The sequence below is a fragment of the Engystomops pustulosus genome, chromosome 9 (genome assembly GCF_040894005.1).
Source record: "Engystomops pustulosus chromosome 9, aEngPut4.maternal, whole genome shotgun sequence".
Classification (NCBI taxonomy): domain Eukaryota; kingdom Metazoa; phylum Chordata; class Amphibia; order Anura; family Leptodactylidae; genus Engystomops; species Engystomops pustulosus.
Window position 1 is genome coordinate 24,700,038 of NC_092419.1, and position 72,089 is coordinate 24,772,126.

Consider the following 72,089-nt stretch of genomic DNA (forward strand, 5'->3'; position numbering starts at 1 on the left):
ATGATGTACTCATATATTGTGAGGTCCAGCTACTGATGTGGACGCTCCGACCCTCTCTGCTACAAAAACAAGTGTATGTGTAATATGTGTAATGCTATACTTGGCCTGTAAGGGGCACAAGCCAAGAGATTCACTATAAATACAGCAATCTGAACGACAAGAGATGTGGGCTTTTTGTGTGTAATCCCAGCCGGTCACTCTCCCCGTTGTCCCCTTCAAAGGAGAATATAACTTTAATTTGTTGCCCACATACAATATCAAAATAATTGCAGTAACTGGGCTGATTTGGGGACTTTGTCTGCCTCCACAGGAGACGGATCATCACAGGAAGTCCTGAAAGTCACATGACTCAGAACGGCAGGACTTGAAACAGAACATAACAAGAAGCCCCAAAATCGGAAGGCAACATGACTCTCTTTGAACGTGGCTAACCCCTTTAAGACTTATGGGCTACCTGCACATATTGCAAAGTACATGCAGATTTTCCACACTGGATCCAAATCCCATTCACTATGATATAGTAGAGTACATCTGTCATGTAGACAACAGGACTGAGGAGTCGTAAGCCCAAAGTCCGACCCACGAGCCTGGTAGACGATGCTCCTCTTTTCTGGGGGTGCAAATCTGCAAGGCAATCCATGTGTGCAAATGGCCTTATAAAAGAAAAGGGGCGTGTCTTCACTCCAAGTGGGTGTGGTTTAAGTGGCTACAAAATTTATCTAGTGTAAACAAAGCAAATATATATAGAAAATGAATATATAATATATGTATATAAATAAATACATTATGCCAGGGGAGCAGCATTCACACCCGGGTCATTCCACACAGTTGTAGACGGCCCCTCTAAGGCGCTGTACACAACAGGTGGTCTGCTTGGGGCCCGTGAGAAGAAGGAATAGGACCTCCTCTAATCATCACAGGGAGGTGTTCTAGCTACGGACACATTTTGCAGCTCGACTTACTCAGAATCAGACATTTCCAAACCGTGTGAGGAACAGATTGTCCAAACCTTCAAATCAATATTTTTTAGTTGTATTTTTTGTGTTTTTTAGCACCCGTACAATAAAACTGTACCATTTACAATAAAAAGGAAAAAAAAAAAAATCTCAGTTCAAAAGAAGCAAAAAGTGGCGCGTGTTTCATGGAGCGACACGCGCCCCGCGCCCCCAAAACACACGAGCGGCTTCTGGTATTTCATTTATCGTCCTCTTTCCTGACAGTCACAAGATTTTGTTTCTCTTGTTTGTTTTTTTTTTTTCTTTTTTTTTGTTTCTTTCACTCCAAATTGCTTTTCTTTTCTTTTAAAATGTAGCATTTACTATAAAAGGTAAGAAGCATTGGATGAAGCGGGTAGAGGAGCCCTGAGGACAATCGCACAATCTCCTCCTTCCCCGCTCTCTAGCCGTCTATGACTGCAGCATCATTTGGGGTGTGGGCGTGGCCAGGACACCATAGCCACGCCCACCGGTCGTATCCGGGGCTCTCCGATCTGTCCTGGGTATATCCTCACAGCCTCCCCGTGTTACGTGTTATCAGTAGGCGCGCACAATGCTCGGAGCCAGTAGGTGACCACTTTCCTGCAGGCTCGTCACCCCTGCTCCCATGATCCTCTTTGTCACCAACACCAGGGTTTTAAAATCATATAATATATAAATGGATTGGTTCTGGAAAAAAAAAATATATATAAATCTGGTAATTTCTCCTTGGCTGCGGCTGCAAGTCTCTTCTGACAGCGGAAACCATGATTGTCTATCCCGAGGCGGGTGCGTCCATCCATAGAGGATAAACCAGTGCATTGTTCCACAAGTAAATTGATGAGTCTGATGGAGACAAACATGGCGGAAGCGTCAAGGATCCCTCCCATACTGTGCGTATAATCTCATCACAGATGGCTGCGTTCATTGCCTCGGACGCGGGGTCTTGCTCGTCCGTCAGCTGTTGACGCTCTGGAACTCCACAGAGGAGCCCAGGAGTCGGATGAGTTCTGGTTGGTATTTCACCAGCTCCACCATCTCTCCGCAGTCCTGGGGCCAGAGGTCGGCTGCTTCAGCGGCTGTGAGGATCTGGCTGCTGAACACCTGCCGGGTGAACTCCTTCTTTTGCATGTTGGCGATTTCAAAGTCGGGATACCGGGCCTGGAATATCCGGGAGGATAACTTCAGCTTCTTCAGCACATCAGACACCAGGAACCAGTTACTGGGTCTATTGATTAGAAAGGAAAAATTAACAAAGAAACGTAAAAAATATTTCCTCCAGCACAGACGATCAAGTGATTTGGTGGTTGCTCATAATAGATTAGGTGTCTATTATAGAATAGATAGGTCACTGATCTACATAGAGACATTAGTCTAGTTACATTAAAGGGAACCCATCACCAGGGACCTCATTGTCACTAAAGACCGGTTGTACAAAAATGCCTCTCTGCCTTTTATTAGCATTACAATATAATTGTGTGTTATTACTTACTTTGCACACTGACTGACAGAATCCTCTGTGTAGTCCCAGGGGTTGGGTTTTGGATGCATTTCAAAAAACAACATGTGACTTGTCTGTGCTGTTCACTCCTCAGATCTAGACTTTGTGCTCCTGTACAGATCCTGCCTCCTAAGACTGGTGAGGTCTAAGCCTCCTGAGCTGATATCAGTGGGAGAGGGAGGAGCTGTACAGGAGCACAAAGGTGGGGCCTGAGAGCTGAGGAGTGAGCAGCACAGACAAGTCACATGTTATTTTTGAAATGCGTCCAAACCAAAGCCCAATCCCTGGGACTACATAGAGGATTCTGCCAGGGTGCAAGATAAGTTATAACATACAATTATACTGTAATGCAAATGCTTAGAAAAAGCAGGCTTGATGGGCTTCTACAACCATTTTTAGTGAAAATGAGGCCCCTGGTGACAGATTCCCTTTAATAGTTGTATGACCATTTACCTCCACCTCCTGTTTAAATGGACTCTATATTATACATACGTATCCATTTCATGTACTGGGCTAAGCTATAACATTATGTTTTCTTTAGAGTCATACTGTGTTTCATCTAACTGATATGTTTGTTATGTAATGTATGTGGCTTTTACAGAATTTGTAATAAAACATTGGTCCATATATGGACTCCTCTTTTGTTTTGGGTTTTGAATATGTCTTTTTGGATAAGGATTGTGAACTTATTTTGCGGGACACAATTTAGAAGGTGCCCGGCCTATGCAGGACTGTAGCCTGTAATATGTTACTACATTAGATAATTTCATGTTCCCAAGTTGTGGCCTCTCAGTGACTCTCCCTGCCAGCTGCTAGACTCCCTGTATGGCGCCATTGTGTCCAGCACATGACCGGGGCTTCTCTGTGAAAGCAGAGATGTTGGATATTGAAAACAAGGAGGAGTTGAGAATTAAGTATATAACTCTTCTACACTGGCCGATGTCTGTATGTAATGCATCACCATGTCTTTGTACTCTGTAGCAGGTGGTTACTTGAAAGAAACAAAATAAAAGTGAAATTCTGCAAATCACCACAAGAGGTCACCGTGTCCACAAACATCCAGAGCACTTCAACCCCCATCATGCCCTGGGCGGGCTGCAAAGTAAGGATCTAGACCAGGGTGGATGACACCAGTAATGAGGGCATGGCAGAACGTCCAGGTAAATGCAGATTGCGAGACACCTGAATGGGAGCCGTGGCCGCAGTAAGAGCGCCACATCTGACCATGGTTTGTGCTGGTATTACATCTTGGCTGTCTAAAAATTTATAGAGGTTAGTTGCAATACCACAAACTACCCATGGTCAAGAAAGCAGCCATGTTTTCAACCTCCGGGCAACCCTTTAACCTGTGCACACTGGAGGATGCAGTGTGTAGCGGAGTTGCGATCAGTGGGGAGTTATACAATTTAATTAAAGAATGCAGCCAGTCACCTCTAACAAGGCCTAACAACAGTCAATATTGGGTTAAAACAAAAATTTCCAGTCATTTTTTCCTAAGAATGAAGTTCCCTCAAACTCCCTCAATCATAGGAAAATACGTCCTGGTTTTTGTCAGACCTTGAGCAAAGTTTTTTGACCATGGCTAATCGTAGCCGGGTGGCAAGCACTTACCCGCTGGTTAGTGAGACGTGCAAATTGTAGCAAGAAATCAGCGGAGAGTCTGAAAACTCAAACAAGAAGTCGTCTTCCTGCTCCTCCTTTTCCTTCTCCCCCTCCTCACACGTCTGCGAAGCGTCCAGGAGGATGTCATGGCCAACCTCATCTTTCGGATCTATGGAGACAGAACCAATTACAGTGTGTCAGGGCATGCTGGAACTTGTAGTTTCACATCTCATGAGCTGGAAGAAAACCAAGGGTTGGTGCAGCTTATGACAAAGATCCAACAAAACAGAGAAGTGTCAGTGTTTTATCAGTGATAGGAAAAGGACAAAACAGCAAATGGGAAATCTAGAACATACCGAGGAGAAGAGCACAGCGCTACCGACCATGAGGGATCCCCCTCTGCACAGAACATACTGAAGGGGGGAGCACAGAGCTACTGACCATGAGGGATCCCCCTCTGCACAGAACATACTGTGAGAGGAGAGCACGGAGCTACCGACTATGAGGGATCCCCCTCCGGACAGAACATACTGAAGGGGGGAGCACAGAGCTACTGACCATGTAGGATCCCCCTCTGTACAGTACTTACTGCAGAGAAAAGCACGGATCTACCAACCATAAGGGATCCCCCTCTGCACAGAACTTACTGCAAAGATCCCTGAGAGTCCAACATCTCAAATGATTACATAAAATGTATAACGGCCCTCCATGGAGGAGCCGGCTGTACACTGTGTTGGAATTGTCTGGCCTAAGGGAAGGTCATCAACAATGAGCCTTAACCCCTTCACGTAACAGGATGTACTATAACATCCTGGTGCTGCGGGAGTAGGTGGAGGGGTGTCGAGAGGGCTCACGGGCTGAGCTTTCTCCATACACAGTTGGTGACAGCTGTATAATACAGCTGACACCCGCCTGTTACTGCCAGTATTAGACCCCTGGAGGGTCTGAAATAATGGTATCACCACGTCCCAAAATTCCCGTTCTATCAAAGTATTAAAATGATTATTCCCATCCATGAACACCGCAGCGAAGAGTGCCCAAATCGGCATTTTTCCATCCATGAACGATTGAACGGTCATATAGGTCACAAGTTTATAGAAATTTATATGCATAGGTCTGTAGGTACATAGGTCGGTACCCCAAAGTGTGAAAAAGTTATTGGCCTCCGAATTTGGCAAAATGGAAAATATTTTTTATGTACAAAAGATTTACATTTTTTTAAAAATCTATTAAAACTTAATAAAACCTTTATTGATCGTAGCGACCCAAAGAATAAAGAGAAAGCGTCATTTGGAGCAAAAAAATGAAGCCCATAAAAAAAAGAAAAGAACCCGCAAGAAAACGCCACAAATGTGTTTTTTTTGTCAATTTCACTGCACTTGGAATATATCCCAGCTTTCCAGTACATTGCATGGATTATTAAATGGCACCACTAAAAAGGTACAATATGTCCCGCAGATAACAAGCCCTCACATATATCTGTAAACGGAAAAATAAAAGTTATTGCTTCAGGAATGAGGGGAGTAGAAAACAAACGCAAAAAAAAAAAAAAAGGGCAGAGTCCTGAAGGGGTTAAACAACCTCTTGAACATCTTCCTACCATAATACTCCACCTCAATAGGTTCCATTTAAGAAGTTGCGCTGAGAAAAAACTGATTGCTGTGAGCAGAATGAGGCGACCTCTGACCTGGTGCTGTTATTAGTGCACTCACCTAACACAGAGCTGCTATAGAAGTCCCAGGAAGCGCGTGGGTCTCCATCGCTGCGTCCACGTAGATCGGAGAGATAATCTACAGGAGAGAACATTGAGAATACAATTATTAAAAACAGGCAGCATATTTCTGGCCACAGGGGCTGCACCACCCATAATCACCGGACAGACCCCATCAGAGGAACACTGAAGGCTCAAATTATACAACTTTCTAACTGTACTGGTCATTTCTTCATCATTGTCAAGATCACTGCTAGCTGTGAATTGAAATATTTTCCTGTAGATCCGGGGTTAACACTCCACCCTGAGCTAATAATTCTTACAGCACATTTTGTATCCAGTCTAGAAACTCATTGTAGCTTAATAAATCACAAACCTGATAGTTTGTTACAATGTATCGCTTCAGGTAAAATATATCAGCCTGGAATCCAGAGGGTTTAGCTCCCAGATATTTGATAGATTATGAAACTATATTTATCGTTCAGAAAAGTCTCTAGCAATCTGGAGGTAAGAAAGCGGCAATTAACCCCTCCATGACTGCCATACGGCTATAAACATCCTAATCGCACACACCCCGTGCATAGAAGCCGTGACAGTGGCCCGTTTAAAATGACTATATCTTCTGAACCGTGACACCCAGAAACTCAGTTCTGGTATCATTTTAGGGGAGAATCTAGGTTTTTGTTTTTTGGTTCCAGGCGGGATACGATATAAGTGTCTGATCAATGGGGGAATGAATGCTGATTATCCATTCACTTCTCTGGCCCTATAGAAGTGAACGGGGCGACGGTCGCACGTGTGGACTACAAGTTACAAGAGATGCCTAATCAGTAGGGGTCCCATAAATCAGACCCTCAGTGATCTGGACTTATGTCTTATGCCTGGATAGAGGATAAGCACCTTATAGGAGAAATCCCCTATAAATAATAAAGGACAACACCTGTAAGGCCCCAAATACCCAGTGAATACATAGCTGCCTCCTTACCGCTTAGGAAGGTCCTCATGGTGTCGCTGCTGGCCAGCTTCATGGGTGTCTGTCCGGAGTAGGTGGCCAGTGTTGGGTCTGCACCGTAGGACAGTAAGAGCCACACAGTCTCTAAGTTGTCATTGACCACTGCATCGTGGATCGGCCTGTTGAGAAGTATCACATGTGTAAGGACCCAATCATTTTTTTGCAAATGAAAAAACATAAAACAAGATCACAGTAAACAATATCTGACTTCTGAGACCAAAAGTGCAAAGTTGTCCAGCGTCTGGGCAAAGCCGGATGATCTGTGTCAGAAAATGGGATTTCACTCTCCTGCAGGACAATGGTAACGTGACACTGACAAATAGAGGTGACGTCAGGAGACGGGATAGAAGTATCCCGCATCAATCCTCATTAATTATGTACATCCAATTAGGCTAGACCTTTCTGTGCGCTGAGATATGGGAAGCAGCAAACCCCCTCACGTCCTCCAGGGGGCAATAAATTACCAGGTCCTACTCCCATGTCACATCCTGTATGCATAATCTCCATGGAAACAACAAGGGATGATGGGCAGGCGGCCATATTGGAACATTTCCTAGGAGGCCCCGGTCACCCTGGGAATAATAGACAACTTAGACTCCAGCGAGTCCAAGGCTTTACTAATGTTTCCTGTATTTTATATATACAGGACAGGGGCCTAAGGAAGCGGTGATAACTGTATGTAATACTGCCACATGTTTAGGAAAAGGCTATGAACTCATTCCCTTTAACATACCCTTGTTAGGGCACTTCCAGATAATATAACATTTATACGCTGGATAATCTGTGTCCATTTAAAAATTATTTTTTGTTGGTCATTTCTCCTCAGATCAAATAGGTGGAGGTCCATCAGCCATGTGAAGAGACAGGTACAAGCACAGCACCATACCTAGGGCAGAGGCTGTGTCTGGTATTGCATCTCAGCCCCTTTCACAGACTGCAACACTGGCCTAGAAAATGGAATAATCAATATCTGAGCCCCACCGATCAGCCGTCCTGAGGGTCTCTGAACTCGAGCGCATCCCATCAGCCTTCCCAAGCGCCTCCCAACCCCAAGCGAGTCTTACCACCTGCCCCGAGCGTGTCCTAACAGCTATCCTGAGAGCCTCCCATAAGCGGCCCCAAGCGCTGTGCTCATGACAGCTGATTGGTGGTCAGATATTGATCCCTTATCCTTAGGGATAAAGCCTGGAATATCCCCTTAAGTCAAAGGAGGCCCTAGAGCACGTGTGTAAGTCACCAAGCTCACTGCAACAACCCAGAATTACTGCAGGTAAGTTGCTGATGACGACATACCTCGTCCCATCCTGTGCGCTGCAGTTCACATTTGCTCCATTCTCCAGAAGGATCTGTAAGATGGATGTCCAGCCGCGGGAACAAGCTTCGTGTAGGGCTGTATACCCGGCGTTGTCCCTGTGGTTGATATCACCTTGATCTCGCTGTAGACAATACAAAACCACGTCCTGGGGAAAGAGACGATTAATGAATCGGGGGTCCACATATGTCACTGAGACTGACAGCTACAACAGTTTTTCAAACACATTTTTACAACACATTTTCATAGCTTCGCAAATAAAAGAAATGTGTCAGACTGTCCTCCCCCCTTTCCAGACCTTCAAACGTAACCTGTAACCCAACATGTTCAGGATCTACAACACACAATAACTGCTCTGCTCCCTTACCTAGTGTCTCCATCCACCCCCATATAGATTGTGACCTTTACCTTGTGTCTCCATCTACCCTCCATACAGTGAGCCCTCACAGGCGAGGTCCTCCTCCCACTTGTCTCCTGATCTGTGTATTTTTTTTATTTGTTCTTGTCTTATAGGGGGTTTCCCATGAAAGAAAACTCTCAAATTTCAATCCCCTAGCGATGTTTACACAATAAAGGTCATTTTAACCCCTTACTTTACAGTTTTACTCAGTGGTATTGCTGTTTCAGCCCCTTTCACTCAGTGATGGTCAGTGTAAGATTCCAGAGGGTGAGTGGGGACTCTCTAAGCAGACACTTCATGATTCCTCTAGTGCTGTAAGATGCTGTGTACTGACAATGTGCTTAGATAAGTGACACAAAGTAAGAGAGATGAGACAGATCAGAGATGAGGAGATCCATGAGATGTGTATTACACACAATGACATTATTAGCTCTGCCACATCTCTGCTCTGCCACAACACACTAGCCCTCTGCCTGTAGCTTTTAGCTCTCCTATCGCTGCTTTTGTTGTTTGCCAGCAGGAAGTCAGTGCATGTCAGTGTGAGCTCCTCCTAGAATGCAGGGTGGTGGGGGCTGCTGCAGGGAGCAGAGAACAGCTCAGCTCCACAGCATCAAGCAAGGTGGCTGCCGACCCTAAAGCCAGAAGATCCAGGGTCGGAAACCGGGGGCAACTCAAATTGTGTACACCAGGACAGGTTGGAATTATATCTGTGAAATGCTGAATGTTTGTTAATAACAGCGAATTAGAGAATGTGTTATTTTGTTATCCAGAGTATATTTAAGAAACCTATCTTTGTGGGAATACCCCTTTTATGTAAAGTATGTGAACCCCTTACTGATTGTATAGCAACATGGAATTAATGCTACTCTATAAATAATAATAAAATAACAATACAATTTAAAAAATTACTTTTTTTACAAAATGCCTACAAAATGTTTTACTAGGTAAAGCAAGATAAAAGAAGATCTGTGTAGGACTCCCCCCCCCCCCCCCCCCCGTTCTCATGAGCGGTCAGACCTGCACTGATGAGCATAATAACCTCTGTCCTTTAGATACTGAAATTTTATCCACAGTGTAGGGGGTAACTATCTGTTTAGTAGTGGTCTGACCACTGGAACCCAGAGGCAGGTTGAGCATGCCACCTCCTGACCTGATATTTTCATGGCAGATGAGATTTATCAACACCAAATAACTAAACTAAAAGTTTGAGGGGTTTGTAAGGAGTGTCCCATCTTCAGGATAATCCATCAAAGTCTGTGGGTGGGGGAGGTGACGTCTACACCGGGTATAAAAACACGACACACAGACCGCATGGAGCTCCGTGTGCTGTGTTTATACTGGACCAGAGAGCTGATCAGACCCGACATCAGGCAATCAATGTAACTTCCTGGACTACCTGTAAAGGTGCGTCCTGCTACTTTCAATGCTGTACCATGGCCAATCGGTCAATTGAAAATTTATATGGTCCAATGGTCCGAAGCCTTGAACTACAGATGAGCAAATCATACAGTGGAGATGGGAAGGAGAGAAACCCATTGAGAGAGAAAGTAAGAGACAGTCGGCTTAAAAGCAATTTCCCCCTGTTCTTTGATGAAGAGTGTAATTGCACTATTAGGCACTGTTCACATCTACATCCATTACAGAATGAATAAATAACCCCTAATCATTCCTCTCACCTTGTATCCTAGCCGGGCTGCTCTTTGTAGTAGGGTCTCCCCAGCGTTTTTATTCACTATCAGTCTCCTGGCTTCCGGAGGCATGTTCTGGGCGTCACATGATCCAAAGCTACTGGTACGACGAGACCGACAGGGGGTCCCTGGTTCCTGGCTCTTCCTGGGAGATTTGGTGGGAGTACTCTTGGGAGACAGGCTGCGCCGCCGGCCCCTTCCCTACGGGAGAAGAGTAAATTACTGTAAGTTGGAGAAGGTCAAGCATTCTGTAATATTGTGTGCGTGAGTCACCCAAAAAAGTGATTAAAGTCTGTACATGCGCTTGTGTGACCCCAGGACTCCCATACGGGTATTCATCACTACCCTGCCGATGATAGTGGTCTGACCCCTGTTATAAATGATGTGCATGCATGACCAATGGGGCTACACAAGAGCCAGATCCCCAGCGACCTGTAACCTATTCCCTATACACAGGACAGGGGATATGTTATTTTCATGAGACAACCCTATTAAAAACCACTGTCTTGAACAGGTATTGACATGTAGGAGACCCATTTACCCACTATTTAGCACCCCTCAGAACCGCATCATAACAGTGGAAGAAGCTGGAAGCAGACGACTCCATGCAATGTGTGCAGCTCACATTCACTTTAATTGGTGCCTGAGCTGCAGTACCTTGGCACAGCCACTATACGGTGGATAGAGCTGCCTGCTTCCAGGTCCCTCCATGCTAGAGATTGCTGGTGAGGTTCATTGTCCTAAACTTTGGACACAGACAACATCAATGGGGTGGAAGGCCCCTGTTACAGCTTAGTCCAGTTTTGTAGATTGTGTTGGGCACATGGGACGCCCTCTAATCCCCTACCTTGACCTCGCCCTCTGCGTTGCCTCCTAGATGTTTGGTCTTGCACTTGCGCTTTCCAGTAGGTTTCTCTAGGATGTGTACGGAGGCCGAGTGGTCGAGGCTGTCTCGGAAGTCGCTGTGCCTCTGGTTACTCCTCAGGATATCGCTGCCTCTGTCCGGTGATATTTTCCTCTTTCGGAAATCTAGAGAAAGGGAGCGAAATATTAAACCGAGCTGGACAGTTATTAATAATAAGAACAAATAAAATAATGGGTTCTGCTCTTTTCTCAGAAAGTTACCTTCGCTTGCTTTTCACGCCTTTTTTCTATTGCCTCCAGCTACAATATGTAATTAGGGCAACACATTGATCTCTGGCATCTCTCCATACTAAAGGACTGAAACAGCGGCCCCATGTCTGTTCCCAGCAGAGCCCCCTCCTATACTCCCAGGGACCCCTCAGTGACCACCAATACACAAGCAGTCGTCTTCTACAGAAATAGCTTCTCCGCCGTCCTGGATCGGCTGTTTAACCCTTTGACACAATAACTACCGTTTACCGTTCGATACCTACAATTAAATCCAAACTTCCCAATAAAACAAAAAACCTATTCTGGATCCCCATGACTGTAATAACCTGAAGGTAATTTGGTGTGAAGCGTCGTTAAAATAAAATAATAAAAATCACACTGTAACAAGAAACCAGCAACCAGGGCTGAGAAACGCACTTGCCATAACCTGCATACAGCAAAATCAACAGAAAATGGAAGAGTTCTGGCTGCTACAATCTTGCTGTGCGAGTTAGGCCATAGAAACACGACTGCCGGATACGACGGAGCATAGTCCCAGACTCCGAGCATCATGGTGATACATGATGCAAGGAGTCCCTGCTCCCCTGCAGATCAGGATGCCGTGTGACTTTAGGGCTCGCTGCACAATGACCCACCTGTCTTGGCCCTTCTCCTACAGCAGTACTGGGAAACCTCCTCTTCCTCCTTTTCTGTTAGATATTCCCCATTTTGGTATTTCCGGTTCTTTTGTCTCCGCCTCTTTTTCCGCCGTAAAGTGCCGTCCTCTTCACAGATGTCGTCCTGCTCCAATATGTTGGCTTTGCCAGTGTCTAGTCCTCTGCTGGAGAGTTCCCACGAGTCCTGTATAACTGGAGTGATTAGTTCAGGTTCTGGTTCCTCCTTGATAATAGTGAATTTGCGCGGCCGGCCCGGTTTGCAGTTCTTTCTCAGCTTGCGTCTCTTATAAGGGATACAAGCCTGTTCTTTTTCCTCCTTCGGTTGCTCCTCAGTTAGGAAAGTGTCTACAAGTGCGGGTCCGATGTCTGAAAACCCATAAATTCCTGCAAGTGAACAGAAGAAAAACAGGTGATTAAAGGCTCAGCTGTACAAGAAGTGCTGAGAGTCACTAGTTATACAACTTAAAGGGGATCCACATGTCAAGTCTGCGGCATCTCACACCCTACAGGTCAGTTCTTTTTAGCAGCCGATACAGAGAATGCATAAGGAAGACAGCGCCACTCTCCGGACAGTGTTCACACCAGGTTACTGCATTAACTTGAATGAGAGCAAGGCTGCAGAGACTCTGTTCAGACACTACATAAAGAACGGCACTGTCTAGAAGCAGCAATGTGCAATGTGTGGGTGGGCTGGACCCCCATTAGTCTGACCTGAGGACCAGAAGACGGGTTATCAATGTTTTTAGACCAGAATTCCCCTTATACATTTCACAAGTTCAAAAAGAGCCAAAAATAAAAACCAACCAAAAAACACAGAGTGGAGGGACCCCCAGGCCGCTGTAAGGGTGTGACGTGTGGTTGTTTATTTGAAAACTTTTGGTGTTGTTTTTATTTTTTACGGGTTTTTCCACTATGATCACATATTCCCTACCCAGAGGATGGGAGTGAGACCCCCAGGGGCTACAAGACGTCTGGGACGCCTCCATTATGGAAAGATATCCCACCATTCCTGTTACCCTTTAATATCTTTGAGGAGATAAGTTAAACTTACACTTTATGCTGAGCACAGGGCTGGGGGTCCCAGGGGTCCCCCCCTGATAATAGCCGGACCCCCAGTCATCCCCATTCTGTGGAGATGGGATAGCTGCAGACCTGACTACTATCACACACAGATGGTGAAGAAGGACCGGGCAGACACTCGTGTTCCCTCATCCTGTACGAGGTCACCTGGCCGGGACATAGAGGACACCCTAGGATCAGACATGTCCGCAAACAGATGAGCGGAGCCTCAAAACTCAATCCCTGCCAAATCATAGACTAGCCTTGCCCATCCCCCGCTGCTGCGTTTCAAATCCCTTTTTACCTGTCTGACTGCGGGTTCGGCTCTTTAAGACGACTGGGATGAAGTCTTTGAAGCTGTTTTTGGATTTTCTCTCTGGTGCGGCTGTCGGGAAGGGAGAGCACAATGAGAGAGTGAAGCAAGAAAGGCACAAAGCTCCATGATAAAGGCAGCAGAGAGGGAGAGGCAAGCGCCGGCTGGTCTGAGCACTTCAAGGGCTATTCCAGGATCGAAGTATTGAAAACCTCTACTCGCACCTCCACCGTCATGGCCCTAGACCTTTTTGTAGAAAAGTCCCATCTATCCCTCCGAGGGATATCCCATGTGGCGGGTGGCCCACCGAGGGATATCCCATGTGGCGGGTGGCCCACCGAGGGATATCCCATGTGGCGGGTGGCCCACCGAGGGATATCCCATGTGGCGGGTGGCCCACCGAGGGATATCCCATGTGGCGGGTGGCCCACCGAGGGATATCCCATGTGGCGGGTGGCCCACCGAGGGATATCCCATGTGGCGGGTGGCCCACCGAGGGATATCCCATGTGGCGGGTGGCCCACCGAGGGATATCCCGTGTGGCTGGTGGCCCACCGAGGGATATCCCATGTGGCTGGTGGCCCACCGAGGGATATCCCATGTGGCTGGTGGCCCACCGAGGGATATCCCGTGTGGCTGGTGGCCCACCGAGGGATATCCCGTGTGGCTGGTGGCCCACCGAGGGATATCCCGTGTGGCTGGTGCCCACCGAGGGATATCCCGTGTGGCTGGTGCCCACCGAGGGATATCCCGTGTGGCGGGTGGCCCACCGAGGGATATCCCGTGTGGCTGGTGGCCCACCGAGGGATATCCCATGTGGCTGGTGGCCCACCGAGGGATATCCCATGTGGCTGGTGGCCCACCGAGGGATATCCCATGTGGCTGGTGGCCCACCGAGGGATATCCCATGTGGCTGGTGCCCACCGAGGGATATCCCATGTGGCGGGTGGCCCACCGAGGGATATCCCGTGTGGCTGGTGGCCCACCGAGGGATATCCCGTGTGGCTGGTGGCCCACCGAGGGATATCCCGTGTGGCTGGTGGCCCACCGAGGGATATCCCATGTAGCTGGTCGCCCACCGAGGGATATCCCATGTAGCTGGTCGCCCACTGAGGGATATCCCATGTAGCTGGTCGCCCACCGAGGGATATCCCGTGTGGCTGGTCGCCCCCTCAAATAGAAATCCCATGGCTAGTCGCCAACCCCCCCCCCCCCAAACCCCTCCAAGGGAAATCCCATGGCTAGTCGCCCACCGAGGGCCAGGAGTGTAGTACCCAGGCCGGTCACAGCATTTCTTGTCTGGCTGCACAGACATGTAGGGATCATCTGGGCCTTGACACATAAGGCGTCCACAGCGGCTCGTACACGTCATGAACGCGCAGGGAGATGGGTCACACAGGGCGATGGCGCTTACCACCCTGAATACCCAGTTGATGCCAGAGAGACGAGAAGTGTCCAACACCACACAAACACAACACAATCACAGCCTGCCTTAAAGGGGATGTACATTAAGCGATCATTTTAAAAGGGAACAGTTCAGTGGGAAGATGTGTTATCAAACATTTGCTGTAGTAGAGAGCAGGGGCTGTAAAAGAGTTTACTGAAGAGATGACACAGCACAGCAGTGTGAGGACACCCCTCCAAGTGCACTTGGGGAAGCTACAATCCTGGAATATAAATCCACATCTCACAGTCCTGCTGCTACTACTAACATACACAGAGGATTATACACATCTCTCCAGTTACAATACATCAATACAACAATAGCTGTAGAGAGCACAGCAGTGTGAAGTATGATTGCACATCTCTCCGGGGAAATTCTTGACACTGGCTGCACAGAGCACAGAGCACAGCAGTGTGAAGTATGCTTGCACATCCCTCTCCCTTTAGAGCATTGCTTCATGGGAGATGAATATCTCGTACCATGCAATGCACATCCCTGCATTCTCTGCTGACTGCAACTCCCCAAATCCATCATAAGGGACGTGTGACAACCTCATGCGGTAACAAAGGAGAAGGGAAGAGACTGCAGTCTGTAATAGGAAGTGTGAATGAGGACACAGGAAGCGCCGTAACGGCCAGACGCCGACTGCCGCTGGTTATGAAACGTCCTTCAGTGACCAAAAACTGAATATCTCGTCCTATGAACCAGACACAGACATTTACATCAGTGATGTCATAGCTGAGATCACTCGTGATGGAGGACCTTCCCCACGGGGTCCACGCCACAGGAAGGAAGGGCTTTTTATCTTTTTGTTATTCAAAACAGGGTTTTTCTAAAAGCACCTTTAAAAATAATTTATGAATCGCACTTGTTATTTAAACACACAAAGAGCATCTCACCCCTTTACTCAAAACTTAAGCAGATGATCTTCCCCTGAGGCACCACTAGATGGCCTCAGTGTGCAGCTTGTGCGGAGCGGTTTACAGAGATCCCCAATACACAGGTAATGACCCCTCCAATGTCACATGGAACTGCACCACCGGTACCAGCAATAAGATCATCTCATGGTTATTGTATTACCAAGACAGCAGTAGATTTTTTTATTCATCCTATATTTGCAATAGTTTTAAAATATAAAAAAATTGGAATAACCTGAAATTTCACAGTACGGCACAATAGTTCTGTACTGCTGTGTATCACGCCACGTGGATCGCAGTGTATTGTGCCACCTGACCTGAGGGTCTGGAGAGCCTTCAATTGGCCAACATGGTAAACCCTTTGGTGGCCAAATTTGCATCCCCAGGAAGACTGACAACCACTCAGATGCCGTGGATGTCTAGACCTTGGCATCTGAGAGGTTAAACAAGCAGGATTAATAGGACTTTGGCTAAAAACTTCAGACACAAAAAGGATAATACCGTAACACTTACAAATCCAATAAAACTTCTATTGATGTCCATGTGGCTTCCATTAGAGTCTGAACATTTGGTTCAGAATTATAAAATACATGTTAGGCTACATTCACACGATGCATGCCCAGCCGTGCCGTAGTATGGCGGGCATACATCGGCGCCAGGGGTTAGGAGCAGGGGATGAGCGCTGCTCACCCCCTCTCCATAGGAATACACAGCGCACGGAGTAGTTTTCCGTCAAAGGATAGGACATGTCCTATCTTGCTACGGAGCGGTACGGTGCCGCACACGTTACGGTGCAGCACACGTGCGGCCGTACAGCGCTGTGAGGCCATAAAAGTGTATGGGGGACGTATATAGGCTATACACGTCCCCCATACGTTTGTGTGAATGTAGCCCAAGTCAAAGTCAGGCGGAGGTTACCCCTCTTTTTTCACATGTGAAGATGATGCTTACAGACTATTGTTTGCATTCAGAGGGCAGGATTGTGCCTTTCCATTCACTGACAGCAAGCTGTGGACAGAATGAGGACATTCTCTGCCTGGATGCAGCGGTCTGTGGTTCTGGATGTCAGCGCAGCACATATAGTCCACAGAACTTTCTCATTATTGCATTTATAAGATTTCTGCAACTTTACAATCCAGCGCTTCTCTTTATTTACCTGGGTCTAATTCTGGATCCACAGGTTCGGTCTTGATGGCTCTTCTCCTTCGCCTCCTGACTATGGGACCCGTTGGCTCCTTCTGGGCCTTGGGGCTTGTATGTTCTTTCTTGTCGGTGACAGATTGTTGCCGCTTACCCTACAATACACAGGAGACATATTCATCATATGGTAATCAGCAATTAACTAAACACATATATCGCACAGAAAACCATCCTCCCTTTACGACTTTTTTTTTTTTTAGGAACCAGAGAGTTGTTAAAGGAGTTTAGCAGTCACCGCTCTGCACTTCATACAAGTCAATGGTCTCTACAGCAGGTGCAAGAATTTCATTCAAATAGATGACAAAATCAGAAATTGCTGCGACTTATCCAAAACCAAAAGTTTCACTGAAAAGTCCTATCCATTTCTGCGCAGCACAGCAGAGACATGCAGGGGGCTCATGAAGGATAAGGCTTTTGGGTGGACCTACATAAGTAAAGTGAGAACATTGGCAGCAATAATCACCTATATACAGTGTGTATCTCCCTGCAGCACATCTCCCTGTTCACACAGGAGTGATGTGCTGCAGAATAAAAGGTGCGGTCACACAGTAAAGAAGCACATGCAAATTCTCCAGGTGATCATTTGCGCCTTTCCATGGGCCTAGCAATGGTCGCTCCCCATAACAGCATCATGTGTGAACACGCCCTTGACAAGCTGTGACCTTCAACCATGAGATCTCTCTGAATGGCCGTCCTCCTCCTCCTCTTGAATATCCCTAATTAGATCAGCCACAAGCCGTTTTTCACATTGTCATGTACACCTGTGCTGACAATAAGGTGACCCTTGTAAATCGCCCTATGACCTCTGTAAGGTCGGGTCACACAATCAGCTTCTGTCTGTGTGCTGCCTCTTCTCCCACTGACGCCATGAGCTGGGTGATGATGCCAGGAGTTACATGTCTGCTGTGACCTCAGCTCTGAGCTTCTAGATACGGGATACAGACCCGATTATCTACCCTATACATGACCACAGTTCACACAGGGAGAACAACCCCTACAGAAATCAGCTGCAGTAATTATCATCATCACGTCGCGGTTCATACATGTCAATGTGCTACATATAATCTTGTGTCTTATGTTGTTCAGCTGATCAGCGGCCGCAGCAGGCAAGGCAATCATGTAGAACGGATGATCCTGGTAGCACAACTTCTCCGGTTATGGGAACATTAGAAGAGGCTTAAAGGGTTTGTCCCAAGCATTTAAATTCTGTGGAGAGGTGATACCTAGCTGTTCGCTCAGGGCCCAAGTGCTAGGACCCCCACAATCACAAGAATGGGACCCTCAGCTCTCCCAACTACAAGGATCCCATTCTCACGGACATGCGCATGCATTTCTGCCACTTATCTGACTTGTATGGAAACGACAGAAATCATCAAACTCAGCGCTCAGGTATCTCCAGTGAATGGAGCGGCAGGGGACGTTCTGCTGCTTCACCCAGTAGTGAGAACAGATCCTAAATCCTAGCAGTAGGACCCTAAGCGATCAGCGATCCTGCGGATATCAGCCTTCTCTCCTATCTAGGGGTTTCTCTCTAATACTACAGACGTCTCACTGGCTGCACAGAGCAGACGAGTCACAAGAGGGACTTCAACCAATCAGACTTTTATGGATCTTGTTGAGAAGCAGTAAATGTCTATGGTGTGAGAGCATTTTTTAACCCTGTAAGCTCAGAGGCACCCTGTCGGCGGTCAGCGGTCCTGTTCCGGCCTCCTAGAAGATACAGGTGCAAACTCCACCAGTTCCAACCTGTAGACCAGATTGGAGATTCCTACTACAGCTTCTGCCAGTTTTCCGGTGGGGACTATAATAAATGTGACGAGCCGGGCGCTCACGCCCCTGCCCACCCTCTGCCCGCCTGATCTCCCTTTGGAAACTGGCAGAGAAGCCATAGTGAACCTCCCCCACTGTGTGTCTCCAGCAGATGCTAGGCCCATTCCCCAGGCTGCTCGTGCCCCCTGCCACACCAGTCATCCTTTAAATCACGCTCTGTATTCAGCCATCTCGGCCTGTACATGAGAGCAGCTGGTTATCCTCTATCCCGTGTATAGGAAATAACATGCCACTTTAAGAACCCTTACAGGATCTGTATTTGGAAACACACTAAAGTCTCTATAACCACCACAAGTAACACTGACCTTTTTCTTCGGAGGTTCCAGATCTTCGTCTTTGTCTGTCACTTTACACCTGGACTTCTTCTGTGCTGGCTTGGTTGGTGTGACCTCTTCCACCCGCTTACCGCGACCTCGTAATCCTGGCTCTTTCTTGACCTTAGTCTTGACTTTGGTGATTGGTGGCATTTCCACAGGAGACCACGAGGCATCGTTGAAGGATGGCAAACAGCCAAAACCCTCGTCATCGTCCACCCTTTCGATTTTGACCTTGCTCAGGTCCACCTCCTGCACACAATGTTGAGTGTCCACGGGGGCATGTGCTTTTTTGTGACCACGTTTGCGATGCACAGGCGGATCCTGCGCTACATCGCTCTTGTTACTATCCTTACTCGTTACAGCGAGGATTTGACCACTGTCTTTTCTTTGAGCCACTGCCATGGGCTCATTAGTCATGTAGGAGGCCAGAACTTTGTTTTTTGGTTTTGTTTCACCAAAGGTCTTTCGACCACAACTCAACTTTGTTGGTCGGATCTTGTCGTCTTTGCAGTTCTGCCTCTCGGGAAGTTTATCCAGAGCGGAGCTGCCTTCAGCCCCTTGCTTACTATCGTTCGTGCCTGGCTGGAGGTATAGAGCAGCATTTCCTGCAGCCGGTTTTGGTGCAAGTAAAGTTTTGTTTATGTGAGATTTCCGAGGCTTAGAAACGGGTTCACAAGTCTTAGCTTTTGCCTGATCGCTGGGGGCTACTGGGGTGGTGGTGGTCTTCTGCTGAGAACCTAATGTAGAATCTCCTGCGCTTTTTTGAGGCGTTGTCTTGGATTCTGCTGGAAGAATGCTGGAATATAGGGTGAACTCACCAATGGGAAGTCTCTGATGGGCACCTTGGTTTGGATGGAGTGTGCCTGCGGTTGGTATACCTATGGATAGCACAGACGTCTGATGGTAAGGAGACCAACTAACTGGCAGAACCTGAGAATTGCTGGGCTTCCCGTTTAGGGGACACTTTGGGTGCGCTGTCCCATGTCCCGGTAACGTCCAGTCCTTTGAAGAACAGAGAGAATTCACTGTGGCAGGACGTCCAGGAAAATGACGCTTCTCTGCGGACTGCTGGCCGTCTACACCGCTCTGGTTATTTTTCTTGCCACATGACCCTGAGTTCTTTGGCTCTCCCTGGTCAATGATCGAGATTGGCTCTTGCTTTGCCAAATGTCGGGAGTCTGTGCTAAGGCTCAAGTTAGAGTCTTTGTTCAACAACAGAGAGGCAGGCACTGGGTTGGCCACCCCTACGTAAGTACCTGGTATAGTACTTATAAGAGCAGCAGAATTTTTAATCCAAGATCCCGGTGCTCCGACTATCTGTGATGACACCGGATCTCCGTTTCTCAAAAATTCAGGAAACATTACCAATGGAGGTACTCCTCGGAGATTCTGGCTAACACTGCTGCTGGTGAAACTGATGGGCGCCGAGCTTTGAGGGCTACAGTCAGACCTGGACAAAACGTTGGATAGCGAGACTCTCCCACTGGTGTGCACTGGGGTTAACACTGGCATAGGTGGAGTTTTCCGTTGGTTAGTTGGAGCATGTTTGTGGCGGTGAGATTTAGAGGACAAATCCAAAGGCATTTCATAAGAGTCTTGGGGAGAGATCATCTCCCTTTCAAGCTGCGGAGGGGACTTTAATGGGGAAACAGAAGACGAAGAGGAGGACGAATCGTTTTGTGGTTCTAGGTTAGCAGTTCTGGTGTAGGAAGTGAGGGCAACAGGGTTCACGCTGAGGGTGGGGTGTGTAGAGAGAGTCTGTAAAGCCGACAAGGTAGAGGCGGATGTATCAGTGCAGACAGAAGAAACGTCCACCGTAGGAGCCATACTATTGCTATTTGTGAGCGAAACAGTAGGGGCCGCTGTGCTCACTGCTTTGCTCAATTCTGCTGGGACCCCTTTGGGGTCAGAGGTCAATGGCCTTCCCAAAGTTGAAGCAAAAGCGTGTGACTGCAAGTCTGTCAAGCAGGTAGGCATGATGGGAAGGGTCAGAGTTGACGTCACTCCGAACGTGGTTGGTAAGGTAGTTACACTAAGGGGCTGCCCACAGTTGGGGGGTGGGATGTAAACTAGGGGTTGGCTCTGTGTCAAAACAGCACCAGGTGGGAAGGACAGAGGAAGCTTCGGTACATTAGGGACCTGAGTGGTGGAGAAGCAGATTCTGCTCATAGTAAAGGGAAACCCAGAGGAAACAACAGTAGGTGAAGCGTCTACGGATTGACCGGCAAGTTTTAATCCAGGGCCCAAAACGGTCTGTTGTTTTCCAGAGGAGTCCTGCACTTCGGCAGAGGCGGCAGCGAGGTGTTCAGCTTGCCCTGCAGCTTTCTCTTGTGTAGGAGGCTTCGCTGGTTCGGCCTTTTTACTATGTCTGCTTGAAGCGGCTTGGATGGAATTCTCGGACACGTTTGTAGCTGCTTTGCCCTCGGGTGGTGATACATTATTACAAGCTCTAGACGATGGGGTAGTGCCCGCCGGCTCTGGCTCAGTGCGATCCGGGGGTTTGTCCTCCGGTTTCTGCCCGGTCTCCACCTGTGTGGCACCAACTTCCTGCAGCATCAGAGCATCACTTTGGTTGGTTGCAGGTATTAAATCCACCTGAAAATGCAAAAAGATAACATTGAAAAAAAAAGTATTTTTTTTTTTAAATACAGCCAATCCCATACACATTAAAATCGAATGAAGACAAAGTAGTAAATTAATTCTCTCCTTCCACTCAAACAAGTTTCATCTTTGCCAACTATACACAGGACCCACAGGCAGTCAAGCTAGCCACCCAAGCTCTACCCTTTACCCACCAGGGAACTAAGAGAGAGGAATATTCATACAGCTTGTGGGGCGGGTGCAATCATTACCGATGCACACCCACTACAGCCTGAAACTGCTGCTGTAGCAGGCACGTGGCTGGTGAACCAGAGAACCCAGAGAGGCAGTATGGGCTCTTTGTTATTTTTATCCCCCAGGCCATAAATATACAAAACCCCTAATCCTGGACAAACCCTTTAACACCTTCAAGCCACAAAGCAGGATGAGACTGGGACTATCAGCGCCTTCATGCTACATTTACAAACAGGGTTCTTATTACTATAAGACTCCAGAGACGGCATGTCCTGATACTGGAAGAATGAGGATTTTCCTGCCATCGTCTTACTTTACATTTCTTTCCTTTAGTTTTTTTTCTGCCAAATAATTAATGTAACGACTGAAGGTCAGAACCACAAATGGCCACAGGTGTAGTCCACATTGATTCTGTTATCCAGCAGGAATAGGGTTTGAGCTCACCTTGGAAAGGACGCTGGTCACACAATTCTCTTCAGATCCCAGGTGCTGGGCGCTGCTAGATTTTGCCTCTGCATCAGATAGTGCCGTCCTCCTGTCCAAAACCAAAGCAAAGTTCTATAAAACATGAGGCGTACGGTCATGATTCCTGGAAAGCTGGGTATTATAGGAAATCCCAGGCATTACAGTTCGTACAGGCGAACAATAGGGTATTGCTAGATGAAATGTATGTGTCCGCCATGGAAAAGATAATCTGTTGCTCACCTGTCCTCGTTAATGCCACACATACGCACGCGGTCGGCGCTGGTCCAGTTGTGCACACCACCGTAGAGCGGGGCGGCTGATATCATGGCAGGTGATGGCACCCCTGCAGCAGCTGAAGGTGCCCCCCTCCCCTGCACCCTACACAGATTCCACCTGCAAAACAGAAACAATGGAGTAAGGAGACGATGAAGAACACAATGTAGAAGAACGGCAACAGCCTGCGCCACACAGAGGATACGGCAGCGCATGCAACGCTGCAGCAGAGGCTCCGCCACAGGTGTGGAGGCCTCCGTGTGGCTTCAGCTCATCGACTGACCTATGAGAATGTGAACACCTTCTACTTACTGAAACATGTGTAGTAATAGTGACATGTTAGTTGCCCACAGATGAAATAATTAAGGCATCTAATAAATGTGGGTGCCATTTACACACATAACCCCCACCCGGCGTAACGCTGCCTCGTGCGTATCGCTAGATGAATAAATAATGAGCTGCGTTGCTTTATGCAAATGATTATTAATCCAGAGATTCCAAGGAGCAAAATTCAGCAAATATGGGGGCCTGGGGCAAACAGCATGGGAAATGTGTATGGGAAAGCACAAAGTGTAGCAAATGGGGGCGTCTCACGTCAACCGCACACCGGACGTGTCAATTTGTTCTCCAATCCTTTCAGGACTGCTATGTTCCCCTGGCCAGCACATGTTCGGATCCTCCCCCCTCCATAGCGAGCCGCGCCGTTCGTACGGTAACAGATGGGAAACGCTCTATCTCCTTTTCAGTGGTAACACTCAATGGGGCAAATTTACTTACCCGGTCCATTCGCGTTCCAGCGGCGGCTTCTCCGCTCTGGATTCGGGTCCGGCCGGGATTTAATAAGGTAGTTCTTCCGCCGTCCACCAGGTGGCGCTGCTGCGCTGAAAGTAAACTCATCGCGCCGGAATGCACCGAGCTGGACCAGGTGAAGGTAAGCGGTCCTTATGCGACACATTTTCGGTTTTTAAATGCGGCGGTTTTTCCGAATACGTCGGGTTTTCGTTCGGCCACGCCCCCCGATTTCCGTCGCGCGCATGCCAGCGCCGATGCGCCACAATCCGATCGCGTGCGCCAAAATCCCGGGGCAATTTAAGTACAAGCGGCGCAAAACGGAAATATTCGGGTAACACGTCGGGAAAACGCGAATCGGGCCCTTAATAAATGACCCCCACTGTGTCCGTCCTCAATGCACTTCTAGGGCGGCCGCATGCTGCTGCTGCTGCTGCTGCTCGTACACCCAACATATTCATGCGTGTGAAAGGGGTATTAGAGTATGGAGTGCGGGGACGTAGAACGGCCTCCACACAGAACATCTTCAAGGAGAATCATGTAACTCATCATTATAAATGCAGCTGTATGAGAATTTTAATCATAGGCCCAAAGTGGGCGGGGCATGACACATCCAACCTCTGCCTCCTGAAATGACCTGTCCTATAAAGAAGGATCAGACGATCCATAAGTTCATCTACTCAGGGCTGGAACGGCAGGGAGCGCACAGGAAGTGATGAGTAACCATTATATATACAAGGAGATTGTTTACAGGCAGCGACAAAATGAAGAAGCCATTCCAGCTGCTGAAAAGAGAAAAAAAAGCCCGGACCAAGAAGCAGACAGCGACCATATCCAAAGGACTACAGGGCATACATCACACACCACCAGAGCCACGGACACACAGGACAAGACGCTACTTCTAGGGTAGTGCTTCTGCATTAAGCACAATTTTACATACATAATGCATTTAAATCCTGTATTATTCTCCAGAGCTGCACTCACTATTCTGCTGCTGGTGCAGTCACTGTGTACATACATGACATTACTTATCCTGTACTGATCCTGAGTTACATCCTGTATTATACCCCAGAGCTGCACTCACTATTCTGCTGCTGGTGCAGTCACTGTGTACATACATGACATTACTTATCCTGTACTGATCCTGAGTTACATCCTGTATTATACTCCAGAGCTGCACTCACTATTCTGCTGCTGGTGCAGTCACTGTGTACATACATGACATTACTTATCCTGTACTGATCCTGAGTTACATCCTGTATTATACCCCAGAGCTGCACTCTCTATTCTGCTGCTGGTGCAGTCACTGGGTACATACATGACATTACTTATCCTGTACTGATCCTGAGTTACATCCTGTATTATACCCCAGAGCTGCACTCTCTATTCTGCTGCTGGTGCAGTCACTGTGTACATACATGACATTACTTATCCTGTACTGATCCTGAGTTACATCCTGTATTATACCCCAGAGCTGCACTCACTATTCTGCTGCTGGTGCAGTCACTGTGTACATACATGACATTACTTATCCTGTACTGATCCTAAGTTACAAACATGGAATCAGTGCAAGAAAACATTTGAATGAAATTGTGACATGTTCGATCAGGGTATATAAATTGTCTTTCTCTTGGTATAGCAAGGCCTCGTCATCGATTTCATGGTCTAGCCACACACATCGGACTGTGTCGCATCGGCTTGCATGCGACACAAATCGGGGGGCGTGGACCTCGGACAACCCGATTGATTCGGACAAACGGCGGAATTTAAAAAGCAAATTGTGTCGCAAGATCAGCACTCACATGCACCGGGAAGAAGAAGGTGAACTCTGGCGGACCTCAGCGGGGAAGCGACACATGCAGGAAATTGGACGCACGATCTTAGTGAATTGCAGCAGACCCAAATCCTCGTCGGACATTGCACAGCGGGGATCGCGACGGGACAGGTAAGTAAATGTGCCCCATCCCGTTATCATATCAGACGCAATGAGAAGGTCAGACGTATTGTGATTTTAATAGGCAATTGTATAATCAAAGTAATCTCTCGCCATTATCAGATCTCCTCCCCCCATCCAATAATAAAGGAGGGCAGACAGGACATTTGGCCCCCCCTGCGCCTTCCCCATGAGCCGTCAGCAGTTACAGGAAGTTTTACGTCTATTAGTAATCAGGCCGAGTATCTCGCATGCCATGAGGTGAACTTAGCCCCGGTGTGACAGTCATGGCCGCCCGGGATAGCCTGTCCTCCTGCAGCTGCCGCCTCCATCACAGATGGTGTTTTGTTGCAGGAGCAGCAATTAAACTTCCTGCAGCTTCGCCGTCAGTCCATGGGCGGCCTGTACACTGTATACGGACTGCTGTAACCTGGAGAATCCTACATGTCCTTACAACCAGACACAATGATCGCAAATCGACATCCACATGAAACTTACACAGGACCTTAAAGTTCTAGCCGGGGGTCCAGGAGCCCGGATGTGGCCACGTAAGACAGATTTTGGTATAAATAAACAGTCTCCCATCCAAAACAATAGAAGGGTTCATTGCACTTTCTGCACCAAAACCTGCATTAAAAAAAATCTAAGTGACCTCATTCCAAACGAGTTTCCAATATAGTAACTTCAATGTACAAGACGCATCACCAAAGTCTAAATATGGAAAACATGAATGTTCCCGGAAAGCTCAATCCTTGTCCAAAATAAACGGGCGTCTGATGTTCCTGCACTGGGGGTGATCCCCCTCCGGGCCTCTCTCCGTACATCTTCCTGCTGATCAGTGCATCCCAGTAGAGCCGGAGCGCCCCCTTCTGTCTCCTACAACACACACAAACCTCACCCAACGCCCTCCCCGACTCGCAAACTGAAAGCAGATTTCATCATTAGCAAATAAAAGGGACAAATCTCCTCAGACAATAGATTCCTGCAAGACCCCAGACGTGATCGCCGCTTATGTGGTCGTCTGCCCCTCACAAGATGTAATCAACTTACACAAGAAAAATGGCAGCAACTAGATGTATATCCCAGAGGGAGAGGCTGGACACACACCGAAATCATCAGGGGGGGTAATTACATCACAAAGACATCCTGTGCCTCCTGCTAATGAATACAGAAAAAGACAGATCATCGTTACCATATCTACAGTCGTTACATCTAAAGACATTATTATTCATTCTAACCTACAATGTGACTAACGCCCAACACACTGGCCCTTACTCCAGAGCTGCACTCACTATTCTGCTGCTGGTGCAGTCACTGTGTACATACATGGCATTACTTATCCTGTACTGATCCTGAGTTACATCCTGTATTATACCCCAGAGCTGCACTCACTATCTGCTGCTGGTGCAGTCACTGTGTACATACATGACATTACTTATCCTGTACTGATCCTGAGTTACATCCTGTATTATACTCCAGAGCTGCACTCACTATTCTGCTGGTGCAGTCACTGTGTACATACATGACATTACTTATCCTGTACTGATCCTGAGTTACATCCTGTATTATACTCCAGAGCTGCACTCACTATTCTGCTGCTGGTGCAGTCACTGTGTACATACATGACATTACTTATCCTGTACTGATCCTGAGTTACATCCTATATTATACTCCAGAGCTGCACTCACTATTCTGCTGCTGGTGCAGTCACTGTGTACATACATGACATTACTTATCCTGTACTGATCCTGAGTTACATCCTGTATTATACTCCAGAGCTGCACTCAATATTCTGCTGCTGGTGCAGTCACTGTGTACATACATGACATTACTTATCCTGTACTGATCCTGAGTTACATCCTGTATTATACTCCAGAGCTGCACTCACTATTCTGCTGGTGCAGTCACTGTGTACATACATGACATTACTTATCCTGTACGGAGAATAGATTACACTAGAGACAATGCCAAAGCCACGAGACTCCATGATGACATTACTAGGCTTATTTCATGACCCATGTTGGTAACCAATCAGCTTTGTCAGAAACAGATATGTAGACAACACTGACGATAACCTGACAGTAGAGGAAGATATTGGTGGTGGTAGATAATGTCTAATGAGCGCCGTCCTGTGATGATTACGGTCTATAAGTCACACAATCAATCAACAACCACAACACAAATGTACAGAGACAGGAGTCGCATCATCGCTGGCCCCTCCGCTCCAGGACAAGGGGCAGTACTGCTGTCACTCCTGGGACATCAAAGATGAAGGGGCCTCCGGAAAAAGAGTCTGATACCAGGGGGTGATCCCAGAGCAACAACTGCTTTACATTTTCCCTATAAGAAATGTGCAGGTGAGAACTGCCCCTCCCTAACAAGTGCGACCAGACAACTCCAAGGCCAAAACCCTCTACAGCCGACATCACTGCGCACCATGACCTAATACAGGATATCGCACCGCCCCCCCTTCCCCGACCGAATACACACAGCACACCTCCTCTGACCAGACTCAGTGCTCCCCTTCCCAACCGGATACACACAGCACACCCCCCCCCCCCTTCCCAACCATATGCACGCAGCGTTCACATTCCCCCCCACCTGTCTAAATCGGATACACACAGTGCCACCCCCCCCCCAGTCCCCTCCACCCGACTGAATACACATAGTGCCCCCCCCCACTGACAGGATGCACAACAACACCTCCCCCCCACATACACACAGCAACCCCCCCCCCACCTCCCAATGGGATGCACAGTGCCACCCCCCCAGTCCCTCCACCCGAGTGAATACACATAGTGCCACCCGCCCACCCCCATGACAAGATACACACTCTATATCGATATGAGATAGACAGATAAATGAGAGAGATAGATATGAGATAGATAGATAGATAGATAGATATGAGATAGACAGATAGGAGATATATATTAGGCAAATCCTGTATATAGATAGATATGAGAGATGAGTAGACATCAGATATATGGGAGAGGATATAGATGCCTACAGAGGGTCACATGTATAGTGTATAGTATGTGTTCTGGAACTGCTATTCATGCAATTGTTTTTGCTCTACGCATTGTAGATGAGAGTCGTGCAATGTTCCACTCATCTGCGGGGAGAGAGATAAATCCCGGCCTGGAGTATTTCCCTCGCAGCCGCCAGCATTACATCTATGTGTTGGGAATACTCCAGCTGTTCCTCACTAGGGAGAGACGTGGAAGCCCCTACCATTGCTGTGGTGCCCCCCTGCATAGACTCCCTTTTGTATAACAGAGTATGTTATAATCTGCGTTACGTGTGACTTGTACCGACGTCAGCGTGCCGTCTCCCTGGTGTTCCCCTCTCCGCTCCCCATCCTTGCTCCATCCCCTTCTATTTTTCATGCTGACCCGTAGGACGGAGCCTCCAGTTTTATGTCCAGAGGTCACCGGGTCATAGTGCTTAGCAGGAGAAGCCCTGCTGCTCTTCCTCAAGCCGGCCCAGTGCCCTGAATCGACAGGGTTAAGCTGTGATTACACACCCTAACCCTACAATAACAGTGGGTTGCGATAAAGGGAGCACGGGGCTGAAAGGGGGCACAAGGGAGAGTCATGGGGCTTAGGGAGCACGGTGGGCCACAGGGAGCATGGGGGAAAGGGGATGTCAGAACGAGACACAGGGAGCATGATGGGACAGGGGGCACAAGATCAGGTGCCTCAATCATCATGTGTGCTCTATCTCCTCATAGATTGCAAGTTCTTGTGACCAGGGTCCTCACCACTGTTATGCACCCCCCTCTCCTCATAGATTGTAAGCTCTTGTTATCAAAAAGCTGCTCCACTTGTCCCCTTCCCCTTTTGTGAACAAAGCTTGCAATAGTCTGGTGTCATCCCTATACAGCCCTATACTGCTCCTTATAGATTCTATGAGGTTAACAACGGGGCACTCGCTCCTCTAATACAAACCAAAAAAAAGTCCCAGACAGGTGAAGACGAGATCCTATTTCCCCATAAATACAAGTGATCGGCTGCCCAGAGATGACAGGTAGGTGGCACCCGGGGCCTGGCATCGGGGGAAATAATAATGACCGCTGATTAAAGCATTAATTAAACTCCAGAGAAAATAAATGGCAGAGCGAGAAGCAGAAGCGCCATCAGATCTACGTGACGCTCGCTCAATACTCCGCTGCCACATTAGTCACACAGATAAAAACAGATACAAGGAGGCCGCGGTCAGAAGTTTATAATCTGCTGCGGAGCCGCGAGAAGAAGAAAAAAAAAACCTCCATAGAGAAGCGTTTCCTTTTTCCCTGCCTTTAAAATATTTAGGACTGGAACGGCACATTATGTTGTTTACAACGTCCTCCCACGAGCTGCGCGCGCTGCAATGTTACCAGAAAGCAGCTGAGCAGCTCCTGAAGCGCAGGCACGGAGTCGCTACAGCCCGGGAGGCGACACGGAGCTTACGTACCGCCGGGAGATCAATGAGGTCATCTATGCAGATTACACGGAGGGAGCACAATGCTGCGCCCTGTGTAAGGACATACAATACATTTATATACAATATAGAGCTGATGTATAAGGAGCATCAGAGCAGGAGGTAACCCCTGTATAACGCAGCCCCCCCCCCCCGCCTACACCCCAGGAGCCTGTCACCTGTATAACCAGAAGGCGGCCGCCCCTTTAAGTTCTCCTTCATGCAGGATGTAACCTTATCCTTATTACCAGCTGCAAATGTGGAATTACCTATGATTTGTCGCACAGTCCCTCATCATCACTCACTCACCTATGTACACGCAGCAGCATCATCATCATCATCATCATCATCCCTGCATCACCGCCAGTGCCGCGTCCTATTTATAACACACACGACTTTATTGCCCCCAAGTGGGAGCAGCGGCGTCCTCCTGCCATGCACCCTTCATGTGCCCATGTGCCCGAGCTCTAGGACTCGCAGTCATATCAATGTGACCTCAGACACTACAACAATCATCCCCTATGACTAATCCGGTGCACGAGCCGCCCCATGCTGGAATGATGGGTGGACATTTATTTTGGGAGCTGACGGCCACATGAGGGTGTTAGGGGGAACCCTATGAGAGATGCATGCCGACTTTCTATCTAAGTCCCCTCTCTTGGGATTGGGGGGTATCCGTATAATTGTGATGTACCCCAACCAACAGGCAATGGAAGAACAGTCGATGGCCACTAACACAGATGTGAACGCGAACAAATGCAAACCAGCAAGTCCCTGAAACACCGACGGCAAGAAGATGAGTGCGGATGAGAAGGGGACGGAAGTCATAAAGCACAAGGGGGTCACCCCGTGGGGTGAAAATGGGCAGCCCCAAACCTCCCCATTGTTAGGAGGTGTGATTGTAACGACTGTGAACCATGACCCCCTATACGTAGAGGGCCTAGAAGTCATGAGTAGTGGTAGACCAGGAACACGCGGAGGGTCTCCTGCCTCCCTAACGCTTGGTGCTTCAGTAATCCCCTGAGATCTAGGACATCACGTGGACGGCACAGCTTAGTCCAGAACGAGCACAGGAACCCGTCCATCATAGTCTGCAAACAGACCCCCTGCCTCATATCTCACTAAGATGCAAGGAGTCCTATCCCCATTGCACTACGTAGTACCTGAACCAGAGGAAATTGTGGGAGATACGAGCCTTTAATACCCCCATATCCAAACCCTATCTGCCACCCCTACCCCTAATACTGCCATATCCAAACACTATCTGCCAGCCCTAACCCCAACACCGCCATATCCAAACCCTATCTGCCAGCCCTACCCCTAATACAGCCACAAACAAACCCTATCTGCCAGCCCTACCCCTAATACCGCCATATCCAAACACTATCTGCCAGCCCTAACCCTAACACCGCCATATCCAAACCCTATCTGCCAGCCCTACCCCTAATACAGCCACAAACAAACCCTATCTGCCAGCCCTACCCCTAATACCGCCATATCCAAACACTATCTGCCAGCCCTAACCCTGATACCGCCATATCCAAACACTATCTGCCAGCCCTACCCCTAATACCGCCATATCCAAACACTATCTGCCAGCCCTAACCCTAACACCGCCATATCCAAACCCTATCTGCCAGCCCTACCCCTAATACAGCCACAAACAAACCCTATCTGCCAGCCCTACCCCTAATACCGCCATATCCAAACCCTATCTGCCAGCCCTAACCCTAATACCGCCATATACAACTCCTATCTGCCAGCCCTACCCCTAATACCGCCATATCCAAACACTATCTGCCAGCCCTAACCCTAACACCGCCATATCCAAACCCTATCTGCCAGCCCTAACCCTAATACCGCCATATACAACTCCTATCTGCCAGCCCTACCCCTAATACCGCCATATCCAAACCCTATCTGCCAGCCCTAACCCTAATACCGCCATATCCAAACACTATCTGCCAGCCCTAACCCTAATACCGCCATATCCAAACACTATCTGCCAGCCCTACCCCTAATACCGCCATATCCAAACACTATCTGCCAGCCCTAACCCTAACACCGCCATATCCAAACCCTATCTGCCAGCCCTACCCCTAATACAGCCACAAACAAACCCTATCTGCCAGCCCTACCCCTAATACCGCCATATCCAAACCCTATCTGCCAGCCCTAACCCTAATACCGCCATATACAACTCCTATCTGCCAGCCCTAACCCTAACACCGCCATATCCAAACCCTATCTGCCAGCCCTAACCCTAATACCGCCATATACAACTCCTATCTGCCAGCCCTACCCCTAATACCGCCATATCCAAACCCTATCTGCCAGCCCTAACCCTAATACCGCCATATCCAAACACTATCTGCCAGCCCTAACCCTAATACCGCCATATCCAAACACTATCTGCCAGCCCTAACCCTAATACCGCCATATACAACTCCTATCTGCCAGCCCTAACCCTAATACCGCCATATCCAAACACTATCTGCCAGCCCTACCCCTAATACCGCCATATACAACTCCTATCTGCCAGCCCTAACCCTAATACCGCCATATACAACTCCTATCTGCCAGCCCTAACCCTAATACCGCCATATCCAAACACTATCTGCCAGCCCTAACCCTAATACCGCCATATACAACTCCTATCTGCCAGCCCTAACCCTAATACCGCCATATCCAAACACTATCTGCCAGCCCTACCCCTAATACCGCCATATACAACTCCTATCTGCCAGTCCTAACCCTAATACCGCCATATACAACTCCTATCTGCCAGTCCTAACCCTAATACCGCCATATACAACTCCTATCTGCCAGCCCTACCCCTAATACCGCCATATACAACCCCTATCTGCCAGTCCTAACCCTAATACCGCCATATACAACCCCTATCTGCCAGCCCTACCCCTAATACCGCCATATACAACTCCTATCTGCCAGCCCTACCCCTAATACCGCCATATACAACTCCTATCTGCCAGCCCTACCCCTAATACCGCCACATCCAAACACTATCTGCCAGCCCTAACCCTAATACCGCCATATACAACTCCTATCTGCCAGTCCTAACCCTAATACCGCCACATCCAAACACTATATGCCAGCCCTAACCCTAATACCGCCATATCCAAACACTATATGCCAGCCCTAACCCTAATACCGCCATATCCAAACACTATCTGCCAGCCCTAACCCTAATACCGCCATATACAACTCCTATCTGCCAGCCCTAACCCTAATACCGCCATATACAACTCCTATCTGCCAGCCCTAACCCTAATACCGCCATATACAACCCCTATCTGCCAGTCCTAACCCTAATACCGCCATATACAACCCCTATCTGCCAGCCCTTACCCTAATACCGCCATATCCAACTCCTATCTGCCAGCCCTTACCCTAATACCATCATATACAACTCCTATCTGCCAGCCCTAACCCTAATACCGCCATATACAACTCCTATCTGCCAGCCCTAACCCTAATACCGCCATATACAACTCCTATCTGCCAGCCCTACCCCTAATACCGCCATATACAACCCCTATCTGCCAGTCCTAACCCTAATACCGCCATATACAACCCCTATCTGCCAGCCCTACCCCTAATACCGCCATATACAACTCCTATCTGCCAGCCCTACCCCTAATACCGCCATATACAACTCCTATCTGCCAGCCCTAACCCTAATACCGCCATATCCAAACACTATCTGCCAGCCCTAACCCTAATACCGCCATATACAACTCCTATCTGCCAGCCCTAACCCTAATACCGCCATATACAACTCCTATCTGCCAGCCCTAACCCTAATACCGCCATATACAACTCCTATCTGCCAGCCCTACCCCTAATACCGCCATATCCAAACCCTATCTGCCAGCCCTAACCCTAATACCGCCATATCCAAACACTATCTGCCAGCCCTAACCCTAATACCGCCATATCCAAACACTATCTGCCAGCCCTACCCCTAATACCGCCATATCCAAACACTATCTGCCAGCCCTAACCCTAACACCGCCATATCCAAACCCTATCTGCCAGCCCTACCCCTAATACAGCCACAAACAAACCCTATCTGCCAGCCCTACCCCTAATACCGCCATATCCAAACCCTATCTGCCAGCCCTAACCCTAATACCGCCATATACAACTCCTATCTGCCAGCCCTAACCCTAACACCGCCATATCCAAACCCTATCTGCCAGCCCTAACCCTAATACCGCCATATACAACTCCTATCTGCCAGCCCTACCCCTAATACCGCCATATCCAAACCCTATCTGCCAGCCCTAACCCTAATACCGCCATATCCAAACACTATCTGCCAGCCCTAACCCTAATACCGCCATATCCAAACACTATCTGCCAGCCCTAACCCTAATACCGCCATATACAACTCCTATCTGCCAGCCCTAACCCTAATACCGCCATATCCAAACACTATCTGCCAGCCCTACCCCTAATACCGCCATATACAACTCCTATCTGCCAGCCCTAACCCTAATACCGCCATATACAACTCCTATCTGCCAGCCCTAACCCTAATACCGCCATATCCAAACACTATCTGCCAGCCCTAACCCTAATACCGCCATATACAACTCCTATCTGCCAGCCCTAACCCTAATACCGCCATATCCAAACACTATCTGCCAGCCCTACCCCTAATACCGCCATATACAACTCCTATCTGCCAGTCCTAACCCTAATACCGCCATATACAACTCCTATCTGCCAGTCCTAACCCTAATACCGCCATATACAACTCCTATCTGCCAGCCCTACCCCTAATACCGCCATATACAACCCCTATCTGCCAGTCCTAACCCTAATACCGCCATATACAACCCCTATCTGCCAGCCCTACCCCTAATACCGCCATATACAACTCCTATCTGCCAGCCCTACCCCTAATACCGCCATATACAACTCCTATCTGCCAGCCCTACCCCTAATACCGCCACATCCAAACACTATCTGCCAGCCCTAACCCTAATACCGCCATATACAACTCCTATCTGCCAGTCCTAACCCTAATACCGCCACATCCAAACACTATATGCCAGCCCTAACCCTAATACCGCCATATCCAAACACTATATGCCAGCCCTAACCCTAATACCGCCATATCCAAACACTATCTGCCAGCCCTAACCCTAATACCGCCATATACAACTCCTATCTGCCAGCCCTAACCCTAATACCGCCATATACAACTCCTATCTGCCAGCCCTAACCCTAATACCGCCATATACAACCCCTATCTGCCAGTCCTAACCCTAATACCGCCATATACAACCCCTATCTGCCAGCCCTTACCCTAATACCGCCATATCCAACTCCTATCTGCCAGCCCTTACCCTAATACCATCATATACAACTCCTATCTGCCAGCCCTAACCCTAATACCGCCATATACAACTCCTATCTGCCAGCCCTAACCCTAATACCGCCATATACAACTCCTATCTGCCAGCCCTACCCCTAATACCGCCATATACAACCCCTATCTGCCAGTCCTAACCCTAATACCGCCATATACAACCCCTATCTGCCAGCCCTACCCCTAATACCGCCATATACAACTCCTATCTGCCAGCCCTACCCCTAATACCGCCATATACAACTCCTATCTGCCAGCCCTAACCCTAATACCGCCATATCCAAACACTATCTGCCAGCCCTAACCCTAATACCGCCATATACAACTCCTATCTGCCAGCCCTAACCCTAATACCGCCATATACAACTCCTATCTGCCAGCCCTAACCCTAATACCGCCATATACAACTCCTATCTGCCAGCCCTTACCTGCGCTATTGTCACTCTACCTTTAAAAGACAATTCCGAAACACAGTAAAGATCCAACAACTGCAACAACGCACAGTAAACGTAGGGATCTCAGGTCCGATGTTCCCCTTTAAACCTCCATAGAGATCACATTGGGACCTGGAGCCTATTGCCAAACAAGGGTTAAAAACATAACAATGAGACACGAGGACGTTTACGGCAGCCGTGACCATAACGCTCAGCAGTGGGTGGAGGCTAATGGGTGCCCTACATCTGTGATGGGTGACAACAGGTGCACCTTGCCATACCTTTTGTGACACCCCCTGCAATACCCACCGTGATACCCCCTGCAATATCTGTGTGATACTTCCTGGGACACCCCATGCGATCCCTGTGTGATACGCCCTGTGACCCTCCTTGTGATACCTCCCATCACCCCCCTGTGATAGCTCCTGCTATCCAAGTGTGACACCCCCAGTGATACCCCCCATGACACCCCCAGTGATACCCCCCATGACACCCCCAGTGATACCCCCCATGACACCCCCAGTGATACCCCCCATGACACCCCCAGTGATACCCCCATGACACCCCCAGTGATACCCCCGTGACACCCTCATGTAATAACCCAAGTGATACCCCCTGCGATCCCCGTGTGATATCTCCTATGACGCCCCCGATTCCCTATGCTATACCTCCTGCGATACCCCCTAGGATAACCCGTGCGATACCTCCTGCGATACCCCCTAGGATACCCCGTGCGATACCTCCTGCGATACTCCCTAGGATACCCCGTGCGATACCCCCTGCGCACCGGCTGAGCCTCGGTTCCTGCTGTTCTCAGCGAGGACATCTCGCGGATATCGTGCCGATGGTGCTGAATATCGCGACAGCAGGCGCCCGGCAGTCCGGAGGGCAGCTCTGCCCGCGGGTAGTGACTACAACTCCTGCCAAGTATCCGCAACATGGAAGCGGTGACCCGCGACACCCGGCTCCGCGCAGGTAAACACCGGGATGATCCGCCCGACTGTTACCATAGTCACCCGCGCACAGCGCTAAACCCGGGGTGACCCGATGTGCTCCGAGTGAGAGGCGGCGGGGGCTTCCTGCAGCCCCGGGCTATGGCCATGAATGGGGTGAGCGGGGGCCGAGCTGCGGGGGGTTTAAATGTCCGGAGCGTCGGGGACACCCGGGAGGAGGAGGAGGGGGAGAGCTCGCACGCACCTGTTCCGTGACTCCACAATCCGGGGGCGGCGGGTGACCCAGGGCTCCGGGGGCGGCGGGATCTGCGCCCGGACGAAAACAAGAAGAAGAAGAAGAAGGTTTCGGCGGAGACACTGGCAGCAGCGAGCGAAAGCACTGAGCCAGGCCGCGCAGGGCGTGACGGGAAGTGTAGTCCGGGCACCGCGCCGCCCACCACTGCCGCCAATGGGGGCCAGACCGGCCGGGAACTACCAGCCCCAGCGTGCACCGCGGGCGGGGAGAGCAAGAGAGAGAGAGATCGAGCGCAGCGCACACATCCATCCCAGAGACACAGGGAGGAGGACAGTGTGACACTACACAACTATACACTACTACACACATCCCTCCCAGAGACACAGGGAGGAGGACAGTGTGACACTACACAACTATACACTACTACACACATCCCTCCCAGAGACACAGGGAGGAGGACAGTGTGACACTACACAACTATACACTACTACACACATCCATCCCAGAGACACAGGGAGGAGGACAGTGTGACACTACACAACTATACACTACTACACACATCCATCCCAGAGACACAGGGAGGAGGACAGTGTGACACTACACAACTATACACTACTACACACATCCATCCCAGAGACACAGGGAGGAGGACAGTGTGACACTACACAACTATACACTACTACACACATCCATCCCAGAGACACAGGGAGGAGGACAGTGTGACACTACACAACTATACACTACTACACACATCCATCCCAGAGACACAGGGAGGAGGACAGTGTGACACTACACAACTATACACTACTACACACATCCATCCCAGAGACACAGGGAGGAGGACAGTGTGACAACACACAACTATACACTACTACACACATCCATCCCAGAGACACAGGGAGGAGGACAGTGTGACACTACACAACTATACACTACTACACACATCCATCCCAGAGACACAGGGAGGAGGACAGTGTGACACTACACAACTATACACTACTACACACATCCATCCCAGAGACACAGGGAGGAGGACAGTGTGACACTACACAACTATACACTACTACACACATCCATCCCAGAGACACAGGGAGGAGGACAGTGTGACACTACACAACTATACACTACTACACACATCCATCCCAGAGACACAGGGAGGAGGACAGTGTGACACTACACAACTATACACTACTACACACATCCATCCCAGAGACACAGGGAGGAGGACAGTGTGACACTACACAACTATACACTACTACACACATCCATCCCAGAGACACAGGGAGGAGGACAGTGTGACAACACACAACTATACACTACTACACACATCCATCCCAGAGACACAGGGAGGAGGACAGTGTGACACTACACAACTATACACTACTACACACATCCATCCCAGAGACACAGGGAGGAGGACAGTGTGACACTACACAACTATACACTACTACACACATCCATCCCAGAGACACAGGGAGGAGGACAGTGTGACACTACACAACTATACACTACTACACACATCCATCCCAGAGACACAGAGAGGACAGTGTGACACTACACAACTATACACTACTACACACATCCATCCCAGCAACACAGGGAGGAGGACAGTGTGACACTACACAACTATACACTACTACACACATCCCTCCAAGAGACACAGGGAGGAGGACAGTGTGACACTACACAACTATACACTACTACACACATCCATCCCAGAGACACTGGGAGGACAGTGTGACACTACACAACTATACACTACTACACAGATCCATCCCAGAGACACTGGGAGGAGGACAGTGTGACACTACACAACTATACAACTACACACATCCATCCCAGAGACACAGGGAGGAGGACCATGTGACACCACACAACTATACACTACTACACACATCCATCCCAGAGACACAGGGAGGAGGACAGTGTGACACTACACAACTATACACTACTACACACATCCATCCCAGAGACACAGGGAGGAAGACAGTGTGACACCACACAACTATACGCTACTACACACATCCATTCCAGAGACACAGAGAGGAGGACAGTGTGACACTACACAACTATACACTACTACACACATCCATCCCAGAGACACTGGGAGGAGGACAGTGTGACACTACACAACTATACACTACTACACACATCCATCCCAGAGACACAGGGAAGAGGACAGTGTGACACTACACAACTATACACTACTACACACATCCATCCCAGAGACACTGGGAGGAAGACAGTGTGACACTACACAACTATACACTACTACACCCATCCATCCCAGAGATACAGGGAGGAGGACAGTGTGACACTACACAACTATACACTACTACACACATCCATCCCAGAGACACAGGGAGGAGGACAGTGTGACACCACACAACTATACACTACTACACACATCCATCCCAGAGACACAGGGAGGAGGACAGTGTGACACTACACAACTATACACTACTACACACATCCATCCCAGAGACACAGGGAGGAGGACAGTGTGACACTACACAACTATACACTACTACACACATCCATCCCAGAGACACAGGGAGGAGGACAGTGTGACACTGCACAACTATACAACTACACACATCCATCCCAGAGACACAGGGAGGAAGACAGTGTGACACTACACAACTATACACTACAACATACATCCATCCCAGAGAAGCAGGGAGGAGGACAGTGTGACACTACACACATCCATCCGAGGGACACAGTGAGGAAGACAGTGTGACACTACACAACTATACACTACTACACACATCCATTTCAGAGAAACAGGGAGGAAGACAGTGTGACACCACACAACTATACACTACTACACACATCCATCCCAGAGACACAGGGAGGAGGACAGTGTGACAGTACACAACTATACACTACTACACACATCCATCCCAGAGACACAGGGAAGAGGACAGTGTGACACTACACAACTATACACTACTACACACATCCATCCCAGAGACACTGGGAGGAGGACAGTGTGACACTACACAACTATACACTACTACACACATCCATCCCAGAGACACAGGGAGGAGGACAGTGTGACACTACACAACTATACACTACTACACACATCCATCCCAGAGACACAGGGAGGAGGACAGTGTGACACTACACAACTATACACTACTACACACATCCATCCCAGAGACACTGGGAGGAGGACAGTGTGACACTACACAACTATACAACTACACACATCCATCCCAGAGACACAGGGAGGAGGACCATGTGACACCACACAACTATACACTACTACACACATCCATCCCAGAGACACAGGAGGGCAGTGTGACACCACACAACTATACACTACTACACACATCCACCCCAGAGACACAGGGAGGAGGACAGTGTGACACTACACAACTATACACTTCTACACACATCCATCCCAGAGACACAGGGAGGAGGACAGTGTGACACTATACAACTATACACTACTACACACATCCATTCCAGAGACACAGAGAGGAGGACAGTGTGACACTACACAACTATACACTACTACACACATCCACCCCAGAGACACAGGGAGGAGGACAGTGTGACACCACACAACTATACACTACTACACACATCCATCCCAGAGACACAGGCAGGAGGAAAGTGTGACACCACACAACTATACACTACTACACACATCCATCCCAGCAACACAGGGAGGAGGACAGTGTGACACTACACAACTATACACTACTACACACATCCACCCCAGAGACACAGGGAGGAGGACAGTGTGACACCACACAACTATACACTACTACACACATCCATCCCAGAGACACAGGGAGGAGGACAGTGTGACACCACACAACTATACACTACTACACACATCCATCCCAGAGACACAGGGATGAGGACAGTGTGACACCACACAACTATACACTACTACACACATCCATCCCAGAGACACAGGCAGGAGGAAAGTGTGACACCACACAACTATACACTACTACACACATCCATCCCAGCAACACAGGGAGGAGGACAGTGTGACACTACACAACTATACACTACTACACACATCCACCCCAGAGACACAGGGAGGAGGACAGTGTGACACCACACAACTATACACTACTACACACATCCATCCCAGAGACACAGGGAGGAGGACAGTGTGACACCACACAACTATACACTACTACACACATCCATCCCAGAGACACAGGGATGAGGACAGTGTGACACCACACAACTATACACTACTACACACATCCATCCCAGAGACACAGGGAGGAGGACAGTGTGACACTACACAACTATACACTACTACACACATCCATCCCAGAGGCACAGGGAGGAGGACAGTGTGACACTACACAACTATACACTACTACACACATCCATCCCAGAGACACAGGGAGGAGGACAGTGTGACACCACACAAATATACACTACTACACACATCCATCCCAGAGACACAGGGAAGAGGACAGTGTGACACCACACAACTATACACTACTACACACATCCATCCCAGAGACACAGGGAGGAGGACAGTGTGACACTACACAACTATACACTACTACACACATCCATCCCAGAGACACAGGGACGAGGACCGTATGACACTACACAACTATAGACTACTACACACATCCATCCCAGAGACACAGGGAGGAGGACAGTGTGACACCACACAATTATACACTACTACACACATCCATTCCAGAGACACAGGGAGGAGGACAGTGTGACACTACACAACTATACACTACAACACACATCCATCCCAGAGACACAGGGAGGAGGACAGTGTGACACCACACAACTATACACTACTACACACATCCATCCCAGCAACACAGGGAGAAGGACAGTGTGACACTACACAACTATACACTACTACACATATCCATCCCAGAGACACAGGGAGGAGGACAGTGTGACACCACACAACTATACACTACTACACACATCCATCCCAGAGACACAGGGAGGAGGACAGTGTGACACTACACAACTATACACTTCTACACACATCCATCCCAGCGACACAGGGAGGAGGACAGTGTGACACTACACACACCAACTATACACTACTACAGACATCCATCCCAGAGACACAAGGAGGAGGACAGTGTGACACTACACAACTATACACTATTACATCCATCCATCCCAGAGACACAGGGAGGAGGACAGTGTGACACTACACAACTATACAACTACACACATCCATCCCAGAGACACAGGGAGATGGACAGTGTGACACTACACAACTATACACTACTACACACATCCATCCCGGAGAAACAGCGGGAGGACAGTGTGACACTACACAACTACACACATCCATCCCAGAGACACAGGGAGGAGGACAGTGTGACACTACACAACCATACAATTACACACATCCATCACAGAGACACAGGGAGAAGGACAGTGTGACACCACACAACTATACACTACTACACACATCCATCCCAGAGACACAGGGAGGAGGACAGTGTGACACTACACAACCATACAATTACACACATCCATCACAGATACACAGGGAGGAGGACAGTGTGACACTACACAACTATACACTACTATACACATCCATCCCAGAGACACAGGGTGGAGTACAATGTGACACTACACAACTATACACTAATACACACACCCATCCCAGAGACACAGGGAGGAGGACAGTGTGACACTACACAACTATACACTACTACACACATCCATCCCAGAGACAAAGGGAGGAGGACAGTGTTGACACTACACAACTATACAACTACACACATCCATCCCAGAGACACAGGTAGGAGGACAGTGTGACACTACACAACTATACACTACTACACACATCCATCCCAGAGAATCAGCGGGAGGACAGTGTGACACTACACAACTACACACATCCATCCCAGAGACACAGGGAGGAGGACAGTGTGACACTACACAACCATACAATTACACACATCAATCACAGAGACACAGGGAGAAGGACAGTGTGACACTACACAACTATACACTACTACACACATCCATCCCCGAGACACAGGGTGGAGGACAGTGTGACACTACACAACTATACACTAATACACACACCCATCCCAGATACACAGGGAGGAGAACAGTGTGACACTACACAACTATACACTACTACACACATCCATCCCAGAGAAACAGGGAGGAGGACAATGTTGACACTACACAACTATACAACTACACACATCCATCCCAGAGACACAGGTAGGAGGACAGTGTGACACCACACAACTATACACTACTACACACATCCATCCCAGAGACACATGGTGGAGGACAGTGTGACACTATACAACTATACACTACTACACACATCCATCCCAGAGACACAAGGAGGAGGACAGAGTGACACTTCACAACTATACACTACTACACACATCCATCCCAGAGACACAGGGAGGAGGACAGTGTGACACTACACAACTATACACTACTATACACATCCATCCCAGAGACACAGGGAGGAGGACAGTGTGACAACTCACAACTATACACTACTACACACATCCATCCCAGAGACACAGAGAGGACAGTGTGACACTGCACAACTATACACTACTACACACATCCATCCCAGAGACACAGGGAGGAGGACAGTGTGACACTACACAACTATACACTTCTACACACATCCATCCCAGAGACACAGGGAGGAGGACAGTGTGACACTACACAACTATACACTACTACACACATCCATCCCAGAGACACAGGGAGGAGGACAGTGTGACACTACACAACTATACACTTCTACACACATCCATCCCAGAGACACAGGGAGGAGGACAGTGTGACACTACACAACTATACACTACTACACCCATCCATCCCAGAGATACAGGGAGGAGGACAGTGTGACACCACACAACTATACACTACTACACACATCCATCCCAGAGACACAGGGAGGAGGACAGTGTAACACTACACAACTATACACTACTACACACATCCATCCCAGAGACACAGGGAGGAGGACAGTGTGACACTACTCAAATATAAATGGGGCGTGGTTTCGGACACAAAGCGTGAATGTTTGGAAATTAGCCTGTGCATCAATAAATCACGGAGCTTGCGCCAACATGTGGTGCACAGTTTAGACCACCTAAAAGCAGGTCCAAAAGTAGAACTCAACAGTTCCGAATTCACAATAATTAATGCGGTGCAGCACAAGACTAGTGGCACCTAGCTCTGCACTGTCTCACTCATTAATCAATCTCCCCTTATATGTCTCTTTATATGTTATTGGGGCTTATAGGCATTTTTTTTACATTGGTTAATTCATTTTTATTTACAATTTTTTTAACATCTGATTGCTTGTTCCTGATACTACCCTGCAATATATTATCTCAGTCACTATGCATAGGCCGACACTGTGCCTTTGAGATGCTGTCAGAGAAGGGATCTTACAGGCACTGCCTGCGGACAGCCTTGGCGTCCTTATCCAATCTCAGAGCTGCCATAGAAAGAATTGTCGCCCCTTGAAAACACTGCGGGGCATTAAGGTGTTAAAGGGTTTGTCCCATGAAGCAAATTAGGCCCTATACATAGGCCTAACTTGCTAATCGGTGCAGGTTTCAGTGATGGGACCCCCACGGATCACGACAAGGGGGGTCCACACCCCGAGAGGACCAGAGCAGCTGGTCATGCATGTGCGGGCTGCCCCATTCAGCTCCATAGGGAGGAAAGGGGCAGCCTGCGCATGCGCAAGCACTCAGCAATTTTCATAAGCTCCGTAGAGATGAACAGAGCAGCTTGTGCTGCTCCAGTCATCTTGAGGTGCGACAAGGGTACATCAAACCCCTGTTCTCGTGATCCGTTGTGATCCCATCAATACGACCCCCACCAACAACCCCTTTAAGTTCTGTGATAAAATTTAAATCACACCGAGGTAAAACCCAAAGTGCAATGCTAGCCTCAGCTACCTAGCCTCAGTATTGTACAGCATGCGCCACATTCATGCATAACGGAGTTTAGTCTTCATGAATGTAATGCAAGCAGCCAAATGCATGAACTGTGCGCGCTATTTTATTTCTGGGTCACTCAGTTTAAGGGGCGTTCGCCACATTTCTGTCGGATTTCCAAAATTAATGTAGCGGCCGATGCGAATATGGACTGGAACGCCCTTGCGACATTCACAATGCAATGCGACACAAAACTTCGGCAGAGTGTTTATAAATACATGTGTGGTCATACATACCGCTAGCGCTGCCTCAGGTACGGTCATACATACCGCTAGCGCTGCCTCAGGTACGGTCATACATACCGCTAGCGCTGCCTCAGGTACGGTCATACATACAGCTAGCGATGCCTCAGGTACAGTCATACATACCGCTAGCGCCGCCTCAGGTACGGTCATACATACCGCTAGCGCTGCCTCAAGTACGGTCACACATACCGCTAGCGCTGCCTCAGGTGCGGTCAAACATACCGCTAGCGCTGCCTCAGGTGCTGTCATACATACCGCTAGCGCTGCCTCAGGTACGGTCATACATACCGCTAGCGCTGCCTCAGGTACGGTCATACATACCGCTAGCGCTGCCTCAGGTACGGTCATACATAGCGCTAGCGCTGCCTCAGGTACATTCATACATACCGCTAGCGCTACCTCAGGTACAGTCATACATAGCGCTAGCGCTACCTCAGGTACAGTCATACATAGCGCTAGCGCTGCCTCAGGTACGGTCATACATAGCGCTAGCGCTGCCTCAGGTACATTCATACATACCGCTAGCGCTACCTCAGGTACAGTCATACATAGCGCTAGCGCTACCTCAGGTACGGTCATACATACCGCTAGCGCTACCTCAGGTACAGTCATACATAGCGCTAGCGCTGCCTCAGGTACATTCATACATACCGCTAGCGCTACCTCAGGTACGGTCATACATACCGCTAGCGCTGCCTCAGGTACATTCATACATACCGCTAGCGCTGCCTCAGGTACGGTCATACATACCGCTAGCGCTGCCTCAGGTACATTCATACATACCGCTAGCGCTGCCTCAGGTACGGTCATACATACCGCTAGCGCTGCCTCATGTGCGGTCATACATACCGCTAGCGCTGCCTCATGTGCGGTCATACATAGCGCTAGCACTGCCTCAGGTACGGTCATACATACCACTAGTGCTGCCTCAAGTACGATCATACATCGCGCTTGCGCCGCCTCAGGTACGGTCATACATACCACTATCGCTGCCTCAGGTGCGGTCATACATACCGCTAGCGCTACCTCAGCTACAGTCGTACATACCGCTAGCGCTACCTCAGGTACAGTCGTACATACCGCTAGCGCTACCTCAGGTACAGTCATACCGCTAGCGCTACCTCAGGTACAGTCATACATAGCGCTAGCGCTACCTCAGGTACAGTCATACATAGCGCTAGCGCTGCCTCAGGTACGGTCATACATAGCGCTAGCGCTGCCTCAGGTACATTCATACATACCGCTAGCGCTACCTCAGGTACAGTCATACATAGCGCTAGCGCTACCTCAGGTACGGTCATACATACCGCTAGCGCTACCTCAGGTACAGTCATTCATAGCGCTAGCGCTGCCTCAGGTACATTCATACATACCGCTAGCGCTACCTCAGGTACGGTCATACATACCGCTAGCGCTGCCTCAGGTACATTCATACATACCGCTAGCGCTGCCTCAGGTACGGTCATACATACCGCTAGCGCTGCCTCAGGTACATTCATACATACCGCTAGCGCTGCCTCAGGTACGGTCATACATACCGCTAGCGCTGCCTCATGTGCGGTCATACATACCGCTAGCGCTGCCTCATGTGCGGTCATACATAGCGCTAGCACTGCCTCAGGTACGGTCATACGTACCACTAGCGCTGCCTCATGGTACGGTCATACATAGCGCTAGCGCTGCCTCAGGTACGGTCACACATACCACCAGCGTTGTGCTAGCGCTGGGGGACAGGACTCGATCACATATGCGTTTCCATTGAATCACATGCCAACGACCAGTGAGGTAAAATCTCCATTTACTGAGGTAAAACCTGTGTTACCTTGAGGTAAAACTCCAAACTCTGAGGTAAAATCTGTTTTATGCGAAACCCACTGGGATTACTGGGGGGGGAAACTAGCATTATGTTCACACTGCACATCACCTGAGGAAGTCGTTTGGGAAAATAACGCATCATGTGAACGTATCTTGCGAAAGAGAGGACACATACACCGCACGCAGCAGCTCGCAGCTTGTGACGATCCTCCCCCATGGCGGCCCGGGGAGCGCTCCCATCACCCTCCGATGTCAGCTCCCGGGTCCCTCCCGCCATTACAGTACGGGCCCCGGTGTGCAGCTCCCGCGGGGCCCCTCACCCTCCCCCCACCAGTTCTTATTTTTGTCACACGTCTAATCATCGCTCATTACACGGAGAGCGGGCAGGACTCCATGACAGGAGGGTCCTGCTCACACATCGCTGCAGAAGAGGGGGTCGTATACTTATGCAACGTGCGGGGAGGGAGTGTCTCCTGGCGGGGCCGTGCGTATCGCACCTCTCACTTCAGCATCGTTCTCACTGTGCATAAATGTACACACCCCTCCAGTCACAAATACACAACTTTCATTTACAGAATTGCTCCCCCCTCCCCTCTTACTACAAGGTGCAAAGTGCATTTACCCGGGTGCTGCTTGTGCTGTGTCCTGCACCCGGGCCCCAGGTCTGTGTCACTGCAAGGTGGATCCAGTGCAGGTCCTGCCCCTTGCTGCAGGCTCTGATCATGGCTACTGTGCTCCCTGGTGATCGCTGTCACAAGGGATCCGTGCAATCCCTCCAGTGTTACCATAGATCATAGATCAGCCGCTGCGTGTTACCGGAGATCATAGATCGGCCGCTGCGTGTTACGGGAGATCATAGATCGTCCGCTGCGTGTTACCGGAGATCATAGATCAGCCGCTACGTGCTACCAAAGATCATAGATCAGCCGCTACGTGCTACCAAAGATCATAGATCAGCCGCTACGTGTTACTGGAGATCATAGATCGGCCGCTGCGTGTTACACGAGATCATAGATCGGCCGCTGCGTGGTACCGGAGATCATAGATCAACCGCTACGTGCTACCAAAGATCATAGATCAGCCACTACATGTTACTGGAGATCATAGATCGGCCGCTGCGTGTTACCGGAGATCATAGATCAGCCGCTGAGTGGTACCGGAGATCATAGAACAGCCGCTGCGTGTTACCGGAGATCATAGATCGGCCGCTGCGTGTTACCGTAGATCATAGATCAGCCGCGGCGTGTTACCAAAGATCATAGATCAGCCGCTAAGTGTTACTGGAGATCATAGATCGGCCGCTGCGTGTTACTGGAGATCATAGATTGGCCGCTGCGTGGTACCGGAGATCATAGATCAGCCGCTACGTGCTATCATAGATCAGCCGCTACGTGTTACTGGAGATCATAGATCGGCTGCTGCGTGTTACCTGAGATCATAGATCGGCCGATGCGTGTTACCGGAGATCATAGATCGGCCGCTGCGTGTTACCATAGATCATAGATCAGCCGCCGCGTGTTACCGGAGATCACAGATCAGCCGCTGCGTGTTACCGGAGATCACAAATCAGCCGCTGCATGTTACCGGAGATCATAGATCAGCCGCTGAGTGTTACCGGAGATCATAGATCAGCCGCTGCGTGTTACCGTAGATCACAGATCAGCCGCTGCGTGTTACCGGAGATCATAGATCAGCCGCTGCGTGTTACCGGAGATCATAGATCAGCCACTGCATGTTACCGGACATAATAGATCAGCCGTTGCGTGTTACCGGACATAATATATCAGCCGCTGCGTGTTACCGGACATAATAGATCAGCCTCTGCGTGTTACCGGAGATCATAGATCAGCCGCTGCGTATTACCGGACATAATAGATCAGCCGTTGCGTGTTACCGGACATAATATATCAGCCGCTGTGTGTTACCGGACATAATAGATCAGCCTCTGCGTGTTACCGGAGATCACAGATCAGCCGCTACGTGTTGCCGGAGATTACAGATAAGCCGCTGCGTTTTACCGGAGATCATAGATCAGCCGCTGCGTGTTACCGGAGATCATAGATCAGCCGCTGCGTGGTATCGGAGATCATAGATCAGCCGCTGCATGTTACCGGACATAATAGATCAGCCGTTGCTTGTTACCGGACATAATATATCAGCCGCTGCGTGTTACCGGACATAATAGATCAGCCTCTGCGTGTTACTGGAGATCATAGATCAGCCGCTGCGTATTACCGGACATAATAGATCAGCCGTTGCGTGTTACCGGACATAATATATCAGCCGCTGCGTGTTACCGGACATAATAGATCAGCCTCTGCGTGTTACCGGAGATCACAGATCAGCCGCTACGTGTTGCCGGAGATTACAGATAAGCCGCTGCGTTTTACCGGAGATCATAGATCAGCCGCTACATGTTACCGGAGATCATAGATCAGCCGCTGCGTGTTACCGAAGATCTTAGATCAGCCGCTGCGTGTTACCGGACATAATAGATCAGCCGCTACATGTTACCGGAGATCATAGATCAGCTGCTGTGTGTTACCAAAGATCACAGATCAGCCGCTGCGTGTTACCCGACATAATAGATCAGCCGCTACGTGTTACCGGAGGTCACAGATCAGCCGCTGCGTGTTACCGTAGATCACAGATCAGCTGAAGCATGTTACCGGAGATCACAGATCAGCCGCTACGTGTTGCCGGAGATTACAGATCAGCCGCTGCGTTTTACCGGAGATCATAGATCAGCCGCTGCGTGTTACCGGAGATCATAGATCAGCCACTGCGTGTTACCGGGGATCACAGATCACCCGCTACGTGTTACCGGAGATCATAGATCAGCCGCCGCGTGTTACCGGAGATCATAGATCAGCCGCTACGTGTTACCGGAGATCATAGATCAGCCGCCGCGTGTTACCGGAGATCATAGATCAGCCGCTACGTGTTACCGGAGATCACAGATGAGCCGCTATGTGTTACCGTAGATCAGCCACTACATGTTTCTATAGATCATAGATCAGCCACTGCATTTCCCGTAGTTCATAGATCAGCCGCTGCGTGTTATCGGAGATCACAGATCAGCCGCTATTTGTTATCATAGATCAGCCGCTACATGTTACTATAGATCAGCCACTGCATTTCCCGTAGTTCATAGATCAGCCGCAGTGTGTTACCGGAGATCATAGATCAGCCGCTGCGTGTTACCAGGGATCATAGATCAGCCGCTGTGTGTTACCGTAGATCATACGTCAGCCGTTGCGTGTTACAGTAGTTCATAGATCAGCCGCTGCATGTTACCGGACATAATAGATCAGCCTCTGCGTGTTACCGGAGATCATAGATCAGCTACTGCGTGTTACCGCACATAATAGATCACCCGCTGCGTATTACCCAACATAATAGATCAGCCGCTGCATGTTACCGGACATAATAGATCAGCCGCTGCATGTTACCGGAGATCATAGATCAGCCGCTACATGTTACCGGAGATCATCGATCAGCCGCTGCGTGTTACCAAAGATCACAGATCAGCCGCTGCGTGTTACCGGAGATCACAGATCAGCCGCTGCATGTTACCGGAGATCACAGAGCAGCCGCTGCGTGTTACCAGAGATCACAGATCAGCCGCTGCGTGTTACCGGAGATCACAGATCAGCCGCTGCGTGTTACCGGACATAATAGATCAGCCGCTACGTGTTACCGGACATAATAGATCAGCCGCTACGTGTTATCGGATATCATAGATCAGCCGCTGCGTGTTACCGGAGGTCATAGATCAGCCGCTGCGTGTTACCGTAGATCACAGATCAGCTGAAGCATGTTACCGGAGATCACAGATCAGCTGAAGCATGTTACCGGACATAATAGATCAGCCGCTATGTGTTACCGGACATAATAGATCAGCCGCTACGTGTTATCGGATATCATAGATCAGCCGCTACGTGTTACCGGACATAATAGATCAGCCTCTACGTGTTATCGGATATCATAGATCAGCCGCTGCGTGTTACCGGAGGTCACAGATCAGCCGCTGCGTCTTACCGTAGATCACAGATCAGCTGAAGCATGTTACCGGAGATCACAGATCAGCTGCTGCGTGTTACCGGACATAATAGATCAGCCGCTACGTGTTACCGGACATAATAGATCAGCCGCTACGTGTTATCGGATATCATAGATCAGCCGCTGCGTGTTACTGGAGGTCACAGATCAGCCGCTGCGTGTTACCGTAGATCACAGATCAGCTGAAGCATGTTACCGGAGATCACAGATCAGCCGCTGCGTGTTACCGGACATAATAGATCAGCCGCTACGTGTTACCGGAGATCATAGATCAGCCACTGCGTGTTACCGGGGATCACAGATCAGCCGCTGTGTGTTACCGAAGATCACAGATCAGCCGCTGCGTGTTACCGGACATAATAGATCAGCCGCTGCGTGTTACCGGAGATCATAGATCAGCCGCTACGTGTTACCGGAGATCATAGATCAGCCGCTACGTGTTACCGGAGATCATAGATCAGCCGCTACGTGTTACTGGAGATCACAGATGAGCCGCTATGTGTTACCGTCGATCAGCCGATACATGCTTCTATAGATCATAGATCAGCCACTGCATTTCCCGTAGTTCATAGATCAGCCTCTGCGTGTTATCGGAGATCACAGATCAGCCGCTATGTGTTACCATAGATCAGCCGCTACATGTTACTATAGATCATAGATCAGCCACTGCATTTCCCGTAGTTCATAGATCAGCCACAGCGTATTACCGGATATCATAGATCAGCCGCTGCATGTTACCAGGGATCATAGATCAGCCGCTGCGTGTTACCGTAGATCATACATCAGCCGTTGCGTGTTACAGTAGTTCATAGATCAGCCTCTGCGTGTTACCGTAGATCATAGATCAGCCGCTACGTGTTACCGGAGATCATAGATCAGCCGCTGCGTGTTACCGCACATAATAGATCACCCGCTGTGTATTACCCGACATAATAGATCAGCCGCTGCATGTTACCGGACATAATAGATCAGCCTCTGCGTGTTACCGGAGATCATAGATCAGCTGCTGCGTGTTACCGGAGATCATAGATCAGCCGCTGCGTGTTACCGGAGATGACATATCAGCCGTTGCGAGTTACCAAAGATCATAGATTGGACACTGCATGTTACCAGAGATTTTGGATCAGCCACTGCGTGTTCCAGAGATCATGTGATAGAATCGGCTGCTGCGTGTTACCGGAGATTATGTGATAGGATCAGCCGCTTCTTGTTACTGGAGATCACGCAATAGAATTGGCCGATGCGTGTTACCAGGGATCATGTGATAGGATCAGCCGCTTCTTGTTACCAGGGATCGTGTGATAGGATTGGCCGCTGCGTTTTACCGGGTATGATGTGATAGGATTGGCCGCTGCGTGTAGCCGGGTATCATGTGATAGGATCGGCCGATGTGTGTTACCGGGGATCATGTAATAGGATCGTCCGCTGCATGTTACCGGGAATCATGTGATAGGATCAGCAGCTATGTGTTACCTGGGATCATGTAATAGGATTGGCCACTGCGTGTTACCGGGGATCTGCGATAGGATCGGTCACTGTGTGTTACTGCATGTCATTGGTCCATCCAATAAGCGGTAATCATCGGTTGGGGGTTTCTTCCACATTCTCTGGTCTTGGTGCCTATTCTGGTCCGGTGGAGCTTGATACCTGGTTAGGAGTTTTTCAATGTAATTAAAAAAATAAATTAGGGAAAGTTCATTATGGATTCTCTTCCAGTTATTTGGTACAGAATCCCTCTAGCTGTCGCTTTTGGAGTTTCCACATGCCACCATGGGCATGTGGGGGGAAGAACAGGCCGGGAGTAAGCCGGGCCAGGGTATTTACTATAGTGTCTGCTGAAAAACTGGCGCAGACTATAGCTAGAAAACTCCCCGAGTTACGATCTGGTCCAAAGATCGGAACTGGCTGACCTTGCACCCTAAGTCAATTATAGGCTCCGGCCGGCAGAGGGAAATTTTGAGACTAGCCTTCTAAATGCCAGTCTTAATGAAAATCCCCATTAACCAGCAAACACCCTGCAGGGGGTATTTATACTTTTTGGAGATAACTTTGCCTTTTCCACAAATTTCTGTCAATGGATTCAGGATTTTTGCAATGTAGAGTGACATCACTGTGTGTATTATCCCTCTACTGTGACATCACTGTGTGTATTATCCCTGTACTGTGACATCACTGTGTGTATTATCCCTGTAATGTGACATCTCCCTGTGTATTATCCCTCTACTGTGACATCACTGTGTGTATTATCTCTGTACTGTGACATCACTGTGTGTATTATCCCTGTACTGTGACATCACTGTGTGTATTATCCCTGTAATGTGACATCTCCCTGTGTATTATCCCTCTACTGTGACATCACTGTGTGTATTATCTCTGTACTGTGACATCACTGTGTGTATTATCCCTGTACTGTGACATCACTGTGTGTATTATCTCTGTACTGTGACATCACTGTGTGTATTATCCCTGTACTGTGACATCACTTTGTGTATTATCCCTGTACTGTCACATCACTGTGTGTATTATCCCTGTACTGTGACATCACTGTGTGTATTATCTCTGCACTGTGACATCACTGTGTGTATTATCCCTGTACTGTCACATCACTGTGTGTATTATCCCTGTACTGTGATATCACTGTGTGCATTATCCCTGTACTGTGACATCTCCCTGTGTATTATCTCTGCACTGTGACATCACTGTATTATCCCTGTACTGTGACATCACTGTGTGTATTGTCTCTGGACTGTGACATCAGTGTGTGTATTATCACTGTACTGTGACATCACTGTGTGTATTATCTCTGTACTGTGACATCACTGTGTGTATTAGCCCTGTACTGTGACATCACTCTGTGTATTATCCCTGCACTGTGACATCACTGTGTGTATTATCTCTGTACTGTGACATCACTGTGTGTATTATCACTGTACTGTGACATCACTGTGTGTACTATCTCTGTACTGTGACATCACTGTGTGTACTATCCCTGTACTGTGACATCACTGTGTGTATTATCTCTGTACTGTGACATCACTGTGTGTATTATCTCTGTACTGTGACATCACTGTGTGTATAGTCTTGCAGCACCTGTCACCCAGCAGACGCTGCCCTCCCATTCTTACAGCTCTAATAACATCACCATAAGGCTGCTCAAGCCCCCCCCCCCCCCCCACCTCCATCAAACATGAAGTCCTTGAGTTGTCCTCTTCTGTCTTCATAGACGCATCTGTTTCTGGAAAAGCTGGGTGCCAGACAATATGGCTGCCCTCACAGTAACTACAAGTCTGACTACATAGGAATAGCAATCCATAAGTGATAAGCTATTGAGGTCCAAGCACTAGGACCCACACTGATCCCGAGAACCGGGGTACCCCGTATCCCCATCCTACTCATAGGGACTGACACAGAGCTCAGGGCACCTAGAGCTGAAAGCCGGGGCAACAGAGATCAGTCATCTACTACCCAGACAGGGAGTCTTAGGCCCCCTTTCACACTTTTGTTGTTCTGCGCGTACTTTTGACGCTCCAAACTCGCATTGCACTCTGTCCCATTGTTATTTATGGCCCCGTTCTTATTTGCGTTTTTTTCAACCCCATTTAAGTCTATGGAAACGCATCAAAAACGCAGTGCGTTTTAAATGGACGGGTTGCTAGGTGATGTGAAAAAAAGGAGGAGGTGGCACATGGGCCCAAATTAAGGAATCATGTGATTTGAAACATGTGCATGAAAAACGCACCGAAAATGCAGTATAAACACGTGTGTAAAACATTAAAACACTGATGACCCCTAAAAAAAACTGATCAAAAACGCATGCAAAAACTTCAGTTTTTGATGCACTGCACTCTGTCGTGATCTGCAACGCAAGTGTGAAAGAGGCCTAAGGGGACAAATACCAGTCAGTAGTAATAGTAGGGAGCAGCTCCTTATTCAGGACCACAATCTATTAATCAATGATTCAACCTGTAGGATTGTAATGTAATAACACGAGCAGATCCCCTCTCAGATCACCCCTGAACTGTCAGGGGTCTCTGCCTATTTCAGGAAAGCCTTGTCCACAGGGGGCTAACTGAGTAGCGGCAGCGTCTCTGCATGGTAAGAGCCTGATAACTAGGATTATCTGCTGTCTGCCGCAGAATTTATGGAAAATCCCTTTAAGCATTGTGATCACTTTAGAAGCTCCTTAGACATGTCTCCTATATCACATGTATCTGCCACTTTCAAGAAAATATAGATATTGGGACTAGGGGTACATGTGCCATGAGGCGGGATGAAGTTTCTCAGGTGGCAGATTGCGGAGCAGACCCCTTTTAGGAGTGGCAGACTATATAATGGATGTTTTATGTGGGGAATAGTGTGTTCATTCGTGTTGTGTATTGAGGAACACACTCCATTATAATGTAATTGACTGTGGTATTTTTAGAGGCGCCGTGTGGAGTTGTGCTGCATGGAGCTGAAGACATTTGACTGTGAATTCAGTAGAGATAAACCATAGAAATCGTAAAGAAATCTCAAACTCTTCTGGATGTAGCTGTTTGTCACCTGTAAGGTACTAGATACTAGATGTCACAAATGTCTGTGTCATTGACTGTCTACTTGTGTGTGACGTAGCATCTTCGGGGCAAGGGGGGGCAGCATTTTCAATTTTTAATGCTAGAATCGGCCCTAATTGGGACTCATTTATCAGGGTTCCAGAACACCGTTGTAGAAGCTCTGAAATAATTGCAAATGTTAGCGCAACGATATACCCCTCTACGCCAATTCCACGCCAGGGGGGGCGTAATGGGGCGTGGCTGGCAGGGAATGGGCACAGCCTGGGGCCGTGGTCCAGCGCCAGTGCACTCACTGTAGCGACTTTTCTCAGGACCTGGCGTAGAAAAAAACTGGGGGTGGCAAGACTAACATAGAATAAATAACCCCCATATCTTTATTCTAATGAGCTTCTCAGTGCACTGAGGGCGGGGCTATATCTGCTGCTGCTTTCTATGGAGGAAGCCAATCTTTGCATAACAGAGTGGCATAAGGCAAGGTAAAGAAAGAGAAAACCTGAAATGTTTTAAGCCTTACACTAAGGTGGATTTGCCTGGTGGGGAGTTGGTAGCTCTTTTAAGGGGATTGTCTCACCATACAGTAAAGATTGCTATGGGTTAGACGTCTAGGAGCGCAAGTAAATGAGGGAGTGCTCTGCATGCCAGGAGTGCCAGTATTCATGACAGGAGCTCCATTTACTTCTGTGCCACTGACAAAACCCTGCACACGCTTCTGCCTCTCGCTTCTGCCTATAGCACTGCACTCCTCTCACTGCGCTTCTGCCTCTCTTGTTCCATTGTCCTGGCTCTCGCACTGCACTCCTGCCTCCAATACTGCGCTTCTGCCTATCTTGTACCTTTCTCCTGCTTCTTGCATTGTACTTCTACCTCTCTTTTACTGCACTTCTGCCTCTCTTGCACCGTGGTCCTACCTCTCGCACTGCGCTCCTGCCTCTCGCACTGCGCTTCTGCCTCTCTTGTACTGCGCTTCTGCCTCTCTTCTACTGCGCTTCTGCCTCTCTTCTACTGCGCATCTGCCTCTCGCACTGCGCTCCTGCCTCTCGCACTGCGCTCCTGCCTCTCGCACTGCGCATCTGCCTCTCTTCTACTGCGCTTCTGCCTCTCTTCTACTGCGCTTCTGCCTCTCTTTTAATGCGCTTCTGCCTCTCTTCTACTGCGCTTCTGCCTCTCTTTTAATGCACTTCTGCCTCTTTTTTTTAATGCACTTCTGCCTCTCGCACTGCGCTTCTGCCTCTCTTTTAATGCACTTCTGCCTCTTTTTTTAATGCACTTCTTCCTCTCTTTTAATGCGCTTCTGCCTCTCTTTTAATGCGCTTCTGTCTCTCTTCTACTGCGCTTCTGCCTCTCTTGTATTGTGCTTCTACCTCTCTTTTACTGCGCTTCTGCCTCTTGTACTGCGCTTCTGCCTCTCTTCTACTGCGCTTCTGTCTCTCTTCTACTGCACTTCTGCCTCTTGTACTGCGCTTCTGCCTCTCTTCTACTGCGCTTCTGTCTCTTGTACTGCGCTTCTGCCTCTCTTCTACTGCGCTTCTGTCTCTCTTCTACTGCACTTCTGCCTCTTTTCTACTGCGCTTCTGCCTCTCTTTTAATGCGCTTCTGCCTCTCTTGTACTGCGCTTCTGCCTCTCTTTTAATGCGCTTCTGCCTCTCTTCTACTGCGCTTCTGCCTCTCTTGTACTGCGCTTCTGCCTCTCTTTTAATGCGCTTCTGCCTCTCTTGTACTGCGCTTCTGCCTCTCTTTTAATGCGCTTCTGCCTCTCTTGTACTGCGCTTCTGCCTCTCTTTTAATGCGCTTCTGCCTCTCTTGTATTGTGGTCCTGCCTCTCGCACTGCACTCCTGCCTCTCGCACTGCACTTCTGCCTCTCTTGTACCATGGTCCTGCCTCTCGCACTGCGCTTCTGCCTCTCATACTGCACTTCTGCCTCTCTTGTACTGTGCTTCTGCCTCTCGTACTGCACTTCTGCCTCTCGTACTGCACTTCTGCCTCTCTTGTTCTGCGCTTCTGCCTTTCTTGTACCCTGGTCCTACCTCTCGCACTGCGCTCCTGGCTCTCTTGTACTGCGCTTCTGCCTCTTGTACTGTGCTTCTGCCTCTCTTCTACTGCGCACCTGCCTCTCGCATTGTGCTTCTACCTCTCTTTTACTGCGCTTCTGCCTCTCTTGTACCGTGGTCTTACCTCTCGCACTGCGCTCCTGCCTCTCGCACTGCGCTTCTGCCTCTCTTGTACTGCGCTCTTGTACTGCGCTTCTGCCTCTCTTGTACTGCGCACCTGCCTCTCGCACTGCACTTCTGCCTCTCGCACTGCGCTTCTGCCTCTTGTACTGCGCTTCTGCCTCTCGCACTGCGCTTTTGCCTCTCGCACTGCGCTTCTGCCTCTCTTCTACTGCGCTTTTGCCTCTCTTCTACTGCGCTTCTGCCTCTCTTCTACTGCGCTTCTGCCTCTCTTTTAATGCGTTTCTGCCTCTCTTGTACTGCGCTTCTGCCTCTCTTTTAATGCGTTTCTGCCTCTCGCACTGCGCTCCTGCCTCTCGCACTGCGCTCCTGTTTCTTGAAGCTATTGACTGCACTTCTCAGACTCCAGTCTCCCTCTGCCAAAGACCTGCACCGCTCACCAGGGACTCCCGCCCCTCCCTCCGCCGCCTCCTACTCCCTTTCCCCCCATCATCCCTGTGCTGTGGGCTCAGCAATGGGCAGCCTCCTCCCAGCAGAGATCCTGTGAGCTGCCCCAGGCCGCAGAGAGGGAAGGAAGCGCAGCAGAGAAGAGAAGGAGGCGCTGGGACTTGCAGCAGTGTCACCTCCCTAGAAGGGGCAGGCATTTATGTGTTATCTGTCAGCGTCTGTCTGTGTGCCTGGTCTGCATACAGCGATGTATGGTGCACACCTCACCCCATACACTGGCAGATGGCTGTGGAGCCCAACAGCACCAAACAGGACACTTTAAATGGAGCTTTTCCCACCTATGGTGTCACAGTATCCGACCCTCAGGGATAAATGATGAGGATGTGGATTAAGCCTCAGCACAGACAGAAAGATTTAGCCCCCGATTAGACAAACACTGCGCTGTTTTAGTCATTATCGGAATCTGCGTCCTTAAAGGGAATCTCTCACTAGACTTACCCTTTTACTCTGGAGACTATGAAAGACTCGATAAGCAATAAACAGACCCTCAAAGTGTTAATTTGCAAGTGCACCCCCCCATTATATAACACCCCCTAAGCCATACTGATCAGATAAAGCTGCTGATATCAGCAGAACAAGACGATTATCTGATGTGTATAGGGTGTCCCAACTGTTCCCCATGGCGGGTGCTAGGGAGTTAACGATCATTCAGTCGGATTTCAGCTGCTCGAGTCTTTTGTTCTCATCTACATAAGCCGCCACCAGAGGGGCCACGGCTTACTCCCATCTACGTACTGAATACATGGGGCATGCTCGACCAGGCCAAGTGTGCATTTCTTCCTAAAGGTCTTGACAGCTCCAGCGTCTAATATTTATTGTCAGCTTTAAAGCCCCCATAAGCAATAGATAGAATTGCTCCTCTGACGGCCATCTCTCCCGACGTCCTCATACACATACGCTCCGCGAAAGTGCATCTGAGATGAATGGGGTGAGTCTTCTGGTGGAGGCTTACTTACCAAGAACAAAAGGATCAGGCAGGTGAATTCCTTGTCTCCCGGTATCTCTCTGTCATCGGAGAGGCCACATATACATTGGCTCGTTAACCAAATCTGCCAGAGTTGGTGGATTTGTCCAGTTTCACCTAATGGGGAACATTTAGGCTACATTCACACGAACGTATGGAGGACGTATATACGGCCGATATACGTCCCCCATACACTCCTATGGGCGCACGGCACCCTACGGGAGCGGTACGGTGCAGCACACGTGCGGCACCGTACCGTTCCGTACCCGGGAAAAAGATAGGACCTGTCCTATCTTTTCCCGTAATACGGGGCCGTGCGCCATAGGTTGCTATGGAGAGGGGCGGGGGTGAGCTGCGCTCACCTCCTCCTCCTCTCCCCGTACACTGCCGTTGCCCGCTACGGTACGGTACGGTACGGGCGGGCAACGGCAGTGTGAATATAGCCTTACTAAGAGCAGTGCAGTGTGTACTATGTGCAGTGTCCTGTGTAGTGTGCAGGGGGCGCCAGATTCAGGATTTCTGGTGCACGTTTTTCATGAATCTGGTGCCCCCTGCACTACTGTTCGACAGAGTGCACCAATTTTTTTTTTGGGGGGGGGGACCTTTAACATGGGGTGTGCAGCACAATTTTGTCATACTACGCATGATAAATGTGGTGCAAGGTCTGACTGAGCACCGGAGCACCCCCTTCAGTGCAGAGCATAGTGCAGCTGCGCCACAAAATGACCACGTGCGACACAAATGTGGCGCAGACACTTCTTAAATACCTATGCAAGTAGTCTGCACTAGAAAGGACGTGCAAAGTCCGACAGAAAACAGGCGAATGCCCGTTAGTAAATCCGCCCCAATGTGTAACCATCATGGCACATCCATACAAATGAGACAGTGGTCAGTCACAGTCAAGTGTCGTGTTTGGCCAACTTAAGGAAAGTAAACACTGGAGATATGGGGGAAGGGGGTCGGCACCCACCGATTCACACTTTAGAGGACACCTGGGAAATGCCCTAGTTATAATGGCTTCAGGAATGGATAATTCATGAGTACGGATCATGTCAAAATAAGAAGCACTGCGCTTTCAGCTACTCCCCACCTGACACACGGCTCATATATCCATCACACTGCAACGTGGAGCCCTAATATATCATAGATCAGGGGCTGAAGCACACCTCCATTTAGACCCCCCAAATCAGACCCCGGTGCTCACTCTTTACTGTCACACCAATGGGTCCAGGAACTGTGTGCTAAGTCCACGCTATGCAGAGCATCTTTACCTGCCCCATGTCATATGGAGGAAGCATCGAAGTCCACGTTACACCCTTCAGGTCCCTATATTGAAACATATCTCATATTTGGTCTTATTGTAGGCGAATTAAAGTAATTTTACTGCGGAGAGGGACGCCATTCCCCTGACCTTGGCGATTCTGTGCGCATCGTGCTCAGCGCACCGACCCTTCCCTCCCAGCAGAGTGATCTGGAAGCTAAAGTGTTAAAACCGCAAGCGTTCTATGAAAACTCAAGCAAGCCGGGAACAGAGCCGCCGCGTCGTCGTCATTAGACTGGCCTTTTAACTCTTTCCTCGCCGGCTCACTCGCGTGCTGAGGAACAGAGACAAAAAAAAACAAAGGTAACGTCTCTCGTCACACGGATCCCCAGACCCCATGAAGCTAATTCCCACCATAAGTGTGACCCCGAGGACCGAGCAGCCGGACCTCTTCCTGTTATGTTACCGCCAGTAATTGGGAGGATGGGGCTTGCGGTGGGGCCAACTATACAACAGCTCCACTGCCTTTAACACGTTAATACCCTGTAAGCTCCTTTAATGCCGGGACTGATGTGTCCATATATCTTCCTTTAATCATTACTGCACTCATTTTACAGGCAGGAGCCATCACTTGGACTTAATACAACCCCCCACCCCAGAAGGATGGAAAACTGCTTATGGCATGTTTCCCTATCTGTAATCGGGGGAGGGGCGGGCAAATTGCACCTCGTGCCATTTCCTAAAGGGTGCACAGAGGCCCGGAGAGATGCAACGCCCTATTCTTATTAGCATATGTTTGCGGTAGCTCGATGTGACGACCCACGACGCTCACGGAGATCGTCACCCAGACTTCCTGAAGATATGGGACTGTGGAGAAAGGATGTATCACTGTAAAAGACATAAGAGCTTTCATTCCTTAAAGGGGTTGTCCCTATTCTCCACTCATCCCATATTCCAGCAGACAACCTCAAGTATTAGGGGTCCTCTTCCTTCTAGGTCAAGACTACAATGATTATAACCCTCATTCTTTGATGATTGCTGGGTGCCCGAGGAATAGGCAGTAACAGGTAAACATTGGACAATCCCTTTAAGGCGGCTATACACATTTTCCAAACATGACAGTACTAATGGGATCAGCAGGACTGAGCATCCAGAAGGTTGAGCGGTCCTGACTCCCCAAGAATGCAGTAAGGGGGCGGCACGGTGGCTTAGTGGTCAGCACTTCTGCCTTGCAGCGCTGGGGACCTGGGTTCTAGTCCCAGGTCAATATCTGCAAAGAGTTTGTATGTTCTCTCCGTGTTTGCATGGGTTTCCTCTGGGTCCTCCGGTTTCCTCCCACACTCCAAAAACATACTGGTAGGTTGTTTAGATTGTGAGCCCCATGGGGACAGGGATCAATTTGTCATGCTTTGTGCAGCGCTGTGTAATCTGTGTGCGCTATATAAAGAATCATCATCATCATAGAGAGGTGTGTGGGCAGCTTAATGGGGTTTATCCAGGATATGCGCAGGATGGAGGATAACATTCTGAGCAGAGGGGACTTGACCATCGTGACCCGCTCCGATCACATGAGTGGGGGACCCATTCCCCCTAACGTGGTCCACCTGCCCCATTCAACATCTATAGTTCTACTGGAGATCCCACCTGCCATTCCAATCATTCAAGATTCCCATTCTTATGATATTTGGGGTCCCATTGGTCAGACCCCCCCTAATCAGCACTCTATTCTGTGGATAGGGAAAATCCTGGGACATGATTAGTGGGGATCAGACCATGGAGACCCCCACTGATTACAAGATTGTATATAGTGGGCAGTGCTAGTGATATCCCTATGGGAGCCATGTATATAGTGTGCAGTACTAGTGATACCCCTATGGGAGCCATGTATATAGTGGGCAGTGCTAGTGATACCCCTATGGGAGCCATGTATATAGTGTTCAGTGCTAGTCATACCCCTATGGGAGCCATGTATATAGTGTGCAGTGCTAGTGATTCCCCTATGGGAGCCATGTATATAGTGTGCAGTGCTAGTGATACCCTTATGTGAGTCATGTATATAGTGTGCAGTGCTAGTGATACCCCTATGGGAGCCATGTATATAGTGTGCAGTGCTAGTGATAACCCTATGGGAGCCATGTATATAATGTGCAGTGCTAGTGATACCCCTATGGGAGCCATGTATATAGTGGGCAGTGCTAGTGATACCCTTATGGGAGCCATGTATATAGTGGGCAGTGCTAGTCATACCCTTATGGGAGCCATGTATATAGTGGGCAGTGCTAGTGATACCCTTATGGGAGCCATGTATATAGTGTGCAGTGCTAATGATACCCCTATGGGAGCTATGTATATAGTGTGCAGTGCTAATGATACCCCTATGGGAGCCATGTATATAGTGTGCAGTGCTAGTGATACCCCTATGGGAGCCATGTATATAGTGGGCAGTGCTAGTGATACCCCTATGGGAGTCATGTATATAGTGTGCAGTGCTAATGATACCCCTATGGGAGTTATGTATATAGTGTCCAGTGCTAGTGATACCCCTATGGGAGCCATGTATATAGTGGGCAGTGCTAGTGATACCCCTATGGGAGCTATGTATATAGTGTGCAGTGCTAGTGATACCCCTATGGGAGCCATGTATATAGTGTGCAGTGCTAGTGATACCCCTATGGGAGCTATGTATATAGTGTGCAGTGCTAGTGATACCCCTATGGGAGCTATGTATATAGTGTGCAGTGCTAGTGATACCCCTATGGGAGTTATGTATATAGTGTGCAGTGCTAGTGATACCCCTATGGGAGCCATGTATATAGTGTGCAGTGCTAGTGATACCCCTATGGGAGCCATGTATATAGTGTGCAGTGCTAGTGATATCCCTATGGGAGCCATGTATATAGTGTGCAGTGCTAGTGATACCCCTATGGGAGTTATGTATATAGTGTGCAGTGCTAGTGATATCCCTATGGGAGCTATGTATATAGTGTCCAGTGCTAGTCATACCCCTATGGGAGCCATGTATATAGTGTGCAGTGCTAGTGATACCCTTATGGGAGCCATGTATATAGTGTGCAGTGCTAGTGATACCCCTATGGGAGCCATGTATATAGTGTGCAGTGCTAATGATACCCCTATGGGAGTTATGTATATAGTGTCCAGTGCTAGTGATACCCCTATGGGAGCCATGTATATAGTGGGCAGTGCTAGTGATACCCCTATGGGAGCTATGTATATAGTGTGCAGTGCTAGTGATACCCCTATGGGAGCCATGTATATAGTGGGCAGCGCTAGTGATACCCCTATGGGAGCTATGTATATAGTGTGCAGTGCTAGTGATACCCCTATGGGAGCTATGTATATAGTGTGCAGTGCTAGTGATACCCCTATGGGAGTCATGTATATAGTGTGCAGTGCTAGTGATACCCTTATGGGAGCCATGTATATAGTGTGCAGTGCTAGTGATACCCTTATGGGAGCCATGTATATAGTGTGCAGTGCTAGTGATATCCCTATGGGAGCTATGTATATAGTGTCCAGTGCTAGTCATACCCCTATGGGAGCCATGTATATAGTGTGCAGTGCTAGTGATACCCTTATGGGAGCCATGTATATAGTGTGCAGTGCTAATGATATCCCTATGGGAGCCATGTATATAGTGTGCAGTGCTAGTGATACCCCTATGGGAGCCATGTATATAGTGGGCAGTGCTAGTGATATCCCTATGGGAGCCATGTATATAGTGTGCAGTGCTAGTGATACCCCTATGGGAGCCATGTATATAGTGGGCAGTGCTAGTGATATCCCTATGGGAGCCATGTATATAGTGTGCAGTGCTAGTGATACCCCTATGGGAGCCATGTATATAGTGTGCAGTGCTAGTGATATCCCTATGGGAGCCATGTATATAGTGGGCAGTGCTAGTGATACCCTTATGGGAGCCATGTATATAGTGTGCAGTGCTAATGATACCCCTATGGGAGTTATGTATATAGCGGGCAGTGCTAGTGATACCCCTATGGGAGCCATGTATATAGTGTGCAGTGCTAGTGATACCCCATATGGGAGCCATGTATATAGTGTGCAGTGCTAGTGATACCCTTATGGGAGCCATGTATATAGTGTTCAGTGCTAGTGATACCCTTATGGGAGCCATGTATATAATGGTCATTGCTAGTGATACCCCTATGGGAGCCATGTATATAGTGTGCAGTGCTAGTGATACCCCTATGGGAGCCATGTATATAATGGTCAGTGCTAGTGATACCCCTATGGGAGCCATGTATATAGTGTGCAGTGCTAGTGATACCCCTATGGGATCCATGTATATAATGGTCAGTGCTAGTGATACCCCTATGGGAGTTATGTATATAGTGTGCAGTGCTAGTGATACCCCTATGGGATCCATGTATATAATGGTCAGTGCTAGTGATACCCCTATGGGAGCCATGTATATAGTGTGCAGTGCTAGTGATACCCCTATGGGATCCATGTATATAGTGTGCAGTGCTAGTGATACCCCATATGGGAGCCATGTATATAGTGGGCAGTGCTAATGATACCCCTATGGGAGTTATGTATATAGTGTCCAGTGCTAGTGATACCCCTATGGGAGAGGCCATACTGACCCCCACGCAGCTATGAGGCAGAACAACTCAGGGAACCTAAGAGGCTTCGATTTACTGGTGTCTTCATAATTTTGGGGCAGAAGCTCAGTAACGGGGGAGTCTACTCAGATTTTATCTATATTTATCTCCCAGATGATCATTTTGTGCCTAATCTTGAAGCAGCCAAGCGGATGATGGGAGTCCTCGGCGTCTGTCAGGAGGCGGATGTGCTGATGTTATGAGCGGAGCTCACGCTCATGAGGACAGGGCTGTGTGTGCCTGGAGGAGGGGAACAGGAAGCCTCACAGTCTGATGATGAGCCGAGCTCCCCAATTCCAGGATCAGTCACAGACACCACCTCCATCACTGGGGATCTGGATGAGATCCATCATTCCTGGAATCCCACAATAGGTGGTCAATATCAGATTTGTAGTGGTCCAACCCCCCGCCCCCCAGACATTAGGTCTTTGAAGCTGTCGTATCGCTCCCATTAGTTGCACTTTAAAGGGCCGGTGACGTAATATCCATATGTCATGATTCCAGCGGACATGTAGTACCGAGTGCAGCCACTACACAATGTACAGTGCTGTGCTGTAAAACGTGAGGAAGCAGTCGGATGCTGCTTAATGACAGGTATCTCCAATGACATGATATGAACGGATTCACTAAGAATAATGGAATATCCCTTTAAGAGAAAAGCAAGATGAGTGAAGAGTGATTGCCGCAGATACCGGTTATCTTTCATGGTCACAAATTAGGCACTAAGATGGCACAAAGAGCCTGGCACCAGCAGCACACATGGTATATGGGCCAATCCCTAGTACCAGCAGCGCTCATGGTATAAGAGCCAATCCCTGGTACCAGCAGGGCTTGTAGTAAATGGTCCAGTCCCTGGCCCCAGCAGTACTTGTGGTGTATGGGCCAATCCCTGGTACCAGCAGCTCTCATGGTATATGGGCCAATCCCAGGTACCAGCAGCTCTCATGGTATGTGGGCCAATCCCTGGTACCAGCAGAGCTCATGGCATATGGGCCAATCCCTAGTACCAGCAGCGCTCATGGCATATGGGCCAATCCCTAGTACCAGCAGAGCTCATGGCATATGGGCCAATCCCTAGTACCAGCAGCGCTCATGGCATATGGGCCAATCCCTAGTACCAGCAGAGCTCATGGCATATGGGCCAATCCCTAGTACCAGCAGCTCTCATGGCATATGGGCCAATCCCTAGTACCAGCAGAGCTCATGGCATATGGGCCAATCCCTAGTACCAGCAGAGCTCATGGCATATGGGCCAATCCCTAGTACCAGCAGCGCTCATGGCATATGGGCCAATCCCTAGTACCAGCAGAGCTCATGGCATATGGGCCAATCTCTGGTACCAGGAGCGCTCGTGGTAAATGGGCCAATCCCTAGTACCAGCAGCGCTCATGGCATATGGGCCAATCCCTGGTACCAGGAGTGCTCGTGGTAAATGGGCTAATCCCTAGCACCAGCAGTAACCGTGATATATAGGCCAATCTTTGGCACCAGCAGTACTTGTTCTGTATGGACCAATCCCGGGCATCAGCAGTACCTGTGGTGTATGGGCCAATCCCTGGTACCAGCAGCGCTCTTGGCATGCAGGCCAATCCCTGGTACAAGCAGGGCTCTTAGTAAATGGTCCAGTCCCTAGCCCCAGAAGTACTTATGATGTATGGGCCAATCCCTGGTACCAGCAGCTCTCATGGTATATGGGCCAATCCCTGGTACCAGCAAAGATCATGGCAAATGGGCCAATCCCTAGTACTAGCAGTACTTGTGGTGTATGGGCCAATCCCTGGCATCAGCAGTACTCGTGGTGTATGGGCCAATATCAGGCACCAGCAGTTCTTGTGGTAAATGGGCCAATCCTAAGTGGTCCAGGTTTCCCGGACACAGATCTACCTGACATGCGGCTTATATTTACTGCTGATTCTTTGTCTTTTTCTCTAAGATATTTAGAGATTTCAGCTGATGATGTAGCGGAAGCTGCAGGTAGATTCACGTGGCTCCGGCTGGGGACTGGAGACAGTCAGAATTGGATGCCACTATGGTGCCAGTGCATGTGCCAAGCCAGGAGACGGCTGGCAGCGTGCCCCATGATCCTTCCCTGTATGACAGAAGAGAAGCCATAAGCAGGATGTAACGGCACAGTCTGCGGATCACTGGAGGCCGAGCACACAACTTCCCTCTCCTATTTTTTTTCCCTTTTTTTTAAAAAAAGGGGATGTGACAAGGACAATCCCCGCTGCAGCGTCGCTGCCACCAGATGCAGCCACAATGGCCTCAGCACAAAGTGATAGTGAGATGAGGTCCGGAGAACTATCCTGTCTAATGCTGATCATCCCGGGGTAATGCAGGAGCAGGAAGCAGCGCCGGCCGCCCCCACCAGGATCACTGCTCTGAAGAACACCTCAGGGGTCCCTAGAAAACAACAACCTTAAAGGGGTTGCACCAGTTCTTACCCGCAATCTTATATGATCAGAAAGGGCTCAAATTCTGGGACGCCCCCAGGTCACAGCCCCCATTGGTCCCACTCTCACTAGTTCAATAAGAGGCGGCACGCTCCGCTGAATAATATGGGAGTGTTGGAAACTGCTGAGCGCAGCGCTGAATATCTCCTGCATTGTCTGACACTGTTTATGTGAGTGCTGGAGACACCTGAGCGCTGAGCTCAGCAACTCCTGAATCTCGCATAGCATCCAGCCACTTCACCCATTTCTGGGGGTCTGTGTCAGGGGCCATCACACAACAAAGTGCATTTGTCCTGCTACGGCTTCCACTCAGGTCTCGGCCAGAAGCGCTGGCGGCCACAGGATCCGTTTAGACCCATCATTCAGACTGAGGAATGTCCCTTGGGACGTGAGAGGAGGGCCAATCATTGGTCACAATGGCTCCCGTGACCCACAATACTTTTCTCTGAGACTCAGGACCTATGATCGCCGGGGAGCAGTGCACGGACTGCACGTTATTCTCCGCCTCGTTATGTTTTCCGGAATTCCTGAAAAATCTCTTCAACCCCTTCTTAATCATGTTTACAACTTGATTGAAAAGAGGTGTGGCTTTCCGGGAAGGGGCGTGGCTAGCCCTGAGCATGTCCTGATCATTAAGTGCTACATGTACAACGCTGCCAACGCAAAGGGTTAAACAGGTGTTGCGAAACTCCAAACCCTCCTCCATACAAAGGGTTAATCTGGGAGAGTGATCAACTCACTGAGGACCTCCAGTGTGGAATCATGGTAATGCAGCTGTAAGTCTCTGTCTATGAAATCTTGTTGACCAATAGAATGCTGCCACCTCATAGGGGGAGGTTATTAAAGACCCTTATGGGGGGGGGGGGGAGTCCCAGCTCAGTCCTGGAGGCTCTTCATACAGTCTGCCTGCATGACACCTAAGCCTGCAGGAGACCAGGCCTGCAGAGCACAGAGCACAGAGCACAGCACTGTTAGGTATGACTACACACATAACACTGACTGCAGGGAGCACAGCAGTGTGAGGTCTGATTACACAACACTCCAGGGACATTACATAACACCGGCTGCAGAGAGCACAGGGCAAAGCAGTGTGAGGTCTGATTACACATCTCTCCAGGGACATTACATAACACTGGCTGCAGAGAGCACAGAGCACAGCAGTGTGAGGTCTGATTACATATCTCACCAGGGACGTTAGATAACACTGGCTGCAGAAATTACAGAGCACAGCAGTGTGAGGTTTGATGACACACTCCGGGGACTATACATTACACTGGGTGAAGAAAGCACAGAGCACAGCAGTGTGAGGTCTGATGACACACTCCGGGGACTATACATTACACTGGGTGAAGAAAGCACAGAGCACAGCAGTGTGAGGAGTAATTACACATTTCTGCAAGGACAATACAGAACACTGTCTGCATAAAGCACGGAGCACAACAGTGTGAGTATTGTTAAACAATTCTCCAAGGACAATACATTACATTGGCTGTAGAAAGCACAGCAGTGTGAGGTCTGATTACACATCTCTCCAGGGACAATACATAACTAAGCTGCAGAGAGCACAAAGCACAGCAGTGTGAGGTCTGATTACATATCTCTCCAGGGACATTACATAACACTGGCTGCAGAGAGCACAGAGCACAGCAGTGTGAGGTCTGATTACATATCTCTCCAGGGACATTACATAACACTGGCTGCAGAGAGCACAGAGCACAGCAGTGTGAGGTCTGATTACATATCTCACCAGGGACGTTACATAACACTGGCTGCAGAAATTACAGAGCACAGCAGTGTGAGGTCTGATTACATATCTCAGCAGGGACGTTACATAACACTGGCTGCAGAAATTACAGAGCACAGCAGTGTGAGGTCTGATGACACACTCCGGGGACTATACATTACACTGGGTGAAGAAAGCACAGAGCACAGCAGTGTGAGGTCTGATGACACACTCCGGGGACTATACATTACACTGGGTGAAGAAAGCACAGAGCACAGCAGTGTGAGGAGTAATTACACATTTCTGCAAGGAAAATACAGAACACTGTCTGCATAAAGCACGGAGCACAACAGCGTGAGTATTGTTAAACAATTCTCCAAGGACAATACATTACATTGGCTGTAGAAAGCACAGCAGTGTGAGGTCTGATTACACATCTCTCCAGGGACAATACATAACTAAGCTGCAGAGAGCACAAAGCACAGCAGTGTGAGGTCTGATGACACAACACCCCAGGGACAATACAATACACTGGCTGCGGAAAGCACAGAGCACGGCAGTGGCAGAAATAATTGCACATCTCTGCAAGCACAATGCATAACACTGGCTGCAGAGAGCACAGCAGTGTGAGGTCTGATTACACATCTCTTCAGGGACAATACAAAACACTGGCTGCAGAGATCACATGGCACAGCAGAGTGAGGAGGAATTGCACATCTCTGCAAGGACAATGCATAACACTGGCTGCAAAGAACAAAGAGCACAGCAGTGTGAGGTCTAATTACAGATCTCTCCAGGGACAATACATAACACTGGCTACAGAGAGCACAGCAGTGTGAGGTAGGATTAAACAACTCTCTCAGGACAATACATAACACTGGCTGCATTAAGCATAGAGCACAGAAGTGTGAGGTATGATTACTCATCTCTCCAGGGACAGTATCTGACACTGGCTTCAGAGAGCACAGAGCACAGCAGTGTGAGGTCTGATTACAAAACACTCCAGGGACAATACATTACATTGGCTGCAGAGAGCACAGGGCACAGCAGTGTGAGGTTTGATTACACGTCTCTACAGGGCAATATCTAATGGTTGCTGCAGATAGCACAGCAGCACATCTTTGCAAGGACTATGCATGACATTGGCTGCAGAGATCACAGAGCTCAGCAGTGGGAGGAGTAATTGCACATCTCTGCCAGGACAATGCATAACACTAGATGCTAAAAGCACAGAGCTCAGTAGTGTGAGTATGATTACACATTTCTCCAAGGACATGACAGAACACTGGCTTTAGAGACCGTAGAGCACAGCAGTGTGAGGTCTGATTACACGTCTCTACAGGGAAATACATAACACTGGTGGCAGGGAACACAAAACACAGCAGTGTGAGGTATGATATCTCATCTCTCCAGGAACAGTACATAACATTGGCTGCAGAGAGCACAGAACACAGCAGTGTGAGGTATGATATCTCATCTCTCCAGGGACAATACATAACACTGGCTGCAGAGAGCACAGAGCACAGCAGTGTGAGGTATGATATCTCATCTCTCCAGGGACAGTACATAACATTGGCTGCAGAACGCACAGAGCACAGCAGTGTGAGGTCTGATTACACAACTTTCCATGGACAATACACTACATTGGCTGCAGAAAGCACAGAGCACAGCAGTGTGAGGTCTGATTACACAACTTTCCATGGACAATACACTACATTGGCTGCAGAAAGCACAGAGCACAGCAGTGTTAAGATTGATTACACTTCTCTCCAGGGACAGTATCTGACATTGGCTGCAGAAAGCACAGAGCACATCAGTGTGAGTTCTGATTACATGTCTCTACAGGGCAGTATCTAATGTTTGCTGCAGAGAGCACAGAGCACTGCAGTGTTAGGTATGACTACACATATCTACAGGGAAATGCATAACACTGGCTGCAGGAAACACAGAGCACAGCAGTGTTAGGGTTGATTACACATCTCTGCAGGGTCAGTATCTGACACTGGCTGCAGAGAGCACAGAGCACAGCTGTGTGAATATTATTACAAATTTCTCCAGGGACAATTCATAACATTAACTTTAGAGAGCACAACAGTGTGAGGTCTGATTACACATAAGGACAATACATTACAATGTTTGCAGAGTACAAAGCACAGCAGTGTGAAGTATGACAACACAGCTCATCAGGAACAATACATAACACTGGCTGCAGAGAGCACAGAGCACAGCAGTGTAAGGTATGATTACACATCTCTCCCAAGGAAATACAAAACACTGGCTGCAGAAAGCACAGCAGTGTGAGGTCTGATAACACATATCTCCGGAGACAATACATAACTAAGCTGCAGAGAGCACAGAGCACAGCAGTGTGAGGTCTGATGACACAACAGTTCAGGAACAATACATTACAATGTCTGAAGAAAGCACAGAGCACAGCAGTGTGAGGAGTATATCTTTTCAAGGACAATGCATTACACATTAAATGGCTGTAGAGAGCACAGAGCACAGCAGTGTGAGGTCTAATTACACAACACTCCAGGGACAATTCATACAACTGGCTGCAGAAAGCACAGAGCACAGCAGTGTGAGGTCTGAATACATATCTCACTAAGGACAATACAATACAATGGCTGCAGGGAGCACAAAACACAGCAGTGTGAGGAATAATAACATATATGCAAGGACCATGCATATCACTGGCTGCAGAGAGCACAGAGCACAGAAGTGCGAGGTCTGATTACACATCTCTAAGGACACTACACGACAATGGATCCAGAGAGCATAGAGCACAGCAGTGTGAGGTAAGATTACACATCTCTCCCAAGGAAATACAAAACACTGGCTGCAGAAAGCACAGCAGTGTGAGGTCTGATAA

The 72,089-nt window shown here is 48.9% G+C and overlaps 1 protein-coding gene across 6 annotated transcripts; it reads right to left on the reverse strand.

The window, feature by feature from the left end:
- Positions 1-1,015: 1,015 nt before the first annotated feature.
- On the reverse strand, positions 1,016-47,559 carry BCORL1 (BCL6 corepressor like 1). Of its 6 annotated transcripts, none has more exons than XM_072125879.1 (14): positions 47,502-47,559; positions 22,611-22,763; positions 22,350-22,440; positions 19,059-21,665; positions 16,880-17,018; positions 13,354-13,434; positions 11,970-12,374; positions 11,048-11,229; positions 10,189-10,401; positions 8,094-8,260; positions 6,774-6,919; positions 5,790-5,867; positions 4,087-4,246; positions 1,016-2,202 (listed from the first exon to the last, which is right to left on the reverse strand). In XM_072125879.1, exons 2-14 carry the CDS (start codon positions 22,694-22,696, stop codon positions 1,932-1,934), a joined length of 4,626 nt encoding a protein of 1,541 aa, XP_071981980.1. In that variant the 5' UTR covers positions 22,697-22,763; positions 47,502-47,559; the 3' UTR covers positions 1,016-1,931. The 6 variants fall into 6 exon arrangements, with proteins under 6 accessions (XP_071981980.1, XP_071981981.1, XP_071981978.1 ...); XM_072125880.1 differs by lacking the exon at positions 47,502-47,559 and adding an exon at positions 46,989-47,011; XM_072125877.1 differs by lacking the exon at positions 47,502-47,559 and adding an exon at positions 36,856-37,097.
- Between the last annotated feature and the right edge of the window lie 24,530 nt (positions 47,560-72,089).

Coding starts and splice junctions, on each gene's coding strand:
- BCORL1 (XM_072125875.1), bottom strand. CDS start 36,598: ATGTTGCGGATACTTGGCAGGAGTTGTAGTCACTACCCGCGGGCAGAG. Junction 12,375..13,353: donor CCGAACCCGCAGTCAGACAG/GTAAAAAGGGAT, acceptor GTTCACTTGCAG/GAATTTATGGGTTTTCAGAC. Junction 6,920..8,093: donor AGCGCACAGGATGGGACGAG/GTATGTCGTCAT, acceptor ACTTCTCAACAG/GCCGATCCACGATGCAGTGG.